Genomic DNA, 60,948 nt, shown 5'->3' with positions numbered 1-60,948 from the left:
CAGCTGTATTTAATTCCTCTTTAGGTCTGGGGGTTGGGAAGGGTTCTGATTGGACGGGGAGCAAACGTGATGTATCACGTCTATCTGGAAAAAACACACAAACCTTTTTTTTCGGCTACAACAGAGAAGACCACATGACAACTGTTTTCACTTTTATTTTGATTATAGTTTTGAAGCAACAACTGGACAATAACAAACTGTTTCACTTTAATTCACGGAGCAGGAGAAGATAAAGCAGCAGAGAAAGGAAAAAGAAATCCGTACTTTGGTCAATCAAAGCCAGCGGTTAATGCAACAGCTGTTCTACCTCCACTTTACAGGACGTTGAGTGAAAAATGAACTTTATAATGATCCGTGCATCATCAGTGAAGCTCTATGTGCTTCATGCCCTGATGAAGCCGTTCCTAGCAGCCACCTAATTCAGATTTAAGTTTAATTCGGAGTTAAAGCTTCCATTAGGAATTAAGTGTTTACAACAAGGGTGCCAGGGTGAAATTGGTCAGGGGGCCAGATTTTTTTTCAAGTGAGACCTCAGGGGGCCGAATTCCATTTTCAGCCTGAAAGACCAAACAGTGACTCAACATATGGATATGCTGCTTGAAATTATTCATAAAGACACAGAAGGCCTACACATGCCCACACACAGAAAATTGCATTGCCACCACAATAGCCTCACAATGAGGCCTACAATTACATACAGTATCAGCTTAAAGCAAGTTACCCTCTAAAAACGTAACATTGTCCTATCCATGCAAGTAGCCTACATTTATGATCTAGAAATGCAACAAAATAGACAAAACACATTTCCTATGAATAACACAAGTATAAACTGTAAATTACTTTAATCATATTTATTGAAGGCTTGCACACAAAAACATGCCAATGCATAATTAGGCCAATTAAAAGAAGGCCAGGTCAAGTAGACGAGTCACAGAAAGGAAGTGCCAGAATAAAGTAATCCAACAATAGGCCAAGTGACTGAATATCCAGTAGGAATTGGTAAAACAAAACGGTTCTTGAAAAAAATCGCCAAATATGACCAAATATCTTAAAACATTACATTGGTTCAATAGCAGATATCACATTAACTGTGCCAGTCATCACCAATACATTCCAACCCACATTTCCACACACCCATGCCTATGGCACGAGCCTACTGTACAGCCTACATCCGTCAACCCATTTTATTCCCTCCCACCCATATCAGACTTCAGCTACATTTTGCTTGTCAAAGCCAGACACGTTTTAATTTTCTCCAGCTTAGCTCAGCTGCAGCTGAGGCGGGCAGCAGCAACAGACCAATTGACGGATTCCACCAAAATTATAGGGGACAAATTATGCTATTTTTCACCCATCTCCATTTGTTCTAATGGAGCGTTCACACCAAATGTGTCGAAAGCGGCAGATTCATATTCACAATACATGGTGGACGCGCTTCTAGGGAGCGTCGGAGATCCCACTGTGCGGCGCGTTTTGAAGCTTTTTGCGCGGCCGATGCTTTTGGCGTGCGGCCGACGCTGGAGTTGGTTTTGCTGAACTTTTGGGGCAAATCACGGCACGTCGACCAATCAGGAGCATTCCCCAACCGTGACGTATTCAGAATAATGAGAAGAAAAAAAACACTAACCGGAGGCGGAGGCAGATGGACATGGGTTCTTCTGCTGGAATAGAGCGCCTGTAGTTGGTGTCCTGGTATTCAAGGTTTCACTTTAATTTGAGGGTAAGATAAGGTAGAAAATGTTGAGGTTTCAACATGAAACATTTTATACCTCCTAATTTTTGCAATTGTTTCATTTTCATTACATTTTATGGAAAATCCATCTTGCGTTTTAAAAAAATACATCATATATACTGTATAAATAATATATTATACATAAAACATACCACAACCCATCATACACCAGATCTGCAACACTTAAAACCATTTGCTACAATGTTTCAGTAAAAATGTAATCAGTTTTTATATGAAGCTCAATGATGACTAGAGCCCCTGGGGGTCCCTCACTTGGTCCATGAGGGTTGCCTGCAGGCATTGTGTTGGTGACCCCTGCTCTATAGTATGAATTCCTTTTTTAAGGGGAAATGCCAGACAGAAAAGCAAAGGTCTATAAAAAACTCTATTTCACTTAGATCAGCCTGTGCTGGGAAGACAAAGAGATGAAAATGACAAATCCAAGATGGTGGAGGTTGTATCTTAGGAGGTGAGATGATCTTTCAAAGTGCATCCTGATCTCATGGCAGGGGTAGACTGGCAATCTGGCATACAGGGCATCGTCCTGGTGGGTCGTCGACCCAAAGTGGGCCTTTTGCGAGCGAGTGGAGGCAGACGTGGTAACAGGTGCCCAAAAATGGTTCAAAAGTGGCGAAAATGAGGCAGGAAAAGAATGAAACGTGACTAAAATGGGCCAAAAGCTGTCAAGAGTGGCCAAAAAATGGGCAAATAAAGAGGAACCAGGTGGTATGTAATGAATAAGGGTAGTTGAAATGGGCAAAATGTGGCAAACAATAGTGAAAAAGGGTGAGGACGTGGAACAAAAAGAGGCCAAATGTAGGGGAAAAAATCAGAATCAGAAATGTTTTATTTGCCAAGTACAGTTAAGGAATTTGACTTGTCGGTGCAAAACAAGCCAGCAACAATAGTAATAATAATGATAAATATAAAGGAAACAAGTGGTATTTATTGGGCAAAAGTTAGCTTATTTGGATGAAAAGTATTGAGGTATATTTGTGTCTTTATTATTTAAATAAAAAAAAAAAAACAACTTTTCAATCAAAAATAAGTACTTTCAATCAAAGAATAAAAGTGTTCAAATGCAAAAAAATATTTGAGACCCAATTTTTTTTTTCTCTCTTTGATTGCAAAGTTTTTTTTGTATTATTGAATTCATCTTTTTTGTATTCAGGCAATGTTATGTCTAGTACATTTGTGTCTTAATAATTCATTCAAAAAAAAAAAATATTTCAATCAAAGAAAAAAAATTCAATCAAAATCAATATTTTCAATCAAAATTCAATTCAAGTTCAAATGCAATTATTTGGGTCTCAAATATTTTTTTTTCATATTTGAACACTTTTGTCTTTAATTGAAAATATTTATTTTTGATTGAAGTAAACCTTTTTTATTATTATTTAAAAGGTTTTTTTGATTGAAAATCCACCTCAATAGAAAAGTGGCCAAAGAAATGTAAGGCCACAAATTGGATAAAAGTGTCAAAAAGAACTCGCAAAAATAGACAAAAAATAGGAAAACATTTTTTATATCTATTGTCAAAAGGTAGCTAAAATCGGACAAAGGAAGTTGCAAAACGGCCAAATGAAATAGAGGGTTTTCACCGACGTCACGTTCTGGGCAGTGACCCGGATCCACGGCCATATTGACGGCACTTGGAGGTAAACACTGCGATGGATAAATGTCCGAAACCACAGAAAAGCTCCTGTTATGGATGCAAAGGCACACAGGGAAGGACTTGGAAAAGTTAGGGTTTATTGGTGGTGCAGATCTATACGAGTTGGTTCCCTCGTCTTGGATCAATGACGACCCGGAAAGTGTTCCGTCTATTGCTGATCCTGATATGGTCAACTACCTGGTTTTAACCCTAACACAATCTGGGTCATCCTTTGATAAAGGTCAGACCTTTTACCTGGAATACAATGAGAAATACAGCACATTTTAGCTCTACATTTTAACTGTGTTGCTACTGTAGCAGGCTATTAAATGTGATTATATTAAATAATAATGCCACATGCATTAGCTTGATATGAATTATATTATTATAATCACACTACAGAATTAGTTAAGAGCTGCTGCTATCAACAATTCACTTACCTGACAAGAAATGGGCCGAACAAATTTGGATGTTGTCCAGATTTCTGCCTCGTAGATCCTGGTTTAACTTCGCTAACCACATGCGCCTCCGTTCCTCTGATAACTTATGACATTGTTCTCTCTGATTTGTTATAACTTTTGGCAGTCTGTAAAACTCTAAATGTTTTTACGGTCTGACTGATTGGTACAGCCAAGAACACGGCAATAATTCACCGTTTCCTTTTGTTCGACGTTCGGGATCTGCTTTGTTTACCTGCTGTACCTCCAAAATGGCGACTTCCGGTTTGATGATGCACTATGAAAACCCTCTATTGGCAAAAGGTAGGTAAAATCGGAAAAGGGGGAAAAAATGGATAAAGGAAGTTGCAAAATGGCCAAAGGAAATATGTAAAAAGGGGTGAAAAAGTTCCCCCTTTTAAGATTTTCTGGGGGAAATAATAATTAAAATTAAGACATAAAGAGCCACATGTTGAGTATCACTGACTTAAAGGTTCACCCCTGGTTGTATCTCTGTGGGTGAGGGGATCTTTGCATCGTAAATGTCTTTACTCTGCTGCTGTGTGCATAGAGGCAACCTGTGGTGAAACTTTGAAGGAACTCGTGCTGCTCGGTGCATTTGGGGACACGAGGCACCCAATGAGCGCGCGCCGGCTCTGACGTTGCAACCGGCGGCCACGCCCCCAGCATGGATACACCGAGCTGCCGCACACACACACGCATCAGTGCTGACTGGAGTGTGCGGGCGCGCGTGTGTGTGTGTGTGTAGCCGCGATGGGAGTCACCGCCACCAACTTTATACACTTCCTGTTACCTGCGTCTTTGCAGTAAAACACGTTCCTCCACCGGCTGCTGCTGCTGCTTTGGATGATGTTGGTGATACTGGTGACATCATAAAGTCAGTTCTCTAATGAGAACTACCCTCCGCACCACACAAAGAGGACCACGGAACAAGTAGCTACTTTTGATTTGTTTTTTACATCATTTTATTCTCGTGCCTGGATGTCAGTGAGAAGCAGGGGGGGCTGTTTCAAAGACAGAATGGACCACTTTGCTGCAGAGTGCCTTGTTTCCATGTCCAGCCGTGCAGTTGTCCACGCTCCCAGAGGGAATAGAGAGATGAAACCAGAAAACCCGTCCAGCCCCAGGACCGGGGATGAGATCAAGGAGCCCCTGGTTAGAGAGAACTCCTCTCTGTTTGTGGTGGCCCGGATCCTGGCGGATTTCAACCAGCAGACCCCCAACGGGGGGGCCGAGCAGGCAAAAATAAAGGATGAGGACATGGATGATGGAAACTCTGCCACACCTACTGCCATCAACGATCCTTCGCTCAAACAAAGAGGAAAAAGATCGAGAGGTCGGACTGAGCTGGAGTCACCCCAGAAAAAGCACAAATGCCACTATTCAGGTTGTGAAAAAGTTTATGGCAAATCGTCCCACCTCAAAGCCCACCTAAGGACGCACACAGGTCAGTTCCACTGGGTGCGTGATGTGTGTTGTGTTTGGTTTCCACATGAATGAAGCATACAGTGTATTTTATGTTATATATGTTCAGATGCTTCTAGAGCCAAACAAACCTTCAGATCCACCTTAAGTTTTTTTTTTTTTTGTAATGCGCAACGTGGATGGTCCAGACTAGAAGTTTCTGTAAAGTTGTTTAAATCGTTTTTTTTTTTTTTTTTTTTTTTTTGCGTGTGAGGGGAGTAAAAAAAAGAAAAGAAAAAACAGTGCCACTCCCACTCAAGAAGTCCAAAAGCTTTGTCACTGCCCCCCCCCCCCCCCCCCCCCCCCCCCACCACCCGACAAACCCACGCACATAAAAACACATCTAGCGCTTAAAAACACTTGTCTGACTTTATAAATAGTCCACAGTAGCAGCATCACACAAAAATAAATAATACATCATAATGATCATATAATAAGGAGGTATAGTGTAGACAGGAAATAATGCATTGATGAGTGCAGACATGCTGAAAGTTGGGTGAGAATGATGAGAGATCAGCAGTGACCTTCCTGAAGGTTCCATTACCTCCATGTTTGCACTTTGCATTCCGCAGGATGGGATAAAGAAGAGAGGAGGGAGAGAAAGAAAGAAAGATGTAGATCTAGTCAAATTGGGGGGTTGATCGGGGCTGTGCAGTGAGTCTCCTGTCTGCCCAAAGCCCTTTGTTGTGATGTGCCACACCCCCACACAGACAGACTGCCAGCTGATCTGGCCAGCAACAGACTCAGCTAGTGGAGCCTCGACTCACACACACTCATCATCCTGCTGCAGGAACACAACCTCCATCACACAAACAATCTCTCTGTCCTTTAAAGGGAAAATATATTTGTATTATTTCCCCTTTTGTGTGGAACAAATGCATTCCCAAGTGTAAAATTGTCCCTGTCAGAATGCATATCCAAGCATGACCCACACGTGTCATAATCCCCTTTGTTAAAAAGTCCCACTCCTTTAATTAAAAGGTAGTTTGTGCAGGTCATGTGCGGTACTTCCCTGTCTGTCTGCATGTCTGTTGTCTGGCTTTGTGTCTGCTCAATTACATCACTGGCTTTGTCTTTTTGTATAGCAAAAACCACAATTAATTGTGAATCAGATCTTGCCATTAGACTTTAAGGCGCCACATACTTGTCATATATGATTGTTGTTTTGTTTTGTTGGAATGGGAATTGATGTTTTAGAGCAACGTGCATCAATCAGCTGCAGCAAACTGTGAGTGATGTGATAGGAATGCAGCAGTTGTTAAAAAGAACAATGATTTGAAAGATGTGGGGAAATACGTAGGTCTGCAGCAGTATTTAGAAAATAACTTCTTTCTTGTAATATTCTGTTCTGTACTCTCAGCTACATGTGTAGCTTCCTGTGCAGCTTTTATTGCTCACTCTTAGCCCTGCCCTTGTCTCTGTGTCCATTAAAGCCCTTCCTTATGCCGCCTTTTCAGTTTGGTTATGCTCCCTCGTCTGGCTCCATCTATTGGTTCGTGTCCCATAAATGTGGATAACGATGACTCCTTTAGTGAATTTGATTGGATGTGCTCAAAATGTGGGTCATCTAAGTTCATCCAGCTGCCCCAGTCAACCTTGCAGTTCTTTCAGAAAGCCAGACCATGGCAGTGTGCTTCCATACAGCCCTTACTAGCAGAGACTAGAGAGCATGGATCCAGCACGGTTAAAGTGTGCTGTCTAGTAGTGGAGAGGAACACGGCTTTAGGACCTCAAACAAAGAGCCAGGGACAAGATGTCCTTACTTGACTCGTGAAAGCAGCGTCATCATTCAAGCTTTTTCTTTTTTTCAATACTTGTGTCTGATTTACCCATTGTGTGAGCGGAAGATGTTTTATTAATGGAACAGCAGATAATAACCTTTAAATGATAACAGTGCTTTATTAAATACATTTAATTTTGAATGATTATCATGTAGTTATAGATTTCACATGTACACATTTTGAGCTGATTTAGAAAAGTCAGTTCATCAATTGTGATTTTGTCATTTGCATTAATAACAGTAGAAAAACCTGTCCCTTAGGATAAATTCTATAGGTTCCCAAACTGAGGTACGTGTACCCCTAGGGGTACTTGAACAGCTCTCAGGAGGTACCCAGAAACATTTGTCAGTTTATTTTTACCACTATAGTTTTTTTTTTTTTACATGCACACATACTTCCTCATCCTCATCCGTCAATAATAATTTGTGGTACAATTATTTAAGATACACCAAAAGATGAAGTTCAAATTATAAAACCAGCAAAACATCAGAAATAAATGAATAAAAAGGCCTAAATTATTGTTGGACAAGACACAGCAAAGAGTTTAGATGAGCCTGTAGACACAAATAAATGTGTAACATGAGCTAAGGTGTACTTGTGATGAGAAATAAAGACTAAGGGGTACATGGGGCAATAAAGTTTGGGGAAATACTGTTCTAGACATTTTTAACAGTTTCACCCATTATACTCTATTAAGTGTGATGGTTTGAATTTGCTGCAGTTTGTGGGTCTAAATTATAATAGTGCTCTATTAATTACATTTTATGTACATCATGTAGGTAGACTTCACATGTACAAAAATTGAGCTGATGTAGAAAAGTCAGTTATCAATTGTGAATTTGATTTTGTCATTTGCATTAACAGTAGTACAGAAACCTGTCCCATTAGGACAGTGGTTCTCAAACTGTTTTGGCTCGATTACTCCCTTTGTCCAGCTACATTTTGCTCAGAATAATGTGGAAAAAACTACTATAGAGCATAATGATGGAATAAAATAGTCTTAACACATTTTAAATAATCTAATTATGTACAGTAAATATGTGGAATGAAATAGTATTTAGTACCTCCTAAATAGGATTATTCCTACAGTTTTTATCATTTACTGTTCGTTTCTGTTCATGTTCCCATCAAGATCATTTCCATTATCATGATAATGATTATAATTCTTAACTAAAAATAAACAGCATAAAACCCCATATTTGTAATGCTTTTATTTGATAATTTTTCACTTATTCTCTCAAGTACCCCCAGTAGTGCCATCGTGTACCCCTAGGGGTACACGTACCCCCAATTGAGAAACACTGCCTTAGGATACCTGGTTTAGGTTTTTTTATTCTTGACATTTTTAACAGACACACTGAATTTAAATCACCCATTATACTCCATTCAGTGTGATGGTTTGAATTTGCTGCAGTTTGGGGGTCTAAGGTTACCAGACAGCTTTTGTCTGATCTGTTGTGGGAGGTGGGGGCTTTTTCTGGTGCCAATATGCTTCAGAAGAAGCAGTCATGTAACCCAGATGCACACACACACACACACACACACATATATAGGTGCTTTTAAATAGAGCACTTGGCAGACGTTTGGAAACCGCAGCACAAGGTTTTGAAGTTTTATTTGTGGGAAATTTTTGATTTTTGGGGGGCGTTTCTTTTCCATTTTCAACGAGAGCCACTGTTTAGGAGGCGTCTCACGGTCATGGAGTTCATGGTGTCCTGAACCCTCATCACTCTACTTTATTATGTCATGTAGGCGGTAAGGAGCACCCCCCCCCCCCACACCCCTCAGGGTTGGGTCTCACAAAAGCCTGTCTTGACATAGTGAGAGCTCTATTGGAGAACCTTTGGAATCACAGAGAGGAACCGGGTCAATATTCCTCCTGAAAGACAAAAAACTCTAACGACATATTTTACAGTTGGGTTGACGTTTTGTTTGAAGCTCTTTTGTGTTGTGCTGGGGTTCCTCTAATACTATGAGATGGTTGTAAAGCCTTTTACTGTCTAACCTTAAAAAATAAGTGGCACCACCTGGCAGCACTATCCCACTACCATGGAAGAACCATTTATCCATGCATACCTAGGGCTGGGCGATATGGACCAAAACTCATATCTCAATATTTTTTCTCAAAATGGTGATATACGATGTAAATCTCGATGTTTTCAACTCAAAGTCTGACCAGAAAGACAATTCTGGGTTAAATAAATGTACTGATGCAAAATGCCACACGGGCACATTTATTAACAAACCGCTGCACAATATGTTACTTTTTGCTTTTTCGCCTATAAAGGACAGCACGTGTGAGTGAGTTCTGTAATGTGGCTTGTTTAGGGGAAGGTCTGTGTTAGAACGCACTCAGAAATCCATTCAACTGTACTTTTCATGCTTTTATGAGAAGTAATGAAAGCAGTGAAACAAATATTTTAATACAAAATAAGCCATGAAGTAAAAATATGTCGCCTAAATAGAAAACTCAATATATCTTGAATCTCGATACAGCGTCCAGGCCTATACATACCATCTATTTTCAGTCCAATAACTGTAGTTAATGGCACTTTTAAAAAGTGAAATTACCCAAAATTCCACATGGGAAAATCCGCAGCAGTCGTCCCTGGATAAATACATTGCATCCCTGCCAGTGGTTTTTATATTTGGCTGCACTTCTACACAGAGTGCACTGTGTTCCTGTGTGGCTGGTGGCAATGATGAGGTAGCAGGGTGGAGATGGGGTTTTCCTGCTTTCAGTTAAGCCCATTCTTGGCTCAGTAATGGGTACAAACTCTTTTTAGGAAGAAAGAGTCAATGTGTCAAGCAGCCACACAGCAGGTTTTCTAGCAACGTGTTCAGGCAAGCTTGACTGGAATTACAAACTTTAAAGTGTTATGTTAACATGCAAATCATCCAACATGTTGCTTGAAACTGAAACAAGGAGATAATTTTTGAACACATAAATAAGAAAAGAAAAATAAGGTCACTAAATTTATACAGTACATGAAACCAGGGTTGGGGTCAATTATAATTTCATAATTTATATTAAATTAGAATTATAGTGTAGCTATAATTGTTATTTATAAAAATCTGTTGCTGTTGTAATCATAATTAAATTGTAATTGAGTTTAGATAATTTACTTTGTAATTGCCATGAAAATTCTATAAAAACTGTCAATTATAATTTCATGCAAAACTGGGGAACCATGTTACAGTCCTATGTACAGTTCTACACAATTATTAAAATATGTTTCATATCAAGCTTTCCCACATTTTACCATTTTAAAAAAATTTAGAAATTGAGGGCTATACTGACACAAAAAAGGCTCAGACGCCCACACCCAAATTATTTAAACTTATATTTTCATTGATTAGGAAGCCTTAGATGATATATATTTGTTTTAGTGTATTTTACAGCCGATTTAGGCCAAGTTATTAATAGAGATGCTAACACAAGAGGAAGGTTGACTTTCATTAGGTTATTTATTTCAAGTTCATTGGAAATGACTTACTGAGGATATGAAAATAATTGTAATTAAATTGTAATTGGAAAAAATGCTGGTAACTATAATCATAATTGAATTCTAATTGAACATGGGTAATTGAAAATATAATTGTAACTGGAAAATGTAATTCACTCCAACCCTGCATGAAAGCATTTTTATCGATATATACCTTTTTCAATATTAGTTTTGTGCTAAATGACTTTTAGCGCCAAGTTCTAACTGGACATAAAATTAAAGACAACTTGCTTGATTTAGCGTGTGTTTCATGTGACATGCATCACACCGTCATCGACTTGTCCAGGTCATTCAAATCTAAAACATGTGGTTGAGATGTGAAATGTCTCAAATCAAATCCTATGACAAGTCTAGGTTACTGAAATTAGCACAACATGAAAGACTTTTAGCATCCGTAAACATATTTAATTTTGGTACAGATGCTCTTAAACATGTTCTGGAATACAAGAGAACAGCAACAATACTCAAATACTACAGAAGCCATTTTCCTCAGCATAATAATGACATGTTGAAACATGACGTTTCATTGTTTTTTCTCCTGTCGTCTTTAACATTTAGCACAGATTGTTGGAAGTGTTGGAATAAATAAACACATTTAAAATCGACAAAAGAATCACTAATGCTGGGTCTGTGAGGCTCTGCCACTCCCTCACTAAAGATTTAACACAGTTGATGACAAAATACTGATGGAATACGAACCACCAGGGTCAGAAAGCACTGAGCCTGAATAGAGGCAAACATTTGGTGATGAGAAGGCGAAATGGAGGTGTTCGATGCGGAGCCGCTTTTAATCTTAAGGCGTATCTTTTTCAGCTGCATCTTTATCTTCAGGTTTTTTCTGCTCTTTGATGTTCTTGGAAGCAGCACAAAGTGGTTTACAACAATTGGTCATAATTTTGCTTGGCTCCTGATCAAAACACAGAGGCAAATTCCAATTATTGTAATTGTCTGAATTCAACTTAGTCACCATCATTGCAAACAAACAAAAACAAGTTGTCAGATCTAGGCTTAAACAATCATTTACTGTGTTATTATAATTAAAGTATTATAAGAGTAGATCAGCTGGATCTACTTCATCTTAGGGAAACTGTTACACTGTTTCATTAACTCTGTGTACAAGTTAAAGTTACAGTAGATATGGGGCGCCGATTGTAAAGTTGTGCATGCTAAAATAAACAGCAACATTCTGAAACATTTAGCAACAAACAACCAGATTTACAACAATAATTGTAAAAATACAATGTCCATGGTAAATCTAAATATTAAATGTTAAATCTAAGTCTAAATGTTACATTTAAACATAAATGTCAAATCTGAACGTTAAATCTAAATCTAAATGTCAAGGTAAATGTTTAATCTAAATGTTAAATCTAATTGTTATATCTAAACAGTGAACTTGCATATTAGCTAAATATTTAGTTTCACTCGTGACATTTGGATTTAACATTGAAAATTTAAATTTAGATTTAATATTTAAACTGAGAGTAAACATTTAGATTTAACATTGACACAACAAGAAAAAAATTACACATTTCACAAATATTGCTGTAAATCTGGTCAAAAATTCACGTTTTAACGTGGTTTGTTGCTAAATGTTGCAAAAAGTTGCTGTTAATTTTAGCATGCGCAACTTTACAATCGACATTCCACAGTTGTAACATGTTCGCAAACTTTATTCTAAGATGTTTAGCCCGTATTACTTCTTATGAAGGAAATCATTATCAGTGTAGTGCGTGTTCAATGGAAACAAAGTATAGGTTAATTCTTCTTGATCCTCAGGATGTAAATAAAATCGAGCCAACATCTTGCCTTAATCCTCTGCTGCATTGCACTGTGGACGATATCGCCAAGGCATGTGCTGGTGCTGGTGCACATGCAGTCCATATGTTGTCCTACATATGCTCATGTAAATCTGATAGCGGAGTATTTCTTCACTAATGCTGGAGTATAAATCTGATTTAACTGTGATTACGCAGGCGAGCATGCACATAGCGGGCAGTTATGGTAGTGAAAGGCCTCTGTCTGTCAGTCAACGGCCCAGAGGGCTCATGTATTCTTTAGTTAGCTCTAGAGAAGCTTCATAAAAGCTGCCCTGTTCATTCCTCTACAACCCCTCTCACTCAGCTCAGCCTGCAAAGCCATATAGGTGCTGCTAAAGCATGTGTTGTGAGGCCAAGCCTAAGCCATGTCTTCTGGTGTGGTGTTGATTACCATTGGCAGTAATAGAGGACTCCAGACCTGTGGAACGCTGTGTTATTATAACCTTACCTGATCAAAAAAACAAACCTTCACCACATTTCTCACGTGAGAGGAGGGTCTGCTGCACAAAGACAGTGTATATGCTGAAGCAGTGTGGGGGGTGGGGTTAGATACAGGATATTCACTGTCAATGCCCTCCATTGATGTAGGTCATTTATTCAGCTGCATCTGCAGCTAATCTGATTAACGCTTTGAAGGGCTGTGACCTTAGAAGCAGAACCCATTCCTGTCAGGGTCCCAGGCTGTGTTCACTGTGCACTGTTTCACAAGGATTACCAGATGAATGGCTTGCATTTCTGTTGAGTGTTAGAGGGAGTGTTCTTGCTCTGCTGTGTTTTCTTATTATGGTATAGAAGGTGTGTCCTGCTTCTCTGCATCATAAATCAAACTGTGGTAGACCACAACACTCTTGGGTGTGGCCCTCCAAGGCACATTAGTAGTATATTCTGGGGTCTTTAGCGAGAAAAGGTCTAGCCATTTTCTATAAAGACGGATAAATATCTCTCTCCCACATGCTGTCAGAGAATTGGGCATTTCATAGGGTTATAGTTGGGACTAATCCCAACCTTTATCTCCATTTATCTCAGTGTGGTGAACCCTCTCTGGCTCTGGCAGGGTTGTGTCCTCTTGTGTGATGCTGGATAGAGATGTTAAACTGAAATACACATTAAATTAAGACTATGGATTGAATGAAATCCATGTACTCTTCATTCTTTGGTTATACTGTTTTAAAACCAAATCAAAATAACAAGTAAACGGTGTGGTTATTTTGTTTTACTGACTTAAAGCCAAAACAGAAATACACAAAAATAAAAAATGAAATCTTGTTCTGTTTGTGTGATATTTGGATATTGAAGGGAAACTAGAACAAGAGCTTCATGTTTTAAGCTCACCACACAGACGGGGGTGGACATTTACTCCTGGACAAAAAAGGAGAAAAGCATAAATAACAACAACAAAAAAAGATGTTACGAAAAGCACACAAGTTATGTGATTATAGGAACCAGAGGTGGTGTAATGAATCTACTGGTGCTCCGTGTTTCTTGTGATCAACTTCTGTGTTGATGGCTGCTGTTTGTGGCTAGCAGTATTAAAACATGCAAAAAAAAACCCCAATTTTTTTTACTGCCCTCAAAAAAGCTGTAATTGTTTTTGTAAAAGTGTCAAATTGTAGACGCTATAACATCAATTGTTCCTCACACCAACCTCACAGTCGATAATCAGTCACCTGTTTATTTGGATATTATTTGGACTGTAACACCATAAAACAAAACATAAACGTCAGCAACTTTTTATGCGCTAAAGCATCCACAGACTGCATGAAAACATGAGTAGGACCAGAAAACTGCTGAAATAAATTCTAAACAGTCCTATTGTGTGTGGAGACCTTGTCCAGGATTTGTGGAGAGAAACCAGGTGCGGCGGACTTCAGTTCTCGCTCTGATTTCCCTGTAAATATCCAAATACCTCACAAAGAGAAGAGGATTGGTTTTTAAGACAAAAAAAACACTGCTTGTCTGGTTTTTGATTTTTCTATATTTCTGTTTTGGTTTTAAGTCAGTAAAACAAAATAACCACACTGTTTTTTTGTTATTTTGATCTGGTTTTTAAACAGAATAACCAAAGAACGAATGGTACACGGACTGAATGAACAGTCATTGTACATGGACCCTTTAAAAACTACAGGGGACTACTTGACATCAGGGTTGGAAAACAAAGCAGAATGCTTGCAACAGATCAGGACTGCTGGTTATCCTAGCATGCACTCAAGGCCAAAGGAGAGTGTCCATTCGGACTAATTGAAACAAATGTGATGAGTTGGTCAACCTATCTCTGTCTTTCCCTTAAACAGTTAAGGAGATGAAGTAATGCGCTGTTAAGTGTGTTCAGGAATCAGATGGTGACACTCCACCCAGCTTCCTCTCTCTGCATACAGTCAATAGCCCTGTGCAGTGAGTTACGGTCAGTACGTACTGCTCATCGGATTGCATTAGAGTAGTGCTTCTCCGGCTGGGAGGGGGAATGCCGTTATCATTCACAGACTGACATCTGCAGTACAGGCCCATGAATGAAACCAGGCTATTCAACATGGAGAAGGTCCCTCTCAATAAGACAAAAGACAACAATACAAGAAAATCGTGAGAGTCATGTTACAAAACAGACCATTACAGAGCCCTTGCTCCAATCTCTAGCGGGGGGTTCTGCAAAATATAAGCAATATTTCTAAATGTCGGCAAAGAATAATTGCGTTTAGAACATGTTTCCATTGAAGGTTGTTTTGAAGCCTCGTAATTCCCGTGAAATCTCACCCCAGACTTCGCTGAAGAAAGATACACGCTCAGAACCTTCTTAAAAAACAGCACAAATAATAAGTATGATGATAAGAAATGCCTCGGTCTCCTCTCATGTCCACACGTACCGCGCAATGTTTTCTAGGAGAGAAGTGGTCATGTGACCAGGTATGTTATGTTTTGTGACGTGTATTAGCGGAAAAAGTGTTTCCAATATCGAAACGTCTGAAATTCCTCCTCATGAAAGCCTAAAAACATTTTAGCAATATTTCAGTGTTTTTTCAAAATTCAGGCATTTCCATTACTAGTTTTTATTGCGCTATTTAGATTTTGCGCATTTCCAAGGGTAATGGCAACGGAGCTAATAAGACAAAGCAATAATACAAGAAAACCGTGCAAGTCAAATTAAAAAACAGACAATTACAGAGTCATTGCTCCAATCTCTAGCTGGGTTTCCATTATAGATTTTAGCAAAATAAAAATTATATTTCTAAATGTCCACAAAGTATAATTGCGCTTTGATCGTGTTTCCATTGAAGGTTGTTTTGGAGCCTCGTGACTGAAATTCCTCCTCATGAAAACGTAAAAACTTTTTAGCGATATTTGAATGTTTTTTCAAAATTCAGGCGTTTACCAGCTTTTATTGCGCAATTTAGATTTTGCGTATTTCCAGGAGTAATGGAAACACAGTTACAAATAAACCAGTGTCGATCCACTTATTTTCTTTCCAATATATCCTGTGCACATTGTTTTATAAACTTTATAAACAGAGGTACATTTCTGTATTTTATCCTGGCATCATGATAATTGTAATTAAATAGTTTAGCATGTTTAGAGTAGCCTGGTCTTTTCAGCTGGATTTTAAATTGACAGTCATTTTAGTATTAACCCAAATCATTGTTGTAGCCAACGAAGCTGCTTCCTGGTTGGCTATAACTTATAGTCTACATCCAAATTATAGGTGCTCAGCTCTGCCACTGAAGCTATAGTCTCCCTCTCATTTCATGAAGCCAAACTGGCTGTGCAATTAAACCTGAAGTGAAATGAGGTAGCTCCACTGCTAACAAGAGGAGACATTAGGTTAGAATCAAGCTTTAGTTTCCCATATCAAGTTATTTGTGTCGTAAGTCTTGCCGTCACATATCTGATATTGATTACACACAAAGCTAAAACCGCACCTAGTAGTCCCAGGTCATCTTTCAATCACAAGCTATTTTAATCAGCTTATCTGTACAATATTCAGAAGTAGGGACGTAACGATTAATCGCATGACAGTTAAAAATCGATTCATAGGTATCACGGTTCATATCGATACTCTGAAAATTGAATCGCAGAGGGCGCTATATATTTATCCCTTCTCTTGTCCAGCAGTGTACCCGGCGGGCGGAATCTGCTACTACTTTCTTTCTGGTCGCCTTAAACAAATTCAAAAATGATTCCTTACCCCTTTAGCACCGAAAGAATATCTGTAATATTACGTGAATATCTGTAAAAGTCACATTTTTCTATTAGCTCTGTCTGCTAACGCATAGCATCTCTTCTTCGCTGCAAGAATATCTGCATGCCAACCGACCACTGGGTTACCAGCGCCCTCTGCTGGTCCAAACAAATATCTAACATAAATACAGTGCAGACTGTTTTTTTTTTTTTTTTTATAAAGTCCAATTGCTAAGGCACAAAAAACATTTTTAGTTGCACTTTGAAAAAGAAAAAGAACCTTTATGCAGTTTTGCATTGTTTACTATAGAACCAGAATTTAAATTAATAGGCTTCTTCATTTGTATTATTCCTTTATTTATTTCATTCAAGATTTATTTTTAGTTAAATTGCATTGTTTTGAATAGTTTATCAAGGGATTCTTTTGACAATGAAAAATAAAAGGAAAATAGTACAGTATTTTCTAGTTTTTTTCTAAAAAAAAAAAATAAAGGAATATTTTATATTATATCATCATTTGTCTGAAGTCCCATTTTGTAAAATAAATCGTGAGAGAATCGTATCGTGATCCCAGTATCGTGAATCAAATCGTATCGGGAGTTGAGTGAATCGTTACATCCCTATTCAGAAGCAAACTACACATCAGCCCCCAGGATTTCTCTGCATTAGTTTTTCACAGACGCAGCAATTGGCAAATAAACCTTTTGAAAAGTCATCTTTAAACCTCACACAGGACGACTTAGTCACTTTTCATTATACTATTATATCTTCTTCAAGTATATCATTTTGTAATCATGGTGTTATTGTTAAAGCTTTTCTTTTTAATCGGATAAAGAACTGGTGTAGGCCTCAAACTCAAAGGTCTTTAAATTAAAAACCATTTGCTGGAAAAAAGATGGAAAAAGTGAAAATTGCTGTTCGAAAGTTTGTATTCATATCCACCTTTTTTTGGACATTGTATTGTGAGATGTGAAGTCCTGTAAATGGGTGCATAGAAGTGTTTATACTTAATTATTTCTGTGAATTCTTGTTTTCACCTCAGAAACTTGCCAAAGTGACTTCTCAACACATTTTTTATGTTTTCACAGACGGAATGATGTGTCAAAACGACGGCGGATGTTTATTTTCGATGTTTACACAGAAAGATCTGAATTCTCGCTGAGTGAGGAGATATCACTGGGAATACTGGGAACAAATTAGAACAAAAATGGTGTTAAGCGTATCCTCAGGTGGGGATGAAAACAGCTAAAAAAAAAACCTCTCCAGCAGTTTGAATTACCCACGAGCTAACTGCTAAATCTGCTGTCATACTAGCATGTGTTTTTAATTTTTGTAGCGTTAAACTTGATTTTCTAAGATAATAGGATCTTTAGGTGCATAAAACCCATGTTGTATTAATCTGGCTAATTGTGAAAAAGGCAAATGCTATATATTTCAGAGGAGATGCATTGCATTATAGTAGATTGGAAAGGTATTAAAGAAGACGTGGTTCCTTCTAATATTTAGTGAGGTTAGTTCTGTGAATTGCCTAAAACAGAAGTAGTCGGGTTTCTTCTGTTTAGCCACTGTACGTCGTAACTGCACATGTATTTGTAAAATTAGTAAATTTCATGTGATTATTGTTGGTGTCTTGTCTTTTTTTTGTGACACAGACACATACTTCGATCATAACAGACAGAAGAATCCTGTTTTACTGTTACAGTGACATAGCCTTTGATGGTTCCTTTGAAGTTTCACTTGACTTCCATGTAATCGTTTTAGCAAGATTAATTTTGTTTTCTTTTTCGATTACATGTTAAGTTGAGGTTTTGTTTATTCAGACAAACGTTTTTCAGGAAATTTTTTTATCTCCTGACATGTTTCACATTTTTCGACTGTTAACTGCCAGTCTTCGTCAGAGGAGTTCTGCTTATCGCCTTCGATGGTTCCTTTGAAGTGTCACTTGACTTCCATGTAATAGTTCCAGCGAGATTAATTTTGTTACTTCTTTTTAAATAGTATGTTAATTTAATGTTTTTTTTTTTACTCAGACGTAGTTTTTCAGGAAGTTTAGTCAACTGCCAGTCTTCATCAAAGGAGTTCTGCTGATGGCCTTTGATGCTTCCTTTGAGTTCCTGAACATTTTATGAAAAACCTTGTCTGAATAAACAAAACCTCAACTTAACATACTATTAAAAAATAATACAAAATGAATGAATGAAAACTGGCAGTTGACAGTCGAAACATGTCGGGAGATAAAAAATTTCCTGGAAAACCTTGTCTGAATAAACAAAACCCCAACTTAACATAGAATCCTGTTTTTCTTCTCTTTCAATCCCCATTTTTCAGTGTCCTCAATGTTTTCTTGTTTCTTGGCCAAACTTCATGAAACATTATCAGGTTTTTAGAATACATGGTGTATCCCATAGGAGCTGTGTGTTTTTGTTTTTAGCTCTGTGAAACCGATAGGTCCTGCTCTAGTTCTCACAGTGCGCTCCGACTACAGCTAAACATAAAGATGATCTGTGATATATCCACAGGTGGTGTGTGTTTCCTTGCGTGCCTGCCAGAACTATTTATTCTCCTACAGTGTGCTCAAGTGGAGGTTTCAGGTTTACACTGTGGGGCTTTTTTGTCGTGCTTGAGGACACACCAGTAATGTTATCTAGTTTTGGTTGAATTGCTTGAACCTCTTGTTGAATGTGCCGATTGAGTTAAGTTACTTCAATGCCAATCACTCCAGAAAGTATGGCTGGGCGATATATCAAGATTCAAGATATATCGAGTTTTCTATTTTGGCGATATAGAAAATTACAACATCGCTTATATCCATGTATTAATTTCTCATTGCTAATTTCTATTAAAATACTCATTTTAGGAGTTGATGCTTTCTCTACTTCTCACAATGCATGAAAAAAACAGTTAGATGATCACTGAGTCTAAACAAGCCACATTAAACAACTCACTCACACTTGCTGTCCCTTAGAGGAGAAAAAGACTATATTGTGCAGCTATATTTTTGTTGTTCTTTTGTGTATTTTTTCTCCTTTTTATTTAAGTTTTTTTTATGTATTTCTGCTGTCCCATTGTGCATTTTTTCTCTTCTTGTGTCCTTTTGTGTATTTTGTTCTTTTGCGCATTTCTCCATTTTTTTGTAGGTTTTCTTTGTGTTTTTTCTGTCGTTGTTTTACGTATTTTTGTTGTCCCATTGTGCGTTTGTTTCTCCTTGTCTGTATTTTGTTGTCCTGTTAAGTATTTGTGTTGTTCTTTTGTGTTTTCTCAGTTAATTTGCAGTTTTGTTTTAGTTTTGTGTATTTTTTGCTGTCATTTTGTGCATTTACTTTTGGCGGTCACTCGGTGCCCACTTTTGTGATGCACGCACAAGTTTTTTTTTTTTTTTTTACCATTCTTAAAGCACTGTGATGTTATTTTAGCCATGTGTGGCATTTTGCATCTGCAAATTTAACCCAGAATTTTCTTTCTGGTAAGACTTTATTTGATAAAATTATCGAAATTTACATCGTATGCTGTCATTTTGAGAAAAAAAATATCGAGATATGAATTTTAGTCCATATCGCCAAGCACTACCAGAAAGTGATTTGATCTTGGCTGGTTAAGTAGCTGCAGAGCACTGAATCCTATTTCTGCACAAACTCAAGTGGAGAGTGTCAGATATGAATGAGTGCTTGGTGGAGGGTGGGGAGTTAAGATCATGATGAGCTGTTTATTTACTAGCCCAGTAGTCATTGAGAACAGTTATATAACAAGAACACCTGTGACATAATCACATTGCTTTGGAGGAGGAGGAGGGGGGCACTTGTACTCAGTAGGTAGTTTGCACACGTGATGTGCTTACTTTATGGGTAACTGGGTCACTGTGTTCCCCTCCTCGCCCTCTTCAACCGACACGTTCTCAAACGCAAACCCACCCTGGAACTGGCGCGCTGCCTGTTTTAGGGGGATAGCCAATTGGAGGCCTCGGCCGTCAGCATGATGACAATGCTGAAACTAGTTGGTAAGAAAAGCCATGGGGGAGGAACAGCTCTGTTGGTTTGTTCTTTCACTGGAGTTGCTGAGTAATAGCATTCTATTCAAATGTTGCACAGTGAGACCCTCCTACCCCATTGGTTGGATAATAGCTGCTCAGGGTTGGGGTCATTTACATTTTTCAGTTACAATTACGTTTTCAACTATCCATGTTTGATTACAATTCAATTATGATTACAGTTACCAGGATTTTTTCCAATTACAATTAAATACAATATTTTTCTATCCTCAGAAAATCAATTACAATTGTGTTCTCAATTACTAAAGTTCAATTACAATTCATCACAATATAACCTAATAAAAGAACCTTCCTCTTGGAATAGCATTCTGTTAGCATCTCTTATGCTAACGGGTCCTAAATCAGCTGTAAAATACACTAAAAACAAACATCACCTAAATTCTTTGATTACCTTGTTAAGCTTCCTAATTCTGAAAATATAGATTTTAATATTTTTGGTGTGGGCGTCTGAGTCTTTTTTGCGTCTGTATACGCCTAGATTTATGTTTTTAAAATGGTAAAATGTGGGAAAGCTTGATATGAAACATATTTTAACAATTATTAACTGCATATGTGTAAAACTGTACATAGAACTGTAACATGGTTCCCCTGTTTAGTGTTAAATTATAATTGACATTTTTTATAGAATTTTCATGGCAATTAAAAAGTCTTAAAAATGAGCTGAACTCAATTACAATTTCATTACAATTACGACAGCAACAGATTTTTAAAATTACAATTGTAATTACGCCATGATACCCCGGCCCTGGCTGCAATCATCATCTCCTCCATTGTGGTCAGGAAACATTAGAGAGAGATCTAACAAAAATATTGGTGTTATGAAACACACACAGTGATGAAATTGGACCTCACATGCTTTTTTCTTTATTCAAGTGAATGTTTGAAAGACTCACACGAACCCGTAATCATGGAAATAACTGTCATTGGTGACTTAAGTAGATGTGGGATGGAGTTACCGTAATGTTAAAGAACCTTTGGATTTGTCTAATCTTTTTTAAAGCTCCTGTATTACCGCTAAACACAAAAGAAATGTGTGTGTGTATTTATTTATTTATGCCTGAACACCCTCCATTATTTATTTATTTAAAGAGTAACCTAACCCTGAGGTTTGGGCTGACGTGCGTCTAGACTGGAAACAAATTTTAAAAAATGCTTTGATTATGGGCGGGGCTCCTGGAGCAGTTAAGACACACCCAGTATATACTATAAAATATTCAAAGAACAATCTATATCAGTGGTTGTCAATTTTTTTTTTTTTTGGCTCAAGTCCCCCATTTCTCTTACTTTTGAATCAACTTTTCATAGGCTAAAACTCCAGAAAACAGGTGAGTTTGGGAAAATAAACCTCAAATACTATGTTGTTGGGGTTCTTAGAACAAATGGAAATGAATGAAAAATAGCATGAAACTGGACCATTAATCTGTTTTGTTCAGTGGGAACTTCAAATGTGTGCCGTGCCTCAAACCAGGGCTCTTACACATGCAGTTAGTAACATAGACTATATATAAACGAGATTAGTAATCTATGAATGGATAAGGCGAAGGCTTGAATCAGCACCTTATCAGCCAATCAGATGGAAGGCAGTGGGCATCATAGAGCTCAACAAGAGCTTGGCATGGCCCAGTCAATAAGACCCCCCCCTCCCCCCCCAAGCATACATCCCACTTTGACCTGACATCAAAACTGCACTAAGTTTGGTCTGGGTTGGTGAGTTTGTTGATAATGTATCACAGCACTTTGACAGGATATCTGAGCCTGGATCTCTTGTGTCAGGTTAAATATTGAAGTTGTTGGATATGTTTCTTGTGTCTCATGTGGCCAGCAGAGCTCGACCCAATGTCTTGGAAATTGTTAATTTCAAAGTTTACTTTAAATCAGGGGTCACCAACACGGTGCCCATGGGCACCAGGTAGCCCACATGGACCATGTGAGGGGCCCACTAGTCACCAGTGAGCTCCATCTAAAATCTGATTTACTTTCCAGGATTCAAACTCACAAAGACAAATACAGATGACAAACGTAGTTATTACTTAGTAGAGTTAAATACTGCTACATGTGATTACGTTTTAGTGTTAAATCAACCATCTTTGAATCTTTCTTTTCACTGAAACATTGTAACCAATGTTTTTAAGTGTTGCAGATTTGGTGTATGGGTTGTTATATATATATTTATACAGTGGGGAAAATAAGAATTTTATACACTGTTTTCCTACTTCTAAGTGTACCTACGATAAAAATTACAGACCTCTCCAGTTTTTGGAAGTGGGGAAACTTGCAAAATTGGCAGTATATCAAATACTTATTTTCCCCATTGTATATTTTTAAAACACAAGTTAGATTTTCATAAAATATGACATTATTATATTTTACAAATGTTACATGTAATACGATCAGTAAAATTGGAAGATGATACTTGTCTATGAAATGTAATGAAAATGAAACAATTGTTTCATGTGTGTGTTGCATGTTGAAACTTTACCATTTAGTATTTAAGAAGTGCTTTTTAAACTGGTTGCTCACAGTTTCAGAAAGGTTGGTGACCCTTGCTTTAAATGAATCAGGTGAGGACCAAAGTGTAACTCCTCTGTCTCTTTGTGGAGCTCAAAGCTGCTCATGTACTGTAAGTAACGTCAAACATGCCTGCTTCACAAAAACTGTGATTTAGAGCAAATGGATGCATTTCTTTATGGGCCGGCTTGACTTTAAACAAGAGGAAACACCCCAATAGTTTGTATAAGGGGAACCTGGTCTGTGTGAAACACATGTATGTGAATGTACACATCAGTCACTAAGAACAAGTAGGCCGCGTAGGCTCCTTCAGGACTGGTTGACTGAGCTCGGGTGGAGGCGTCAGAGGCAGGAACACCAACACCACTGTCTAGACTTGCTCCGTCTGTCTGCGTGCTGTATATTTGGGGTAGGAGGGACGGTGACTTGTAATGTTTTTGTTTTTGAGACCGACTGGCATCAAGTAACGCGAGTGTTTGGTGCTAAGCAGCTCTGTTTCCACTGTGGCCCCAGAGGTAAACCACTGATCACAGGAAACATTTGGCAGGCCTGTTCTCATTTGCCACCAATAAACAATCACTCATCACATCATTTCTTTGTAGTTAAATCTGTGATGTGGTGCACAATGATTCTGATTTACAGGAAACTATGAACATACGTGACCCCTCCCTTTGCTGGTTTTCTGTTGTACCTTGAGAGTGAATTTATATTTATGTATGACAAGATTGTTGGGCAGAAAGTACAGGAAATGGAAATAAATACCATAGAGCAGTGTTTCTCAAATGGGGGTACGCGATCGCAATACAGGGGATACTTACAAAACGACAACAAATTACTATGACTACAAAATACACAAAAATAACAGAGAAATGACAAACAATTAAACGACACCAAAAACACACACACAGAATAATTTGAATAATACCAACAAAACGCAAAAAAGACAACAAAACACACAAAATAAGATAAAAATATACTGAATAATTATAATACAAAGAGACAAACAACAAAACACAAAATGATGATAGAAATTATCTTGATGAGAACAATTTTTTTCACAGAATTCTGAGCAAAATGTTCTAGTCGGACTAAAGGGGGTACTTGCATTCAAAAGTTAGAGAAAGGGAACCACTGCCATAGAGCTTTACACATAGTATTAGATCCAGATTCCTACATAAGAATACAAGAAAACCATAGTGACATAGTGATATACTGTATGGTAACACCTGGCTTGGAGTAAATTGTGTTGAAGCCCACTTTTATTGCCTGATAAATAGGGTGTGGGTGTAATTGTGCATGTGTTGAGTCACAGATAGTTGCATGTTGGGAATTGGGGAGGGTAGCCATTGTAAGCATCTAGAGTTAAGATAATTACAGTGTGTCTGCTTCTCCACTTTAGAGGTGATTTAGCTTAAATCACACAGCTTTCCGTCTCAAATTTCTATATTTTAAGAAACTGCTCTGTTGGTTTGTAGTTTCCTTGCATTTATTATTTTTTCCCACAAATTGTTTTAATTTAATTGAGTGATCTTTGATCCTAGCTGAGTGATTTCTCTGATTATACACTGAGCAGCGACCATATCTACCTTTACAGTGCATACAGTGTCTTTAACTTTAGTGAGCTGGAATAGAGGTAATCAGAGAAGATTAAAGGATGGGCATTGTTATTTTGTTATGTATGCATGCTTTATTTACATACATGAGAATACTCTGCTGGAATTTGTGTTTTTGTTTAGTCTGCATTAGTCTGCAGACACTTTTCCACTCGCATTTCTGATTTGTATCTAAAATGTATCTCAGTGTTAGAATATTCTATGTGTTTTAATGTGAAATGTGTCCATTAGATCAGTGGTTCTCAAACTTTTTTGGCTCTTATACCCCCTCTCTCTTACTTTTAAATCCAAGAACCCCCCCCCTTTGTCCGACTACAACATTTTACTCAGAACTCTGTGTGAATGAATGAGTGATGACACACATTTTAAAGAATCTCATTTATTAAACAGTATTTAGTGCATCCTGAATAGATTTATTTCTATAGTTTTTCTCATTATCAGCAATAGTCAGTATTTTTCTCTTTTAGTGTGTGTGTTTTTGGTGTCATTTTGTTGTTGTTTGCCTGTTCGTTTGTGTTTTTGTTGTCGTTTTGTGAGTTGCTGGTATAAATATTTAGTATACTATAATTATAATTTTTTACTAAAAATAAACATTGTAAAACCATTGTAAAATGCTTTCATTTGTTAATTTTCCCCCTCTGTCTTTCTCAAGAACCCCCTGTAGTGCCATTGCGTACCCCTAGGGGTACACATACCCCCATTTGAGAAACACTGCATTAGAGCTCAGTATAGTCACTAATATTTTGTCCTGTTGGTGTTTTCCAGGAGAGCGACCCTTCCCCTGCACTTGGCCCGACTGCAGTAAGAAGTTTGCCCGCTCTGACGAGCTGGCGCGCCACTACCGAACCCACACGGGGGAGAAGAAGTTTGGCTGCCCGCTCTGCGACAAACGCTTCATGCGCAGCGACCACCTGATGAAGCACGCCCGTCGCCACTCGGATTTCCAGCCCAGCATGTTGAAAAGGCCCCACGGAGGCAGCACCACACGGCCAGGCTCGCTCAGTGACTACAGCCGCTCGGACGCGTCCAGCCCCACCCTGAGCCCCACCCTCAGCCCAGCCAACTCGCCTTAAACTGAAACCCAGTCACACCTTTTTTCTGCCTCCTAATCGCGAGGTTTCATTTGTAACCCTTGAGTTGCGCGTTCGTGGGCTAACCCTTCCCTTTGCTATTCCTGCGCTTGCTGTGGTGTACCATACTGTACATAACTGCTTATTGTAGTGCAATTACTGGTGTGATCCTAAAAAGAAGGTAATGCCTTACCCAGATGGCAATATCTATATAACGTACTACACACCTGTGGTTCTAGAACATCTGATCGTGACTAGTTGTTCGATGTTTGTTCACAGTTTTAGAAGAAAAGAAGAAAAAAAACAGACATCCAACATGACGAGTCCTATGGAAATGATTTTATTTAGATTGTGTTGTTTTTTCCTTGTTTTTTCAAACGGGTTAGGAAATGGGGGTACACACAAACACACACCTCAGGATTCAAGACAGTTGCTATTTCTATTGTACTTCAGTACTTGGTCACATTGACTGCACAATATACTCATCACTTTACTCTGAAATTCAACAGGGGTTGAATTTTACATCCTGCTCAGGGATGGCCTTGTTAGCTTGAAAGAATAAACACGGTGAAGAGAAACAAACAGTACATATAATGCAGCCTTACACGCCTCATAATTTGCACTCTTTGTTTTAGTTTGGTGGATTTAAGGAAACTCTCCCACATATGTTCATATGTCAAAGTGGAGTTTTAGTCTACCAAACAAAGTAGTCTACAACAAAACCCATCTCCTCTTTCACTGCATTGGTAATTGACTTCACACTGGGTTGAATACGCTCTGCAGTGAATGCCTGTGTGCAGTGTCAACTATAGAAGACCATTCTTTTGAGCGATTGATTGGACACCATTAAGTTTCAAAGCAGCTGTTGACGCTGAATGCTCTTGATATTGTAGTAACAAACTAAAAGAACTCAACAAGGTTAACTCTTCTCTCAAGCACATGAAACAGAACCAAAGACCAGAATGACTGAAAGCGTTCTCCTCAGTAGCACAGGTAGAGCTCACTTCCCTCCGCCCTCGTTTTCGTGGCTTCCCTGGAGGAAACAGCTGCACCCAAATGAACATATTCACAGCTTGTCAGAGGAGTGCAAACATGCCATTACTCCGGAAGTCTATTTTCATCTGACTCTACCTGTCTTGTAGCACCAAGTCAAACACAAATTCTAAAGGTTAACCTAGTCTGGGAGTTTGAGGTTAAATGTAGGCCAGTTCGCTGGGGCTGTGGAACACAATGTGGACTAAGCAGCTATCTGCTGTACATAGGCAACAGATGGCAGGTCCTGATAAAAGAAGAGAGCTTTATCACAAGCTGAACAGCAGAAAGGAGAAAACACCCTGTCGTGGGAGCCCCATTTCCTCCTTCCTCGCGCTGCAGAAACAGGTCGCGGGCTGTAAATAGTGAGTCCTCACTGATGCTAGCACAGGTAGAAAACCTGGAGAGTTTGATTTAATGATAAGAGCTCTCAAACAGCTGCTTTAAAACTGCTTCTTCTAAACTGGGTGGTTTCTCTGCCACATCCAAACATATCAGTAAAAACGTGGAGGTCACCAGCCTCACGTGGCGTGAGAAAGCTTACTTCTTGTGTTTTCTAAGCAGACGTGCCTCGATAAGGCACCGTAGACCCTCCATGGAAAACAAGCTCCACTATCTAAACTGCTGCAGCCCCTCCCGTCTGCCCTCACATCATGTTTTCTTTCAATTCCTTAAAGTTAAAAAGAATACTTTTCATTTAATTTCGCCTCATCCGACAGTTGTCAAACACTATAAATTGCATGTGTTCACCCAACGCTGCAAAACAACTGGCTTGATTCTGGTCAGTCTTCACTTTGACACCACATGCATGTTAACTTGCAGGTGTACATTTATGAATGGTGGACCTTGTCCCTGATTTTGTGCAGCAGCCATTTCTTTTTTTTTTCTTCTTTAAAGTGGTGATGAATCAGTTCTGTCAGAGAAACCATCCCTTATGTCGATCCAATGCAGTAGCTTCTTCAAAATAACAAAAAAAAAAAAAAAACAATCCCATGTGTTAAAAAAAAAAAGATACATCTGACACTCGGGATGCCACTCAAGAGAAAATATGGTTTTACATTTACATTTCTGTAAACAAAGAAGCAAAAAAATGTAAACTATTCATAAGCTAAATCTTCAAATTGCTGTTGAACAGCTTTTTCTATCCATGAATAATTTTTGTTCTTCACAGTTTAGACCTCAGTTTTATAGTGTAACGTTCACTTCTTAAAAAAAAACACACAAAAAAAAAACAATCTTAAGTCCTTCACCCTCAGGCAGATTTCATGAGTCGTTTCTTATTCCATAATCTGCACATTTTCCTCAGGGTCGATGTCTGCCAAGCAGATATGGGACAGTTTATGATTTTTGTTTTTGTCGTACTCATTGTTTGGTGTTTTCACTGCTGGTCGGTGTCCAAACACACTGGAAACACAGGAATGCGTCACAACAAGCCTGTCTTCATGACATCCTGCATCTCTGGTGCCGTTTCTCAGAGAAATGCCCCTTTAAACTCCTTTACAGGAACTACCTGTGTGACCATGACAACAGAAAACACGCCAGTCTGTCCAACCACCCATAGGCGTCCACGGGCAGCACATACAAAAGGTTTATTTCTCACTGTACCAAATATACTTGAATAGTTTTGAAAAAAAAGGCCATTGAACACAGTTTTGTAAGTGTCCAGATTTTTTGTACTTTGATTTGTGAAGTCATTGTAAATCCTCTGAGATAAAGGTTCATTTTCTGCTTTTTTGGGTCATTTCTTCTGATATTTTTGCATTGTTTCGGGTCATTTTCACAACTCATGGAATTCAGTCTTACCATAAAATGGACTTTTTTTGTAATTGCAGGACTTTTGTTGATGCCAGACTTTTTATGTATATTAATGAGGAACTATTAAGTCTCTGTTGATGTCAGTAGGCAGGTTTTTCAGTTGCCTGCAATCCAGTCCTCTGCACATGAAAGTAACGACTTAAGGCTGATGATTAGCGTGGGAGTATAAACGACACCTCCCCATCTTTATATGATCCTTTTTTTCATTACTTTGTAGAGTTTTTCCACAAAGACATCATCTTGTGTTATTTCTTTTGTTGTAATTTTGCATTTTTTCCCCCAAAAATCATACCTCTGAAATGATTCAATATTGTACCCTCATGTTTTCCAAACATCCATCATGTAGCTTACTTTGATGAGTAGCACAATTTTAATGCATTTATTTGTCCATACTTGAATGAATAAGTAAAGAAACAAATGTTTTTTTTTTTTTCAGTTAAAACACACAAAACACTGGGCTGAGTAAAAAAACTGTATTGTACGCTGATTTAATTATTTTAAATAGCAATTTAATTATCTTTGAAAAACAAATGCTACACGTGCATTACTAAACATTAGTGGAGGATTAAAAGGACATAAACAAAAAAAGAGGAAATAAAAGGTTTCTAATAACTGTTAATATTTTCTTCAAAATGATGAAAAGGAAAGGATCGCTGCCTCTTTTGTAAACAACTAACAGAGCTAAATATCACAGATTTTAGAGCGTTTGTTGTCATTACGTAGAAGCATGTGTGCCAAAAATGCAATACGCAAAATACAAACATGTATGGAGTTTTAAAAACGCACATTAAAAAAAAAAAAACTATACGATTTAATCAGCGCTTCTCAAACTGGCTGGTGTGGGTACAAGGTACAACAGCTGAGACCCCGCCCCCTTCTTTTTAAACCTCGCCTCCTGGGTCACTGTATGTTTTGGTCACTGAATTTTTCATCCAGAAAAGGACAGCAGGGAAAATATAGAGTTTATTCATATATTTTGGCGCCAGAAAAACAGCAGCGTCCACATATATGTGATCTTATTTTGAAAAGATCAACTTCCAATCTCACCATAATGGAAAACGAGCATTTTTTTTGTTTCTGTTCTGTTTTTGAGTTTTGGAGACAAATTCATCAATCAACCAATTTTTAAATGTTTGTTTATCCCTTCTTGACCCTGATGCCTTGAATTTCAATTTTAGTTTTTCAAATTGAAACCAAAAATCAAATAACCAATTTTTTTTGTTTCTCAATTGCCTTTTCTGAATGGAAAAGTTAAGTCCAAAACATACACTGACCCTCCTGCTACTTTAAATTAAGGGAGAGAAAGAGAACATATGTTTTTATAGAAGTACAGTTTTATAAACATTTGGAGAAAAAAAGATAAATTGTAAGAAGAATACCCATGTAGACAGGAAGTGTATACCCATGTAGACAGGAAGTGTGTTGGGGGTCTTGGTCTGTGTCTTTCTCTCTATGTTTGGGGGGCGGGGCAGAGATGAAGTTTTAGAATCCCTGCAGTAACTAAACTTGTACAGTTTTCTACAGTGACATGTCTTTATGTTGTGTACAGGATTTAATGAAGTGACTGCATATTTGATATGCTAAAACGTTCTAAGTTAAGTATTTTCTTTTCTACTTAATGGAAACATTTTGGATTGTGTGCTTTGTTTCAGTTATTTAATTTGTACTTGTGTTTGCTGTTCTGTACTCAGCAGTGTATAAATGCTCTTTTTATATATCTAAATATACTTAAACAGTCTTAATGGTAATGGGCACCCAATCATTCCAAAGGATCCGCTATAAATGTGCTGCTTCACACCAATCCAATGTTTGTCTGTGGGTGAATAACAGATGTGTGTGTTATTGGTGAGGTTTTACGCACACACACAAGTTGTGCGTGAGGTACATTTTCTCATCATCCCTGATTATTGTTCCTCCTCTGTTTGTTTTTTTAATTGTTTTCTTTTAGTTTCGGCAGTTGAATGAAGGTACAGAGTGCGTCGTCCCTTGCGTCGAGGCCTGAGGTTTTCGAACGTGGGGTTTTTTTTTTAGGAAGCAGCCATAAACATTTAGAGTGGTTCTTGATTGTTGTTACTTAAGGCTTTAAGGGAGAAAAATGAATGTGGTCATTTTGGATCTGACACTGTTTGGTTCAACTTTCTGTGCAGATCAATGGATGTTGCACTTCACTTGGACCTTTCTTTTTTCCTTACATTTTTTTTTTTTTGACTTTCTTGTTTTAAGGGTATTTAAAATGAGCAAAAATTGTTTACCTATTAAAACATAGACTTTAAAAAAAATTGACTGAGCATTAGTAAAATAGAGCATAGCAGAACATACTATTCACCTATGGGGCGCCGATTGTAAGGTTGCAAATAAATTAAAAGCATATAATTTGCATATTAGATAATTATTTAGTTTCACCTGTGACATTTAGATTTAAGATTTAGATTTAACATTTAGATTTTGATTTAACATTTAAGATTAGCATTTAGATTAAACATTTAGGTTTTGATTTAACATTTAAGATTAGCATTTAGATTCAAGATTTAGATTTAACGTTTAGATTTTGATTAAACATTTAGATTTTGATTTAACATTTAAGATTAGCATTTTGATTTAACATTTAAGATTAGCATTTTGATTTAACATGTAGATTTTGATTTAATATTTAAGATTAGCATTTTGATTCAACATTTAGATTTTGATTTAACATTTAAGATTAGCATTTAGATACTTTAGCGTGATGTTTTTCTAAATGTTACAAAAAGTTGCTGTTTATTTTAGCATGTGCAGGTTTACAATCGGCGCCCCATACTCAGCTGCTGGAATCTAATCTGCTTCACAGAGTTTACATTGGTTGCTGCCCTTAAAGGATTAGTGTGTTACAGGTCATGCAGTTGATGACCTCCTTTTTCATTACGTGAGAGCTTCTTACCAACCCGATTGTCTTTATTGTTCTTTCTCAGTGTAGCGTTGCTCTCCTGAAATGTTTCCCTTCACCATCAGTTGCCTGTTGTAGTGACTCCATTGGTGCAGCTCTCCCTCTCAGCACCAGTATAATCTATCCTGTAAATAACTCGACTCAGCTATGGCCAGTGCATTCTACAATGACCTCACTAACTTTCAGGTGGCATTTTTTCCCTCACAAACCAAAATCACTACGTTCAAAGTATTACAGTTGTACAGTTCTCTGGACTCTCCTCACATACAATGTGCTGGTCTTAGCTGCTCTGCTGTACCTTTTTTATGGCATTATTTTTTACATGTTAGACAATATATTGTGACCATGTCCTATGCAAATATGAAAAATAACAGATTGTCAAATAATGTATGTTGTCATAACTTGTATGCATGACATAGTGAAGTTTACATTTGGAAATAAATTCATAAAACAATCTGCTATTATGGTTTGTTTGATCAACTATTTATTTTGGTTTCCTTTCTTAATAAAAGCTAAAATTCAATATTGATACATAGATACAAAGACATAGGTTTGTTTGTCACATACATACATACATATATACTACTACTGAATAGTAGTTTATAACATGTAGTGTGCACAGGGGTGAAAGAAAGAAGGTAAATAATAGTAAATGAGCATTTAACGACAACCTAATGCTATATAAACACAGCCACAAAAACAAAGTTAGCTCGCTAACGTACCTCTGACGAAATGGTCGCTACAGACATCAGCAGACTCTGCTCCTCCCGACCGCAGACGTAGGTTTAAAATCCACTTTTTACGCCGTTGTTCTGTGAGCTTTTTACATTTCTCTATAATATCTCTTTTCTTTTCCTCCATTAGAACGATTGGAGCAGCGGTAAACTAAACAAAACACGGGCATTTTTGATTATTTCAGACGGAAGATTCTCAAGCTACTTCACTTCCTGCCCACCTTTTGAATTTAGCGCTCTATATCTATAGCTCTATACTCTCTGGCTCTCGCGATGCAGCAGCGCGAGTGACGTCACGTGTGTGTGTGGGGTGTGTGTAACAGCCCGCGTTTATTAAATTAATTTACTAAAACCATGATAAAGCTGTTATTAGGTCAGTGATGCCCAACATGTGGCTCTTTATGTCTTCATTTCAATTATTACTCACCCAGAATACCTTAAAAGGGGGACATTTTTTTAAACCCTTTCACCTTTTTCTTTGGCTATTTTGTAACTTCCTCTGTCTCATTTTTGCACATTTACCAAACAATTTAACACTTTTTTTTTTCTCTTTTCCAGATTTTAGCTTTCCTTTGGCAAAAAATGTCCCAATTTTTTTCCATTTTTTTTTTTTAAAGTTCTTTGTGACACTTTTATCCAAATCTTGTTGATTCTTTAAACAATTTTTGAAACTTTTCATCCAAATAAGACACATTTACCCAATAAATACCACATTTTTCTTTTTTCCCCTACATTTTGCCTGTTTTTGTGCCACATTTTTGCCCTTTTTCACTATTGTTTGCCTCATTTTGCTCATCTAAGCTACGTTTTGCCATTACATACCACCTGTTTCCTTTTTTTTTTGTTTATTTTTTTGGCCACTCTTGACTGCTTTTGGCCTATTTTAGTCACTTTTCACTGTTTTCTTACCCCCTGTTATTCATTCTTCGTCACTTTACTCTTGTGGCTTTTTGTTGTAGCAAACTACTACAAGTACTACTAGTGAAATAAGTATAAGGATAAATAGGTGTGATAGATCACACATGTAAAACTACATGCCACGGTGTAGTAAATAGAGATCAGATTTAAGGTTCACAAACTTGCTCAACATCCCACAGCGATGGACCAGGTGAGATTCAAACCGATGACCCTCCGATTACAAGCCCGTTTCCTTATGGAGGGATTTTGTGCTACTTGTAATACAATCTAATTGTGCTCTAGCTAACCAAAATTGATCACATGTTCACAAAATGTAAGCACTTGTACAGCTTAACTATGGCTGATATCAGTGATATCAACCATATGCTCATACAGCTTGCCATACATATGTATACAACACATATTTGACTGTGACTCATGCTATAATCACAGTTGGATTCATATTAGCTAACCTGACCTAGTTTATTAATCCTAGATTGTGTCCATCATGGGTGAGACTTTTCCCACCTTGTGTCTTCTTCCCAAAAACAACACAATTTTACATGAAGTCTTTAGGCTGACTTTTGGTACCAAACTGATGATAAAGAACCCCCCAGAAATGTAATTGATTATGATTCAAAATGACCCATAAACACAATGACTGTGGAAATGTTTGTGACGTGTGTGTGTTGCTGCCGGACGGAGGAACACTGGGTGTGTTCATGTGTGCGTGTGCTCGTTGTAGTAACGACGTGTGATTAGTGCCGCAGCAGTCACTGACAGTTGTGCCATCACGTCCTATATTTTGTCCCTGTTCCTATGTTTTCCAAAGGAAATCCTAAAACAAACCCCCCAGAAACATAATTAATAGTAATTCAAAATAACCCATAATCACACGATCCCACAACCTGCGCTAATGTGCTACATAAACCCAGCTGATGCCGCTCCGTCTCACACCTGTCAGCGCTAAGAGGCGTCATGTCACCAGTAACTTACCGGTAAGGATGTATAATGTGTGGAGATATCAGAATATATGAGCATGTGAAACATAGAGCAGTCAGGTGTGCAGCCATCACTGACCATGTGAACAGTTTGAGGAAGAGAGAGAAGTGAAATAAATGAATGATGTGGGAGAAATATGGAAGGGAGTGAGGAAATGTTTGTGTGCTGGGTCTGAAAATGGATGGATGCATGGATGGATGGATGGATGCATGGATGGATGGATGGATGGATGCATGGATGGATGGATGGATGGATGGATGGATGGATGGATGGATGCATGGATGGATGGATGGATGCATGGATGCATGGATGCATGGATGGATGCATGGATGGATGGATGGATGGATGGATGCATGGATGGATGGATGGATGGATGGATGCATGGATGCATGGATGGATGCATGGATGGATGGATGGATGCATGGATGCATGGATGGATGCATGGATGGATATTTGTGTGTGTGCTGCCAGCTGGAGCGCTGGGCTGTGGGTGCGTGCCTGTTGCCGCGACGATAGTGTGATTGCTGTGTTCCGCCGCTGTCCTGTCACTGATGGAGTTGCTCCATCACAATTGCGCTTCAACGTAAAGTCCTATATCTGGTCCTGGTTTGCTTTCTCACATGGTTAAAAACTGCACCATGCTTAGCTTGAGGGGAACCGAGACCCACATTTCATAGAGGACCAGAGTTCACTTGTTTGCTCCGCACCAGACTTCGAGTGAGCGTTCACATTCCACAAAAATACCGGACTGTCCTAAGTATGGTGCGGATCAAAGACGTATGTGTGAAAGTACCCTTAGTGGTGCAAAATGATCAACTTTTACCTGAACTTTCAAATACTTTGTGAGGCTTCATTTTCAATTATTTCTTTATTCATCAACTCTGGCAGTCTTCAAGTACAGGACTGGTCTTATTGCTTGATAAATAAACAATCAAACATTTAAAATGCTCAGTGATATGTGTGTGTTTTTCCCGAACATTGCAAAATTGAAACAAGTTTCACTGCAGAGTCACAAAATGTCCATTCTCAAGTATTGGTGTTTGTGTGAGTGAGGTTCTCGCCTTAAACAAGATGTTTTATTCTTCTCTCTCCGTGATGCGTTCTTTCCATTTTACTGGTTTAAATGAAGGCAAAGCACGAGCACATCTCTGCTTTCTCCCTGCAAACAGGATGTGGGGGAGGAAGAGGAGGAGGAGGAGGAGGAGGAAGAGGAGGTTTGGCTGAGACTGATTTATCTTCACGGTCACACTTTTTTTTAATCATCGACACGTGAGCACAGCTTTCAGGTGAAATTTGGTACACCTCACGAATGCAATTAAATTGAATTTGGGGTGTTATTGAGATTAAAAATAAAAAGGAATGGATGGTGGTGCTGGTCACTGATTGGTACAGTCGCTCAAATCCACAGGTGTAAAGAGTACTGACATGTCATACACAAGTAGAAGTACTGTAACTTAATTGAAATTGTACTCAAGTACAAGTAAAAGTATGTCATACATAAAAAACTCAAGCACAAGTAAAAAGTAGCTCAATTAAATAGTTCTCAAAGTAAAAGGGCACTACAAATGAAAAATAGCCTTCTGGCTAATTCTGGCTTTTTTTAACCATGTTTGTTCATGGTTTATATGAAATTGTACTGTCCCCTTTCAAATAAACCAATAAAACATTTTTTTTAAAAAAGTAACTGGTTACTTTCACCCCCCAACATTTATTTTTGGTAAAATATCTTGCCACGGTTCCCTTACATAAAGTAAACATCAAATTTTGCACAATTGGAACTTAATTTATTTTCCACGAAGGCATCTGTATGAAATAAAATGTTGGTCATAATGTACAATTTATTTATTTTTTAATACAATAACATCAATGAATTCAATTCATAATTAAAATATTTTTTCATGTTCTAAGTATAGATACATTCTGAACTCTAAAACTGAGAAAATAACCTCCATTCAATGCTGTTTTTTTTTTTTTTTTTTACTTGTCTGCACATGCTGTCAAAGGTCAACACTACAAGAAGTGCAATATTTTCATAGACAGCAATGCATTTTATTTTTAATTTTTTTGTTATTGCAATTAAATAAATTGCATTATTTTATTGCATAATTGTGACCATCACCAGCCCTCCCTAAGGAAGGGTAAGAAACACTTTATTAAAGGGAGAATATAAACAGAAAGGGCAGTGTTACACCTAGGTGAGAGGGTGGGAGGGGGAAGAGAGCAGGGAGGAGCGATTCAAGGAAGAGAAATGGAAGGGTGGGGAAGAGTTGATTACTGTAAAGTGAGATGTGAAGTTGTAGGCATGAGGCTTAACTATAATGGTGGTGGCTGTGGGCCGAGGGAAGGAGTGAGTGATACCTGAAACAGGTATTTGGGATCAACGTGTCTAAAGTTAAGCCCACTACAAGTTTTATCCCACAGTCCAAGGCATGCTAGTGCATCGTAGACCGATGTATGTGCCAGAAACTGCCGCTGCAAACCCAAGCGCTGCCCCGGACTCGAGGACGCAGCCAGAATAGCAGAAAGAGCGGGGGCCAGCGAGCCCAGGCAACCCCCCCTGCCGAGCAGGACCCCAGACGCCCCCAAGACACCAAGACAAGAGGCAGCCACCGCCCCCCACATACACACCCGAGAAAGCACCTAGAAGTCGAGGAGCTGGCGCACTCCGCCACTGCCCCCAACCCCAAGTCCCCCCACCCCACTTTTTGTAGATTCACAATGTCCGTTGATCGTTTTAAAACTAAAAATAATAATTTACTCAGTAACAGTTGGGTGTAGAAATGCAAAAAATTACTTTACTTCTTTTAAAACATACTTAAGTACAAGTAAAATTACTGATTTAGAAATATACTCTAAAAAGTATTCATAAAAGCAACTCAATTACAGTAATGTGAGTTATTGTAATTCATTACTTTCACTGTTCAAATCATAGGAGGCCGTGGGAGAGGGTGTGTTTTTTCTTTTTTTTTTTCTTTAGGTGAGCGGGGATTGTCGACTTTGTGAGTCACAAAAAGAAGCAGTGTGTGTGTGTGTGTGTGTGTGTGTGTGTGTGTGTGTGTGTGTGTGTGTCTTCCTTCCTGTCAGCTCCCCAGAAGGCCCATGTGATGCCTCCCACACTATAAATGCAAGGGTTTGGGCCTGTGTATGGGGGTTTTCTGAGCAGGTGGGATGAGCTCAGTGATTGGCTGCTGGCACAGGCTGAGAAGAACAACACTGAGCTATGGATGGAAGGAAGAAGAGGAGGAGTGGGGGGGAGGAGAAGGAGGAGGAAGAGGAGGAGGAAGAAGAGGAGGAGGAGGAGGAGGAGGAAGAGGAGGAGGAGGAGGAGAAGGAGGAGGAGGAAGAGGAGGAGGAGGAAGAGGAAGAGGAGGGGGAGGAGGAGTAGGAGGAGGAAGAGGAGGAGGAGGAAGAGGAGGAGGAGGAGGAGGAGGAAGAGGAGGAGGAAGATTTGAGGATAACTTCACTGCAGCAGAAACATCAAAGGCTCGAGGCAATGATACAACCAGGAAACAACTGTGCAAAAACACATTTGAATATTCAATGAATGCACACAGAGACGGCTGCTTACCATAAAATCAATATTCATAAACTATTGTTTTCAGTTACAGCCTCTAATGGGTTTCTAATAAGCCTTTTCACACTCTCGGAAATCTCGCTCTCGATCAGTGCGCGCATGCTTTCAATGGTCGAGAGTTATAAACTTGGCCTTGGCTGACAGCGAGTCGGACAGATTGAGATCATTTTTCCCGTTTGATTCCTTGAACGATTTGTTGCGTAAACGTGGTTTCGGTCTCCAATGTAGAAAAGCCGAGTTAGCTGCTAATGCTAATGCTGCACACAAGCTTAAAATTCAGGTTTTTCCTTGACTTTTCAAACTGTTTCACTTATCAACCTGTTTGGTGTCCATTTTGTGTACTTCAACTTTGTAAATTGAATTAAAATAATAGCTGAATAAAAATAATCGTGGACCTCGTAAATGTATCTTTTCAAAGTGAAAACTCACACTGTCCTTTTCACATGGAATTATTGCTTGTCCCATCAATAATAATAATAATACATTTTATTTATTTAAAAAAAAACTCAAATACACTTTGCAGTTGTTAAAACAACTACACAAGTTAGAAAAAGAAACTAACAATGATTAAGGTAAATACAGAAAATAAAGCAGAGGAGGTCTGTCACTTTGATACTGTTTCTCTCATCAGTTTGCTTGGATACGTGCAATTCCGCTCGCTGGAGACCCAGGTAATCAGTGACCAGGGGTCACCTGTGTGGAAGTGAGGGGACTGCCCTTGCTTCCATACTGCTGCTGAGCTGCTAAAAAGTGCTCGGATCAAGTGGCATCAGCAGAAAACCTTGTTCACCTCCTCGATTCCAAATATGTGTAATAGCATTAAAATAAACTCTATTAAAACACTAAAGATCTCTGGAATAACATTACAAATGCTGTTAAGTTGGAAATATTAACAGACCAACCAAGATTGTTTAGGGTTTATCTCTCTCTCTCTCCAGGCCAAGCATATGCAGTTCCAGAGTGTGAAAAGGCTTACTTATGTGGGGACGAATCTTCAAATAAAATACTTCAAATGCATGGAGAGAATTAGTCAACACTAAGGCCATGTTGTCAGTGTTGGTCAAGTGACTTAGAAATAGTAATTAACCTCCGCCGAGCGCAAAGCGCAGAGCGTGAGGTTATGTTTTACCCTGCGTTTGTCTATCTGTATGTTAACAAGATCATTTGAAAAGTTATGAATGAATGTGGGAGTCATTCTTTGGTTATTCTGTTTTAAAACCAAATCAAAATTAAAAAAAGGTATGGTTATTTTGTTTTACTGACTTAAAAACAAAACAGAAAAAAACTGGAGTTTTGTTTTATGGTGTTACAGTCCAAATAGTATCTAAAATAAACAGTTGACTGACTATGGACTGTGAGGGAAAATCGATGTTAGAACTTCTGCAATTTGACACTTTTGCAAAAACAATTACACAGCTTTTTTGAGGGCAGTAAAAAACATTTATTTTACACGTTATAATACCGCTAGCCAGTAACAGCAGCCGTCAACACACGGCAGTTGATCACAAGAAACAAGGTGGACCAGTAGATTCATTACACTACCTCTGGTTCTTCTAAGGCAGTGGCTATCTGTACAGTTGCCGTATCAATATACCGACATTCTATCTGTACGCAGCGCCCCTCATTGGCCAGTTTAGGTCACGTGACTAAGACTAAACTTAACCGTAAATCTAACCCTAACCTTAACCTCAAAAATTGTTGCGATATAGGGTTATAACCTAACGCTACGTACGTGTTCTTCGGTAAACGTACCAATAGCACCGGGGGTTGTCCCGTACGAATAGACACTTTCTTCTTTATACATTTTTTGTGTTGATTTATTAATGTATTAATAACGTTTCAATTCACCACTTCTTCAGTAATGTGACTTATTGCTCCTTTTTTGTCCAGGAGTAAAAGTCCGTCTGTGGGTCCGCTCTGTGTGGTGAGACGAAAACATGAAGCTCTTGTTATAGTTTCCCGTAAATATCCAAACATCTCACGAACAAAACAAGATTTAATTTTAAAATAGAAAAACGCTGCTTATCAGGTTTTTGATTTTCCTGTATTTCTGTTTTGGTTTTAAGTCAGTAAAACAAAAAAAAACACACTTTTTATTTGTTATTTTGATTTTGGTTTTAAAACGGAATAACCAAAGAACAAAGGATACACGTGGTGCAGCTCATCAGCATCCACTATCCACACAGCTTCGAGGTGACATTTGAGAGTATGTAGTTTATTCCACACATGACAGCCCGCGGGCCCTTTTCCTCACTCCCACTCCACCAACAACCTACGGCCTGCTGCTGCTCCACGGACAAAAACACACACTCAAAGAGTCGCCACTAGGAAGAAAAGCCTAAAAAAACAAGAATCTCTCGTTGCAACTTTCCAGTTAAAATAAAGTCACCGTTTCTGCCTGTGTTTCTATTTTTTCTGTTTTTCTATAAATATGTGATTCATGGTTCAAACTAAAGCCTGAAACTATAACAACTATGTGTAGAGCACATAAAAATGGTACATTTACATTTACACTAGAATAGTCAAAGTACGCTGTTAGCCACACTTCACTGTTTTTGCACACGCACATGGTGCCAATGCACACTACGTGTCATATGTGCACGTTTAAGTGCACGTGAACAACGTTTTGCAGCTGTTTTAACTTCACAAAATTCTATGGCCATAAAAGCAAGCGTTCATCTTCTGCATCCACTTACATCGCACATTTATTCTCAGAGGTGAAAGAAACTCACAGTCAGGAGTTTTACTTGTACTAAGAAGTAAAGTAATCCATTACATTCTACACCCAACCGTTATTGAGTAAATTACAACTGATTTTGTTAGAAAATGATCAACAGACATTGTGAAACTACAAAAAATGAAATGACCAGACAACAATCATAGCCAACCAATCAGATTAAATGTAATGCACAGCATCAACACAGTATGGAATGGTGGGTATTTTCTCAGTTATAGAGTTTATAAATTTAGCTATTCTTCTTTTATTTTGCATTGAATTCATTGGTGTTATTTTATCAAAAGATAAATAAATAATTTTTCATACAGAACTTCCAAATGTGGTAGATTTGGTCTCATACTCTTTAGGTTTCTACATGAGATGTTTACTGTATACAAGGGAACCGTGGCAAGATTTATTATTAAAAATAAACGTGGATGGTGAAAGTAACTTTTACTTTGAGTACTATTCAATTTGGCTACTTTTTTTTTTAATTGTACGTAAGTATTTTATGTATGACTTACTTGTACTTGCACTTGAGTACAATTTCAATTAAGTAACAGTACATCTACTTGAGTAGGATCTATCAGTACTCTTTACACCTCTGTTTATTCTCTACTTTGAGTCATTTGGAGATTCCATTTACGGTACCCAGCGTTAAGATTTTTCAACCAAGGTAGGAAAAAGGCCATGTAAACATATGCATCTGTTTAGAGTAACTAAAAAGAATTCAGTTTGATTCACAAATTTAATTTATGTACACAAAGATCAAATATTTAAAGGAGCATAGAGCAGGATCTAGAAATCAGACTCCATCGTGACACCACGGTGGTTAGTGTAACTGAAGCGGGAGCGCGCATCAAATGTTTATTACCGTAGCAAAGCTGACACTAGAGGATGGATACCCAACCGAACCCTGAGGCACCGGACGGGTCGGGTTCAGACAGATATTGAGAACTGGTGGTCGTGTTCGGTCACATGGTATCGTTTGCACGCAGCGTTCTTCCTTTCCTGCTGCAGCTGCTGTAGCCCTGAAGAATGGAGCTTTAACTGTAACAGTGAGAGCTGGATCCACGGATCAGGGAGGAAGGACAATCATAAAGGAATACAGCATTGAAAAATTCCTTTTTCTGCACAATAACATGGATTATCTTTATCTTTGATACATAGATTATTTAAATAGATCCGATGGGTCTCTTGCGTGCGCTGCGTCCCTGTTTGTGTTTCCTGTGTGCTGATTTGATGTTGACATTAACAGTTGTTTGTTAATGCTTTCCACTAAAACAAACGTAAATATGTCATTTCATTGAAGAAAAACAGGTTTTCACTGTTGGGTCGGACGAGAAAATGCGACCCAATCCACACTCCAACTGTGCCACAGTTATTTATTTACTCGCCGTTAATGTGACTGTTTACTACAAGACCTGTGCACATGCCTCTGCGTACATCTATGGAATCAAACAGTAGTTTAGTCCACCCTGCTTGTCGTCTTTCAGTCTCCAAGCCGTCTTCTTCTTGTTTTTATTCCTTATTTGCAGCAGTGGGCGGTCTCTCCAAGCCGTTGAGAACGCCCACCAGCGCAGAAATGCGCGGGAAATTTGCGCCCAGAACAGCAGTACAAAATGTATCACACAATCTGCTCAAGGCAATAAAGAGAAATGTGTGTGGGCTCGTTCTCTTTGGTTTAGAACACTTCATCAACCACTGGCATTAAAAGATTAATGTTTATTTTTTCACAAATCCTGCTTTAAAGTCTGTTTAATTCCCCATGAGGTACAGTAGGATCATTAGTATTATAGCTGTCAGTACTTATTCACGTTAATGTGTTGGAAAACGTTCTCATTTGGAAACATTTTGTAACTAACTTGTTCACACAAGCCAATCATACTGGTATGTATGCTGCTGCCTTTAGCACATTTTTTTTTTTTTTTTTTTAAATCTGTGCCTAAAATAGTGATTTGCGGAAGTAGAAAAGACAAAGTTCCCAACAGCCAGAGTGAAGTCATTATAATTAGTAACAGCTTTTACCGTCCAAGAGCCTGTGTTTCCTGCACGTAAAGATTAAATTAGGCTGTAATTACAGCACTTTCATAGCAGTGATGGCAGATAAATCTCTCTGAATCTGCTCTGAGTCACAATGCATGGTAGTTTGTGTACCATTCCACTTAATACAGGGGCTTAAGCCCTCCTGCAAAAGACCCTCAGCCCGTCTCTATGCATTGTCTGCAGAACAGGACTCGCTGAAAGCTGCTTTTTTTGCAGCTTGGTGTCAGTCATCCTGCGTCTGTAGGAGTGTCTGTCTCTGAAGAAGCACTTTGAGCTCTCTGCCTGCTAATCTGCTCTACTTGGCAGCACTTAGAAAAGTCTCCATTTTGAGGAAAAGTTTTCCCCGTTGGGTTTATTCTGAGTTTAGATGACTGCAGTGATGAAGAAAAATATAGAATTCACCTTTTTCACTGTAAGGTGTGAGTCTGAGACACTCAAAAACATGAGTGTCTCCAGTGTCCCATGACCAGGGTTGGGGTCAATTATAATCGTAATCACGTAATTGATAAGTAATTACACTAATGACGTAATTATAATAAAATCTGTTGCTGCCGTAATTGTAAATAAATTGTTATTAAGTTTAGATGATTCACTTTGTAATTGGAGTTGCCATGAAGATTCTATAAAAATGGTCAATTACGGTATAATTACATGCAAAACTGGGGAACCATGTTACAGTTCTATGTACAGTTCTACACATATGTAGTTAACTATTATTAAAATATGTTTCATATCAAGCTTTCCCACATTTTACTGTTTAAAAAAAATTAATCTAGGGGTATACTGACAGAAAAAAGGCTCAAATGCTCACACCAAAAATAATAAAACCTATATTTTCATTATTTAGGAAGCCTGACAAGGTAACCAATAGATAGGAAATAAATTAGATGATAGATATTTATTTTTAGTGTATTTTACGGCTAATTTAGGACCTGTTATCATAAGAGATGCTAACAGCAAGCTAACGCAAGAGGATTAGGTTAGGTAACCATTATTAGGTTATTTATTTCAGGCTCAGTAATTGTGATTAATTGTAATTGAACTTTTGCAATTGAGAATTTAATTGTAATTGACTTTCTCAGGATAAACGAGAAAAAAAAAAAGTAATTTAATTGTAATTGGGCAAAAGTGCTAAAATGGGCAAAAAGCAGTCAAGAGAGGCCAAAAAATTGGCAAATAAAGACGAACCAGGTATTATGTAATGACAAAGTGTAGCTGAAATGGTCAAAACGTGGCAAACAATAGTGAAAAAGGGCAAAAATGTGGAACAAAAAGGGGCAAAATATAGGGAATAAAAGAAGTGGTATTTATTGGGCCAAAGTTAGCTCATTGGGATGAAAAGCGACCAAAGAAATTATAGAAAGAACAAAAACTTGATGGAAAAAAGAACTTGCAAAAATAGGAAAAAAGGGATATTTATTAGCAAAGGGTTGCTAAAGTCAAAAGGGGCAAAAATTGGACAAAAGAAGTTGAAAAATGGAAATAGTTAAAAAAAAAGGTTCAAAGTTTCCCCCTTTTAAGGTTTTCTGGGGGAATAATAAGTCAAATTAAGACATAAAGAGCCACATGTTGAGCATCATTGACCTAATAACAGCTTCTACATGGTGTCTGAAAGGTTGCACTCACATTGAAGGGAATCATAGACTTCTAAGACATAGACCTAGCAATGCCATCTTTACTCTTTGGCTCTTTGAGTGTTCTTTGCAGGAACAGAAATATCACACACAATACACCATGTTTGTAACAATAAACTATTTTTTTTTTTATTATTTACATCTGTACCTAATGTGCAAATTAATAATTTAAAGTAGTGTAAAACTCTTAAAGGAATACAAAACAATATCTTACAGTCCTACTATGGTGAAGAGTCCATGAACTTCTCACATAGAACAAAGAGGAGCAACATTGCAGAGAGAGAGAGAGAGAGAGAGAGAGAGAGAGAGAGAGAGAGAGACAAAAGCAAACAGAGGGAGCAGTGGACATCCTTGGCCAGGACACAGTTAAGGACAGCATGGTACATTATCCAAGCATCACCAGAACAAACAGTAACAAACAGTAATACAAACACTGCATTGTTACAGTAGTCGAATGAGCAGAAAAGCACTTGGAGGCCCAGGGTTGTGAAAAACAAACCCACTGATTGGTTAAAGCACTGATGATCACAAAGGCTTGAGGTGCTCGTAGCAGCAGGTGCTTCTTCTAACGGCCTCTAGATATGGAAGAAGAACAATCTGACACGGGACAAGGTGACACATCTAGACAACAGGTCACCACGTAGTGCTAATAGCATGACTGCACATTGAGTGTGCATGTGTGTGTGTGTGTGTGACTGTGCAGGGGAGGGAAAGAGACGATAACACTCGGACAAATACACACTGACCAGCTCTGACTTCCCCACGTTGTAGAGTGGCTGACAGGCAGCGCACACACAGAAACACACACTGCATATTTGAGTAGCACTCCATCCTATGCACATCGTTTGGTGTTTGGCACTAGAAACTTTGGGAACATTTGAGATGTAACCTTTTACAAAATCTTAAAAAAAAAAAAAAGCCAGTTTGGCAGTGTTTGTAAACTGACAGGTTGAAGGAGGTTGTTTAAGGCGGGCATACACTGTGATTTTAGCTCCATTTTGAGCCGATTTTTCACTCGTGCATCTATTTTTGGGATCGGGCCGAGTCTCGGCTAAATCGTATGTCGCGCATGGTGTAAAATACATGATGTAGTATACATGGCAGGGTTGGGGTCAATTACCTTTTTCAGTTACAATTCCGTTTTCAATTACCCATGTTCAATTACAATTACAGTGACCAGCATTTTTTTTACAATTAAATTACAATTATTTTTTATCCTCAAAAAGTCAGTCAGAATTACATTCTCAATTACTAAAGTTCAATTAAAATGAATCACAATTACTGAATCTGAAAAAAATAACCTAATAAAAGTCATCCTTCCTCTTGTGTTTGCTTTCTGTTAGCATCTATATTAATAACAGGTCCTAAATCAGCTGTAAAATACACAAAAAACAAATACATATCATCTAATTTCTTTCCCATCTATTGGTTACCTTATTAAACTTCCTAATCAATGAAAATATAGGTTTTAATATTTTTGGTGTGGGCGTCTGAGCATTTTTTTCAGTCAGTATACGCCTTGATTAAATGTTTTTAAAATGGTAATAATTATTAACTACATATGTGTAGAACTGTACATAGAACTGTCACATGGTTCCCCAGTTTTGTGTTAAGTTACAATTTTCATAGAATTTTCATGGCAATTACAAATACAAAGTCAATTATTTGAACTCAATTACAATTCAACAATTACGACAGCAACAGGTTTTGAAAATTACGGCGTAATTGTAATGATCAATTACACGATTACAATTAGAATTGACCCCAACCCTGGTGTAGTATACATACTATAGTATACACGGTATAGTATACATGGTGTAGTATACATACTGTAGTATACATACTGTAGTATACATAATATAGTATACACGGTATAGCATACATATTGTAGTATACATGGTGTAGTATACATGGTGTAGTATACATACTGTAGTATACATGGTGTAGTATACATACTGTAGTATACATACTGTAGTATACATACTGTAGTATACATACTGTAGTATACATAATATAGTATACACGGTATAGCATACATATTGTAGTATACATGGTGTAGTATACATGGTGTAGTATACATACTATAGTATACATGGTGTAGTATACATGGTGTAGTATACATACTATAGTATACATGGTCTAGTATACATGGTGTAGTATACATGGTGTAGTATACATACTATAGTATACATACTATAGTATACATGGTGTAGTATGCATAGGGTCACGAGAAGCGATTAACACCACATGACCAGCTCCCGATCAGTAATCGTATGTCGTATGTAAATCAAACAGTCGCTCCTCGTGAGGCAACACTGTAGGACGGCTGTAGAACTGACGGACCGTACTGCCCACGTCTGTCCAGTCAGTTCCTGGTCCATCGCATCGCAGCCTTTTCTGTTTCGAAGCTCTTTTTGCTCAAATTTGAGAGTGTCTATCCTCTTCCAGGTTCTTCTTCTTCTTCTTCTGTTTTAATGGTGACGCTTCAGAGTTCTTCTTCTTCTTTATACGTTGCATTTCCGGAAACAAGAACCCAACGTGTCGTGTGTGGACGTACAGTGTGAGCATTCAGGTCTGTTGGTCTGTATAGTGTGAGAACATGAATTGAGTCGAATAATTTGAGCTGGAGCTGAGTACAACGATTGGAAAAATCACACAGTGCCTGCCCGCCTTTAGGATCAACTAGAACGAAACTATTACTCGAGTCTTATTCTGACAGAGTAAACTTTTGAACAAATGGGCACACGACTTTTAAATATCCCCCTATTCCAAGGTTTCCATCTATATCTTTACATATTTATTTGTTTTGTGGCTCAAATTGTTTACAAAAGCACGTTGACAACCGCTTACAATGTACGAGACACTGGTAACCTACAGTAACTCTAGTATTAGTGCATAGACAAAAGGTGGGAGAAAGTGTTGCAAAACAAATCACCAATTTATTGCTTTAAAGTCTAATAGTGAATCCCCCATTAACATTTTGATTGCAAAACAACTATAAATTTGGAGATTAAGCAGAGGTATTGCATTTAAACTGATTAGAAGAGCAAAAATGTTCCTTCCTGAAGAGATGCAAGTCTTTTGTACTTTGAAAAATAAAAACTTTTCTTCACATACAGGAAGTTACATTACACTGAGTGAGATGACTTTTACTCTAAAACAAGTAAAAGACTAAATTAAAATAAACAGAAGTAATTAAAAAAAAAAAGGTAACATTATCTGGCCAAAGTTGCTCACTGTTGGAAGTTCTGCTTTCCCCATCATAAAGTAACAAACTTTACCAACAAGGGCAGGGCAATGGGGTCACACAGACAATCCTTAACAAAATAAGAAAATCATTTGTTTTCATGTAACCCTATAAGTCGAGTGCAGATGATGCTGTTGAAGCAGCAGTGATGGCTATACAGGCCTCTGCACTTTACTCTCCCTCTCCCTGCGTTTCAGCTCCTCTCTGTAGCAGTACGAGCAGTAGTTGTCAGTTTCCGGCCGGCCGTAAAAGGAGCAATTCTCCCTCTTGCAGCGGCGCTGCTGAAAGCAGTACAAAGGACTCCCAGAGCTCCGCCCTTTAGTCTTGTCCTGGTTGAGCCAGGTGTGAGATGAGTTGTCCTCATCGGCAAACTCTAGGCAGTCCTGAATGTCTCCCGCATTGAACCCATTGGTGTAGGTGTGGGACTTGTGTTCCCCGGGCATGTTGTAGGAGAGGGTGTTCATAGTGTTGACGGTGCGAACCCCCGACAGACGAGCAGGGCTGTAGCTCTGGGAGGAGAGTGTGCGGTTCTGCTGTGGATAGGTGGCACATGTCTTGAGGGTGCCCACTATCGGCTTATAGGGCTCATCCTGGAAGATGGAGGATTGCATGTTGACATCTTGTAAGTGGATTACACTGTGCCTTTGGATGGGCGGAGTCTGGCTGTAGTGGGCAGACACAGGAACGGGCCCGGGTCTCTTAGCACCAATACTGGGGGAGGAGTAAGGCGCGGGGGTCGGGCCCGGGTGTGGGACATGGTGTGAGGTGGTGGGTGGGGTGAGAGGAGGGACCGAAGGAGGGATGAGTGGAGTGGCAGGGATGGGGCTGTTTCTGCCTTGCATCTTGACACTGAGTGGAGGTGGGGGGGCACTGTTGTAGGAGTGTGTGTGATGAGGCAGGATGGGAGAGCAGCTCTCCGGGGGCGAGCTGTCTGACCGCTCCCTCTGGAAGACACTCTCATGCTCCAGCTTCTTGGTGGGGGCCTCGTTGGAAGGGAGGGGCTTCTTCTCTACCTCCTTCCTCTTTTGCTCCTGCTCCTGGCTGAAACGCTCCTGAGCGTTGGTTATGTAGTAGCTAATCATCTCCTCGTGAAACTGGTGCCGATGGCTGGTGAGCAGCAGACCTGCAAAAATAAACTTGCGCTCGCCTTGCATGGCAGCCCGTAGGATGTTGAGGCTCAGCTTGACATCAGTGCTGTATTTCCAGTTCTCCAGGCTTTTGTCTCCTGAGACTTTCCCCAAACTGTCCAGTCTTTCAGTGGGAGACGAACTGGAGGGTCTGTCCGTAGGCGAGGGACTGATTGCTTTCTCTGAAGAGGTGGAGCTGGTTGAATGTCCCGATTCTTCCTTGCTTCCCTTGGTTGCCTTGGCCTCCTTCTTTTTCACCTTTTCTCCCCCGTTCTCACCTCCACGACCTGAGCCGGAGTTGGATTTGTTCATTTTGCCATGTACGAGGCCACCAAACCCTCCCATGTTCTTCTTCAGCTTAATCCCCAGAGTTTTGCTGAAGCTTCCCAGTTTGTTGGCGACAGAGTCTGCGCGGGTCTTGTCTTTATCTTTTCGCTGCTTTTCTTTGTCTTTTTCTTTGCTCGGCTTTCCTGTGTTCACATTAGAGTTGCTTCCGACAGACTCACGGTCGGAGTCCATTGACTCTGCTAGAGACTGGACGTCCTCACCTGCAGAGGCCGTTGGAGACTCTGGCTGAGCCAGGGGAGCCTGCACAAAGACAAGTACAGAAGAAGACATAATGGCCACGGTTACATGATGTTTTTTAATTTAGAATTATTCGAAATTTACTGCTTTGTATTTACTTAGAAATAGTAATTCCGAATTGATGTTTACATGGTAAACATGTTTATTCAGCTTTATTCAATTCCGCTTTAGGTCTAGGGTTTGGGAAGGGTTCTGATTGGACAGGGGGGGAACGTGACGTATCACGTCTATCAGGAAAAAACACACAACAAACCTTTTCTTTTCGGCTACAACATAGAAGACCACATAATAAGAACTGTTTTCACTTTTATTTTGACTGTAGTTGGACAACAACATATGGTTTCACTTTGGTCCACTGAGAAGGAGATAGGAACTAATCGCCGGTGCATAAAGCCCAGGAAAACTCAGGAAAACAGTAACCAGGAATAAATATTGGCTCTCTGGTAAAAATAGTAGCTCTAACAGGTACAATGATAAACTTGGTGATATTACAGCCTGTGAATGCAGTATGGAAGCGCATTTACTCCGTCTACGGGTTTTAGTATCACCCGTCCAATGAAGTCTGTTCCGTTTGCTGATGTCCATGTGAATGTCCACATATTTATGCTTCTGTCCATCCACTCTTTTCATTATACCCATATCTTCTAAGGCTCTTATTAAACAAATAGTCTCGGCTCTAGTCCAGGCGGATATCTTGGATTACGTCGTCACCAGCGCATCATCGTGACTAGCCGAGCATACGCAGAACGACCGGAATTAACTTAAAGCAGAATTAAACGTTTACAAGATAGAGGATTATATTTAATTTGGAATTAAACAGCCACCTTTTTGGATTTAAGTTAAATTCGGAATTGCTTTTGCATTCGGAATTAAGTGTTTACATTGTCAGTTTAATGAGGATTTAACTTTTATTCTGAATTGGAAACACCCTCGGCATCTGGAATAGGAGCCTCTCCACGAATAAAATTAAGCACAACCAACATTGCAATGGGCATACACAGACACGTGACATAGGCGACCTTACCCTTGTTTCTGATGGAATTCGGATCCATGTTACATTCATGTAGTTGTGCAGCAGGTTGAGTTTGGCCTCCAAAGACAGGATGAGGCTGTTCCAACACAAGAGTATGATTAATAAGATAAAGGTAAAACACTGATAAACTAGAGAAACTGGTAATGCAAACACCTGAATTTCGAAAAAACACTAATGTATTGCAAAAACGTCTTTACGCTTTCATGAGGAGCAATTTCAGAAATGTGTCGCTAAAGCGCTATGGAAACACTTTTTCTGCAAAAACACGTCACAGAACGTGACTCTCTCTGAGAAAACACAGCGCGGTACGTGTGGAGAGAATAACAGACAGAGACATTTCTAAGCATTATACTTTAAAATTATAACTGCCCCAGTAGAAACAATAAAGGAATACGGAGTTAACATGAGGTTTGGAGCGTCCTTCTGCAGCGAAGTCTGCGGTGAGATTTCACGGGAGATACGAGGCTCCAAAACAACCTTCAATAGAAAAACGATCAAAGCGCAATTATACTGTACCCGATTGACATTTAGAAATATCGCTTTTATTTTCCAAAAATATGTGATAATAGACTAATATCTTTACTTTTCTTACATCAACTAATAACTAAAACTCTGAAATTTATTATTCAGACAAAATTGACCATTTTATTTGGCATATGCATGGTAAAGATTGAATGAATCACCCAAAGTGTACCAAATACAAATTATTGCATTAATGTCTTTTAAGTTGTTGCTGCTTTCGCTCGGCCTTTCCTGTGAAACCTAACCAAAGACTGACAGAACTCACGATTTGTCATTTTCCTGCTATCTCTCTGACCAGAGCACAGACTGAATATTTAGAGCTATCAGAACGATAGCGCTGCCTTGGCTTGCAGTGTTGACCCTTTCTCTCACCCTACATGTGCAGTCGCTGCCTCGGTGTACGATGTTGATAAGCATCACCCAGAGATTGGAGATTCAAGACTTACTTGGCAAGCTTGGTATTATCGTTGTCATCCCTCCCCCACTCCCAGTCCCGGCCAGGGTCCACGGCAAAATGGAGTACCAGCAGCTTGTGCTCCGAGTCAGTCAGGGGGATAACAGCTGGAAGAGACAAAGAACCAAAATATAAGTGCAGTTGGTGGTGCAGTTTCAGCAGCAACGTGCCTACAATATATTTTTTATGGCCACTAGGCAAACACAATTTTTCACAGGGCTATTATGGTGCTTGAGCTAAGTGATAGCATGATAAATAACCTGACATAGATTATCCAACATGCATGTCAGCAGAAGCAGCCTGGGGGCCTGTTCCATCTGTCATTGTTCTTAAAACTATTCCAGTTTAGCAAATCCAATCACACGTATCTGAAATGCTCTTGGTACCATTATGTGACTACTGCTTGCAAACCAATGTTTCAAAGGGCAGTATTATGAAAAATTCACTTTATAATGGTTTTGCTACAGTGATATACATCCCTTCAGCCTCATTCAGAGGGACACAGTTGAAAGACTTCTGTTTTCTCCCTCCCTTGTTATTCCACATTTTGTCAAAAGTCAGCTCCAAATGAGCAAAGTTGGATTTTTGTTTGCAAAGACTCCTCCTCCTGACAATCCTGGCTCCTCCTACCCTACATATGAACGTGAGCTCCTCCCTCTCAAGCTACATCACAGGTAAAACAAACACGGCGAAGGCAGGGTAGCACCCGCCGTTGAACAACGAACAAATATAATTTACTATAACCTTATCAGAGCCTCTCAAGACCCAGTGGCTAGATTTGATCTTTGTTGGTCATGCAGCAAATCAGGATCAGAAACATTTTTATTCGCCACGTACAGTTTAAAAACAGTCCAAAAATGTAACTTGGTAGTTGGTGCGAAGAACAGAAAAAGAACCATAAAGGCCCAAAAACCAGCCTATAGAGCATAATGATGGAAATAATGAGTGATAACACATATTTTAAAGAACCTCATTGTAAATAAGAATAATGAAACAGTATTTATTATTATTATTATTTACAGTGCCTCCTGAATGAATATATTTCTGTAGTTTTTATGATTTTTGGTCATCGCCCACCTGGGGTGGGACCAAGACTGACCCATGTATTTTCAGTTCATGTTCTAATCAAGATCATTTTTATCATCATTATTATGATTATCATTTTTAACTAAAAAATAAATAAACATCATAAAACCCCATATTTGTAATGTTTTCATTTGTTAATTTTCCACTTTCTCTCTTTCAGGTATATATATATATATAGAGAGAGAGATATCTTTTTTTCTTATCTTATCTTCTTTTTTGTACTTCTTTTGATTTAACAGTACAAATCACATCATACAAGTATTTAGTTTTATTCATAGACTACAGTTAAACATGTCAAAAGTCTCATTTACAATTTTCCCACATTTCTGAGATATATATTTTATAGCTTATTTTGTATTAAATTACTCGTTTTAGGAGTCGCTGCTTTCGTTACTTCTCAGAACAGAATGAAAAGTACAGTTAGATGGATTTCTTTTTTTTTTTTTTTTAAAAAAAAAAAAAAAGTTAGATGGATTTCTGAGTGCATCCTAACCCAGACACACATGCTGAGAAAAAGCCAAAAGTGGCACTTATTGTGCAGCTGTTTGTTGATAAATGTACCTGTGTGGCATTTTTCATCAGTAAATTTAACCCAGAATTGTGTTTTTGGAAAGACTTTATTGAGTTAAAATATTGAGATTTAAAACTTCTATCACTACTTTGAGATAAAATATCAAGATATGAGTTTTGATCCATATCGCCCAGCCCTACACTGCTCTACAGGATGATGTGTATGGTGAGACGCTACCATGAGAGCAGCGACACAGGCTGTTCAAGCTGAGGATAAGCTAACATTCACTCACAGCCACAGATGGAAGTTGCAGGCTCTCCCTGTTGCATCAAATTGTTAGTTGCCAAAAGGCCGCTCTACGCTGCAGGCGGCTCAGAGACCCAGATACGAGCTGCACCTTCTCCCCCTGATATCCTACTGACACTGCACAGACAATTGTTTGGATGTCTGTTATTTTTGTGTTTCTTTTGGGGTTTGAAATGGACAGAAGAAGTAAAACAGCTAAAAATGTGTCTGTATTTTTTTTTTTACGTTGCACATCAATAAACATGAGCAAGTAAATACGCAGTATAATAGCAAGAGCTCATTTGGAAAATCATAGCCAACACACTACAATAATAAACTATAAATGTAGTAGCAGAAGGTTATATGGCTGATTTCAGACCAGAAACATTTCCGGTGTCATGTACTGAGTTCGCATTGTACTGAGATTGTACTTGCGCATACTGTATATGCTACCGGAAAATGAATTTTTGCTTAAAAAAAAATAAATATTTTTGTTATTTTTGTTTTCAAAGTGAACGGACACGTGTTTAATTGATTGGGTTAGTTAGGGTTATAATCTCAGTACGGAGGTAAACTCAGTATGTGACACCGGGTTGACAATTTAGATGTTAAAGTGCATTAAGAGAGCATTTTCATTTCTGTAAGTTTTTCCTGTTTTGCTGACATTTGCTTAAAGCAGAACTAAATGACTTGTGCTTAGCGCTCCCCCTAAAGGTCCCTTTTGGTTATGTCCTTTGCTCTCCCAAGACGGTAGCACCCGATCACTGAAAAATCCTACAAAAGTACAGCAAGTCTACAAAAGTGACACTAAGGGTGCTTTCACTCATATAGTCCCATGTGACCATGTGAACAGTATGAGGAAGAGACAAGTAAAATAAATGAATGATGTGAGAGTAATACGGAAGGGAGTGTGGAAATGTGTGTGATGTGTTTGTTTGTGTGCTGACAAAGCGGCTCTGAAATTGGATGGATGGATATTTGTGTGTGTGCTGCCTGATGTAGCGCTGGGTTGCGAGTGTGTGTGCGTGTCTGTTGCGCAATCACACACGCTGTCGTGGCGCCACAACGACAGCATCAGGTTTACATACAAGGTTCCATCTTCTCTTATCTTTGGTGGAACACAGGGTAAATCTAGGATTTATCTATTAAATGGTTTAAAGAGATCATAATGTATTGTTTGTGGGTGGACTGGCCACAGCCTGATGTTGACAGTTTGCTTTAGTTATGGACAACCTCATCAAGGTTTTGCATTGCACAATTAGTCATAATATTTGGTATTGATCAAAATGTTGAGGTTTACAGTCAGAACTTATAAGGTTGCATTAGTAAAGTTAAAGGATGACACTTCTTTCACAACAATCCTGTCTGTAAGTTGCAAACCAGTTTGTACTGCAACATTGTACTGCATTGGAGGCATATAGCACAAACGTTTCCACTTACAAAAGCCAACTGTGAACAGACATTTTTCATCTGGATTGAGTACTACCAAGTATGAACCACATGTCTGCAAAGAAATAAATTGAAATCATCTAAGTCATAAAGTGTTAATCATGGGGTTACTCATGGAACTAGGTGAGCAAAGTCAGACTGTTAACTATTTGGGACCGTTTGTCTTTGAGACTGATATTGTTTAAGACAGTTTCTCAAATGGGGGTACGCGACGGCACTACAGGGGGTACTTGAGAGAGAGAGTGGAAAAGTAACAAATGAAAGCATAAAACATGTGGGGTTTTATGATGTTTATTTTTAGTTAAAAATGATAATGACAACAAAAACACACAAAATAACATAAAAATATACTGAATAATAAAAAGAACAAACAACAACAAAATACACACACTAAGAGAGAAAAGTACTTACTATTACCAGCAACACACAAAACAACAAAGACACACTAAATGAGAGAAAAACATACAAGATCACTAAAAAAAATACACAACAATAACAGAGAAACGTACAAAACGACCTAGGAAACAACCAAACCAAAAACACACACACTGAGAGAGAATAATTTAAATAATACCAACAACACACAAAAATGACAACAAAAACACACAAAATAGGAGAAATATATACTGAATAATAAAAAGAACAGACAAACAACAACAAAACACACAAAACTACACTAAAAATGCACAAAATGGTGATAGAAATGATCTTGATTAGAACAGGAACTGAAAATACAAAGGTCAGTCTTGGCCGTACATTAGGCGGAAAATGACCGTAAATGACAAAAACTGAAGAAATACATTTACTCAGGAGGCACTAAATACTGTTTCATTCACTTATTTACAAAATGAGATTTTAGTCCGTGTAAAGGAGAAATAAATTTGTGTTACGAGTTTGTCACCACAGAAACATGTGTCATTGACCACTGAGCCAAATTTGAAAGATGAAAAAAATCACTAGGTCTCAAAATCATGGAAAAACAAGTACTTCTCTCTGCTCTGAAACACTGGGGGCGTGTCAGTTGGAAGTGCTAAAACCACGCCCATGCGTGGGAAGGGCACCGTCTCCCTCCGTGTATTAACCCTAACCCTATGGGAGAGAGCAGCGTGAAAGACCAAAAAACAGGAAAAATCCAAAAATGCTTGGATCGGGACAAGCGGAAAGGTTTTCTCTGCCCGAGTCTGAATATGTGCATCTCTCCGGGGTAGAGTAAAAACTGTGTCACCTGAAGGCGAAAAAAAAGTGCACATTTCATTGAAAATGTGGCACCAACGGACGTATTTTATTTCTCCGTGTTTGAATATGTGGTTTGTTTTCAGCTAGGGTTCAAATTGCACCCGCTGGAGGCCACGGAAGTTTGGTGTGCTTCAGCAGCAGGGTCGGGTTTATGCCAATGATGGCTCCGTTACGTAACGCGGCCATGATTTCCGACCCGCCCATTAAATCCTGAACACACTTTGAAACACAGTGTGTGAAGCCGAGCTCCACAATTACATTATAAATGGTTGAATGGATTTTTACATGTTTTAAGGAATACAATTATGACCTATTTAAAGTGTTTAGAATAAAATGGCTGAATTTGCTTTACATGGACTTTAAAATGTGTTTTTTCTTAATTACTCATTCATTCCAGCATTATATTCTATATTGGTTGTTTTTACACAGAAAAAAAAATTATGTAGTCGGACATAAGGGGGTAGTTGGATTCAAAATCTAGAGAAAAGGGGGTAAAAGAGTTTGAGAACCACTGGTATAAAACATGTAATGCATTCAGTCAGTGTGTTGTGTTAAATGTGAGAAATAGTGATGAACAATATAGTGATAAAATATAATACATCTACTTAGACATAAAAAGCAGTGGCTTGGTTTTTAAAAAAACAGCAAAAAAAAAAACAAAAGTTTTTTTTCTTAAGAACCACCTCAGAAGAATCCATTCATAATCATAAACACACAAAAAGGGGAAAAAAGCAACAGTGATGTGGTTTCAACTAAATTCTCACTTGGGGGTCACACAGCAGGCAATGATGGGGAGTGGAGGGGTTTTTTTTTCTGCTCCCACGATACACTGTCAGCTTTTCTCACCATTCTAAAACACTGTGGGCCTGGTTAAAAGCTTGTGTTGGTAAATTTCATATTTGTGTTTTTCTGTCTGAGGCTGCATGAAGAGACTCTGCATGTGTCATTTGTGGCAATGCATGGAGGCTCCTGACTGCTGGTTGATTTATATTCTAGATTCCAACATTGTTATGCTGTTTTTCATTTCTATTCACGCAACCCCTATGACAATTTGTGTACCCCTGGGGTAACCTAGGTTACAAAACATGAAATAATGTGGCTTTTGCCATCCTTGGTCGGGAAGGGGCAAAATCTATTTATTATTCTATTCATTATTTTTATTTATTTGTCTTTCTGTGCGTACCCTGCTTTAGTAAATCACGCCTAACAGATGAACACAGCACATGCAATCCATTAGCGTGCACAATAAATCTCACATTCTTTTTTTGGTATCTTAGCAAATGTGACTCTGTGTGTGCTTTGCTATTGTTCCTTTCTGAGCCAGGTCCAGACTTAGAGCCTCAACGCTGCCAATTGAGCTCCAGGTGATTAAAGTGTGCTGTAATGTATTTACTATCCCCATGGTTGGCAGCCTTGTTCTATCGTCCTTAAATGACCAATTCTCATAGCTTGTGCAGGAATGACATCATAGTGCTTTGTGGTATGCAAGCTGTGTACTCAGCAGCGGAGATGCTTGCCAGACTTTGCTCAGTTGGCAAATAGATTTAAGGGGGGGGGTACATGCTGGAAAAGGAGGAGAAAGTTAGAGCATGAGCAGTGAGGGAAAAAAAGCTGATGGACACCAGTTTAATGACCTTTCCAAGCACTTGTCAATCCCATTGACTGCACATAAACAACTTTACTTTGCTGAGTGTAAGAGCAGGATTTCCCTTCATCAGGATGTTTGTTGTACTTTTCATATGAAATGAGTTTGAATGATCAATAACCTACCAATTGTGTTCAATTAAGATTGTTCTGTCAAATTTACTGACACGTCACAATGCACTTTCCCTTAAACAGATTCAATATAGTAGCTATAATGTTGATTTTACAAGCCTTTATTTCTAAAATTTTAAACCAGAAATGCTCTCCCTCCCTCCCTCCAATAAAACAAGGAGCATCTTCCCATCCCACATTATCTCCTTCCAAAAGATATTAACTGTTTTCCACAATAGTAGAATGCAGTATTTTCCTGAATTAACGATGCTGCAACTTAACATTGTGTTAAAATTGTACGATCAAATCCGACAGAGTTTGGACATTTTAAGTAAGAGGCGTTTGCACCTCTGTGAAAAGGTTGTAATATGTTGACAATGACACACACAGGCATAATCAATCAGAAAAATGTCTGACATTTACTGATGCCGTGTGAAGAACAGCCACCAGGGTGGTGTGAAGTGAATATATATATGTATATGTATGTATGTATACATGATGCATAGCCATCCACAGACGCAAACAATATTTACTATCGGTGAAGAAGGTCAAGCTAATGTTCGAGTTAGAAAAATTATTAATTACATTGCATTGAAATGACCATTGGTTATAAATCTTATGCTTAGAGGCTTTTGCATATTGTGTCAACACACCTTATAAAAAACTAGAGAATTAGTTCTTGATGGTGGAAATTAGAGGCTGTTAAATGTTTTAATATGCTTCTCATTAAACTTTAGAGCCCTTCAGAGGATAAAACAACCCATTTCATTCACAACAGGTTAATGCTTCCCATTGGGACCCAAGAACAATTTGTCCTGCCTGAGAAAAAGTGAAATTGACTTCCCGACTCCTGGTCTTTGCACAGCTGCAGATTTAACTAACCCGATGTATAGAAACAACCCTGGTTCAGAGGTGGACTGGCCATCTGGCATACCAGGCATCGTCCTGGTGGGCCGTCGACCCAAAGTGGGCCGGTCCGGTCATGGTGACAGGGGGCCAAAAGTGGCAAAAACGTGGCAAGAAAAGAGTCAAAAGTTACTAAATTGGGCCAAAATCAGTCAAGAGTGACCAAAAGATGGGCAAAAAAGATCAACTAGGTGATTTGTAATGGAAGAAAAGGTCAAAATGTGGCAAAAAATAGTGAGAAACGGCAAAAATGTGAAACAAAAAGAGGCAAAAAGTATTATTTATGGGGCAAAAGTTAGCTTATTTGGATGAAAAGTGGCCAAAAAAAAAAAGACAAAAATTAGAAAAGTGTCAATAGGTAAAAAGGGGTTAAAATGTTTACCCCTTTTAAGGTTTTCTGGGGGAATAATAACTAAAATGAAGACATAAAGAGCCACATGTTGAGCATCACTGACTTAATAGCGGCTTCTAGATGGTGTCTGTAGTGAGCTGGTCAGGACAGAAAATACCAGGGCTAAATTTTGGTCCCAGTCCACCCCTGCCCTGATTCAACTTCTTATGTCTGTCACACCTTGAGTGATTCATAAAGTCCCAATGAATGCCTTTTTAGTGTCGTTTAATCGGTTGATTTATTCAACTGGAAGTATTTCATAAAAAAAGATGCAAAGCAGTGCTGTCAAGTAGGTGGTCTTTGTGTAAAAGACCACTTCTGTAGGTGTTCAGATGGGGTTTTTTTTTTTTAGACGAAAGGAAAGCCAAAGAAAACCTGTCAGTGTTTTGGTATCAAAGCATGAGCTTGAAATAGTTCCAAAGTTTTCCAAAGGGTCAGTCTTTCTTGAACCACAGAAGCACAAACAAGCTGATGAAAGACAGTGCTAGTCATTATCGCACAGCAGGTGTGCCACAGTGGGCTGCTACAAAGCAAACACGGGAACTAGACGCCCACTTCACCTGAATACCTTTCTCAGGAAAACCCACTCCTGGGAGGTGCTCCAGAAAATTCTTAAACTACATTTCAATAAAAATATTTCTATGTCCTGAGCAATATTTTCTGCCTTCAGTCACCAAAGTGCTTCCATCTCTCACCATCAGTGAGAGCTGGAAGCACTAATGCTGATTGAGGAGCATTATTGAGCATTGATGCTCAATCAGAGCATTAATGCTCAATCAGAATTGAGCAATAATTCTCACTTCTGATTGCACAGATCCAATTTTTTGTTTGGCAGTTCACATTAACATTTAACCTCAGCCCAGCCACTTTTCTCCAAAAATCACATACCAATAACAAAATAACAAATAGTTTTTCTAAGCTTCTACGTAACCTACATAGCAAATTTTTGTTCAGATTGAAGTAGGACCCTTAGTGGTTACGGATGATCTGAAACTCTGGAAATATATGATACTGAGTGACAATAAATCATGTTTTAAATACAGAAAACTGGAGTGCGCCCAAAAAAAACAACCTGGAGATTTACATCAAATATAAAGCCAATTCTCAGTAGGAAAGGCTAAAAAAGCAGAAATAAATGAACTAATGTAAGGCAACTTTGGTGATAACAATAAACAATAGGACGAAGATACACGTTTTTGTACAAAAAGTTCAGGCGTAAAACTGTGCTAAAGTTTTCCACAAGTTTGTAACTGTAAGATGTCAGTGAAATTAATTTCAATCATTGTTAGTCTGTGTGATTTAATTCTTTATTTACAACATTTAGACATGTGTGAGTCACGGAAGCTAGAGCTGCCCCCGCCGGCGGGTCCGTTGGGGTTGAAGAGTACATTTAGTAGCATGAACTTTTTTACTTTTACTCAAGTTTGGGTTTTGTTAGTTTATTCCTTATTATTATGCATTTTATATTTTGATAGCGCTATGAGATGACCTTTGTTGTAAACTGCGCTACAGAAATAAAAATTGATTGATTGATTGAAGTAAGGGAGCAACTTCAATACTTTTACCAGAGTCATTTTTTATTCAAGTATTTAGAATTTTACTTGAGTACTGAAGACTAGCACTTTTGCCACCTCTGTCTGTATCTGATTGGGCCACTTTTACCTGCAGTGTGAACGTAGCCAAAAATGCTCAGACTTGGTGTGATTTAGTCTCAGGTCATAAGAAAGCACGGTGCCATAATTTGCCAGTATTGTCGTCTGTCACCTGAACACACAATCAAGACCAACTTCTCCTTTACTTCACACTATTCCAAGGGAAGTGAGAGGTTTCGTCCACCTTAAGAGTCCACACAGTGTTCTGAGTGTCCGCAGAGAGAGTTGGTTTATTGGGGCCCCACCGGCCAGGGACGCTGCCTGTGTGTGGAATTGTGGTGAAGGCTTAGCAGAGGCTACTCTGTCCTAATTAGTGGTAAGATTAGTTTTGTCAGTCTGAGTCCCAGCCTGTCTGTCTGACATCTGATCAGCAAACACCACTCCTTGCACTTCACAAATCATAAAAAAACAACAGCTCTTCCTGTAAAATCAAGTTCCACATTAATAGACAATCCCTGCCATGAAACTGGAGCCGTCAGGTGACACACAAATGCACGTGGTTAGGCGTGCGAGAGCTT

At 38.6% G+C, this 60,948-nt stretch overlaps 2 protein-coding genes across 4 annotated transcripts in view; one reads left to right on the top strand and one right to left on the bottom strand.

Moving 5' to 3' along the window:
* The first annotated feature begins 4,529 nt into the window (after window positions 1-4,529).
* klf13 (Kruppel like factor 13) lies at window positions 4,530-28,891 on the top strand. Its single transcript, XM_028450096.1, has 2 exons — window positions 4,530-5,291; window positions 25,514-28,891. Exons 1-2 carry the CDS (start codon window positions 4,826-4,828, stop codon window positions 25,819-25,821), a joined length of 774 nt encoding a protein of 257 aa, XP_028305897.1. The 5' UTR covers window positions 4,530-4,825; the 3' UTR covers window positions 25,822-28,891.
* A 17,502-nt stretch (window positions 28,892-46,393) lies between these two features.
* otud7a (OTU deubiquitinase 7A) overlaps window positions 46,394-60,948 on the bottom strand; it is a 57,990-nt gene continuing 43,435 nt past the window's right edge. For all 3 annotated transcript variants that reach the window (XM_028451240.1, XM_028451242.1, XM_028451241.1), the window contains 3 exons: window positions 51,152-51,266; window positions 50,175-50,259; window positions 46,394-49,153 (listed from right to left, as the gene is read on the bottom strand). In XM_028451240.1, coding sequence (XP_028307041.1) covers window positions 47,591-49,153; window positions 50,175-50,259; window positions 51,152-51,266 — 1,763 coding nt within the window. In that variant the 3' untranslated portion in view covers window positions 46,394-47,590. The remainder of the gene's footprint in view (window positions 49,154-50,174; window positions 50,260-51,151; window positions 51,267-60,948) is intronic.

This window comes from Gouania willdenowi, chromosome 6 (genome assembly GCF_900634775.1).
Source record: "Gouania willdenowi chromosome 6, fGouWil2.1, whole genome shotgun sequence".
NCBI lineage: Eukaryota > Metazoa > Chordata > Actinopteri > Blenniiformes > Gobiesocidae > Gouania > Gouania willdenowi.
Note: the sequence above shows the minus strand (reverse complement) of the source record. Positions and strands in the feature narration are given on the sequence as shown.

Coding starts and splice junctions, on each gene's coding strand:
- klf13 (XM_028450096.1), top strand. CDS start 4,826: ATGTCAGTGAGAAGCAGGGGGGGCTGTTTCAAAGACAGAATGGACCAC. Junction 5,292..25,513: donor CCACCTAAGGACGCACACAG/GTCAGTTCCACT, acceptor GGTGTTTTCCAG/GAGAGCGACCCTTCCCCTGC.